This window comes from Arachis ipaensis, chromosome B5, assembly GCF_059453495.1.
Source record: "Arachis ipaensis isolate K30076 ecotype BB chromosome B5, ASM5945349v1, whole genome shotgun sequence".
Classification (NCBI taxonomy): Eukaryota; Viridiplantae; Streptophyta; class Magnoliopsida; order Fabales; family Fabaceae; genus Arachis; species Arachis ipaensis.
Window position 1 is genome coordinate 127,227,797 of NC_142440.1, and position 72,089 is coordinate 127,299,885.

Here is a 72,089-nt window from a genome sequence, read left to right on the forward strand (position 1 = left end):
ATGTCTTCCTCTTCTTCTTCAACCTTACCAACCCTTCCAAACAAGGGAAAGCGAGGAAAGGGTTCCTCTCTTTCCGGTCTGCCCGGGGTAGGAGAATATTTGGTCTGTTCGAGGACTCCTACCATGGGTTTAAAGATAAATTCTTCAAAGTCCGCCCCATTAAAGGTCGCCACCCCTTTTGGTTGTCTTTAGAGGAGGAACGCCTCATCCCCACTTATTGGAGTTTTGGGGCGGGGTCGAATTCTTTTATTAAGGTGACGTATAAGAGGATGTCCTCGGTGGATAAGAAAATAGCCGATGTGCTATTCGCTCTTTTTGAAAAGAACCCCGTGAATCTCCATCTCCTCATGGGTGAGCGGGAGGCCGCCAGGAGCCATATCCGTGAGTCATCTTGTTTTGTATTTGTGTTGTTTATTACTGTTTGCTTTACGTGATCTAACGACTGATGTGTTTATCTGTTTGCTGTAATGGAAATGTCTGCTACAGTAACGGGTCTTGAGAACCTGATGAAGACCTTCTTCGAGGAAAGCGATGAAGAGAAGGCCGATGAGAAAGACACCGGGAACTCGGGTGGCCCCTCTGGGGAGAAAGAGGACCAGACTGTGCCCCCTCCCCAGGATACCATTATGTCGGAGAAGGGCTCCGCTGGGGTGCAGGGTTCGCCCCCTCCCGACGAGATGGCCACTGGTGGGCGTTTGCCTTCTACTCCCCAGGAAGACGATGATGTGGAACTTATCCACACTCCTAAGAAGAGGAGGGCGTCTGCGAGCCCGGAAGGGACTCTCACCATTATGGAGAGAAATTTTGACGCTACTCAATTCATTGACTCCCAGCTAATCCCTGGGACGGAGGAGCACTTTCTTGGGACCGACCTGGCCGGGCAGGCGAGGTGGATGTACCGGACACTGCTCAAGGGGGCCGTGATAGCTTGAAAGGCTGAATTCGAGTTGTCGGGAATGCAGGCCCTCCGGAGGAAACTCGAGTCCTCGGGAAAGGCAAACAACGATATGAAGGTGCAAGTTGATTTGCTCCAGAGCCAACTGTCCGAGATGGGGGAGAAGCTCAAGGCTTCCGAGGAGAAGGCGACGTCTGCTGCAGAGAAATTGAAGACTTCCGACGAGAATGTTGCCCGTTTAGTCGAGCGGGAAATGACCTTGGAGAGTCACCTGAATGCTGCACAAGGTCGGGTAGCGGCGGTGGAGAAGGAGCGTGACCAGGCCGTCTCATTGGCTAAAGCCGCCAAAGCCGAGGTCGAGGAGCTCAGGAAGAAGTTGAAGGCGACCAAAGAGCAGGGGAAGAGCGCGATTTCTATGACTGAAGATGCTCTGAAAGCCCAAGTGAAGATCGTGGCTCCCGAATTCGACACATCGGCTATCGGGGTCTTCAAAATGATCCAAGACGGCAAGGTTGTCGACATGCCTAGGAAGTGACTTCTTATAACTTGAACATTTTGATGTAGATTTGTTGAACATTTGTTGCATGTTTTGTAATTTGATACTTCGTAACATTTATGTTAAGTTAGTCGTTTGGCCGAGTGGCCGTTACTATCTTTCGCCTTGCTCGTCATATTATTTTTGTTATCGCCTTTTTGGGGTGGGCTCATTGCTTGTGCCCGTTTTGTCGTTTTTACGTTGGTAACGATTCGGACCGATTTGGTCGTGTTGTTGCCGTGTTAATTATGGCTATGGTCCATCTGGCTCCCGGGGTGATCAGTCCCGGGCTGCCGTTTTAGGACGCAATCGTGTGAAACGCGTATTGGGGAGCAACAGATAAGTAGGAGAATATTTTGACAAGTGGGAATTAATCGTCAGCTAGGCAAGCTTGTTAATATGGCAAGTATTCGATAAGAGTAAATAGCTAAAAAGTGACTAAAAATTAACATGTGAACAGAGCAAGCATACATGAGTCCGTTAGGCCTCCTGGTCGGTTTGCCTGAGTCAGGAGTAGAACCTTCTCAGGTTACCTGCATTCCATGTTCTAGAACCTTCCCAATTTGCCTCCAGCTTTCCTTCTCCAAGGGTCGGCAGACCGACGTCGTTGCGTTGCAGAACGAGGTCTCTTTCCCCAAAATCCCTCCTGAGGACTTTAGCGTTGTAGCGCAGGGCTATTCTTTGTTTCAACGCTGTTTCTGACAAATGGGCCATCTCCCTCGTCTCCTCCACCAGGTCCTTTTCTACTGCTTCGTCCACACCTGCGAGCAGTAGCCGCAGGCTCGGTTCGCCAATTTCGACGGGTATCACGGCGTCGACCCCGTATGTTAGGCGAAAAGGGGTTTCTCCCGTAGTGCTTTGCTCGGTTGTTCGGTAGGACCACAGGACCGAAGCGAGCTCGTTGGCCCATGCACCTTTCTTGTTGTCTAGGCAGTTCTTAAGGCCAAGTAAGATGACCTTGTTTGCGGACTCTACTTGTCCATTTGTCTGGGGGTGTTCAACTGAGGAAAATTTTTGTTTTACCCCTAGGCCGGTGAGGAGCTCCGTGAACTTCTTGTCAGTGAATTGTGTTCCATTATCCGAGATGACGACCTCTGGGATGCCGAACCGGGTTATCACCTGTCTCCACATGAACTTCCTGCAATTAGAGGAAGATATGCTGGCCAGTGGCTCAGCCTCTATACATTTGGTGTAGTAGTCGATGGCCACTATGAGATATTTGACTTGTCCTGGGCCAACTGGGAAAGGTCCTAGAAGGTCGACTCCCCATTGAGCGAAAGGTCGTGTAGTCGTCAGAAGGCTCAGCTCGGAGGCCGGCGCCTTGTGGAAATTGGCGTTTTGTTGACACTTTACGCACTTTCTAACGAATTCCCTGGAGTCCTTCATCATTGATGGCCAATAGTGTCCAGCTCGGATGAGCTTCCTCGCTAGGGCTTTGCCCCCGATGTGGTGGCCGCAACATCCCTCGTGGACTTCTCTAAGTACATAGTCCGTCTGGTCGGGGGGCAAGCACTTCAATAGGGGCTGGCTGAGCCCCTTTCTGAACAGTTGCCCTTGTATGATTGCATATCTGGCCGCCTCCCTTCTCAATGTTTTGGCCGCTTTCTCATCGTCAGGCAACTTGCCGAGTTCCAGGAAGTTTGTGATGGGGTCCAACCACGAGGGGCTTGACTTCGTTAAATAGAGGGCGACCGTTGGCTCCTTCACCATGCCTTGGATGAGAGACCGGTTACCCACTCCTGGCTTCGTGCTCGCTAGTTTGGACAGGAGGTCCGCCCGTGTGTTCCTTTCTCTTGGGACGTGTTGGATCGTGACCTCTTGGAACTGACTTGTCATTTCTTTAACCTTTTCCAAGTATTTTTGCATGAGGGGGTCCCGGGCTTGGTAGCTTCTGTTTACTTGCGAGGCGACGACCTGTGAGTCACTGCATACTTCGACCTTCATTGCCCCGACTTCCCGAGTTAGTATTAGTCCGCTTAGGAGAGCTTCATATTCCGCTTGATTGTTCGACACAGGGAACTCGAACTTGGTCGATTGCTCGTAGATGACTCCTGCCGGGCTTTCTAAGATGACCCTGGCTCCCCCGGACGTTTGGTTGGAGGCCCCGTCCACGTGGAGCCTCCACCGTGTGCCTGTTTCCTCAGGAGGATCACCCGTTACCTCAACCAAAAAATCTGCCATTGCCTGGGCCTTGATTGCGTGCCGGGGCTCATACTGCAAGTCATATTGGGAGAGCTCGATGGCCCAGGTCATCATCCTACCAGCCAAATCAGGTTTTTGGAGTACTTGGCGAATTGCCTGATTCGTCCTCACGACTATACGGTGGCACTGGAAGTATTGCCTTAACCTTCAGGAGGAAGTTAGGAGTGTCAACGCCAGTTTTTCCAGTTTGCTGTACCTCAGCTTGGCTCCTTGTAGAGCCCTGCTGACGAAGTAGACCGGCTGCTGAGCTTTCCCTTCTTCTCTTACAAGCACTGCTGCAAGCGCTTCCTCTGTTACTGCCAGGTAGAGGTAGAGTGATTCTCCGGCCTTGGGCTTCCCGAGCATCGGAGGTGCTGCTAGGATCTGCTTGAAGTGGTTGAATGCCTCCTTGCACGCTGGGGTCCTTCATATGCTATTCCCTTTTTCATCAGATTGAAGAAGGGTAGGGCTTTTGCTGCCGATGCACCGAGAAAACGGGATAAAGTCATCAGTCTTCCCGCCAATTGTTGGACATCTTTGATACAACCCGGGCTCTTCATCTGGAGAATCGCTTGGCACTTCTCGGGGTTAGCTTCTACTCCTTTTGGGTGATCATGAATCCCAGGAACTTCCCGGCCTCCATGGCAAAGGCGCACTTGAGCGGCTTAAGCCTCATGCCGTGTTGCCGGAGGGACGCAAATACGCCCCCCAGGTCGCTCAGGAGATCGTCGGGTCGTATGGTTTTTGCGAGGATGTCGTCCACGTAGACTTCCACTGTCTTGCCTATAAGCTCACTGAATATCTTGTTCATCAATCTCTGGTACGTGGCGCCAGCATTTTTCAGACCAAATGGCATTACTTTGTAGCAATAGATCCCTCCTGGCGTTATGAACGCTGTTTTTTCCTCGTCGGGTCGGTGCATCAGTATCTGGTTGTACCCAGAGTAGGCGTCCATGAAACTCAGATACCGGTACCCCGCCGCTGCGTCGACGAGTGCGTCAATGTTGGGCAGGGGATAGCAGTCCTTAGGACATGCCTTATTGAGGTCAGAGTAGTCTACACACATTCTCCACCTCCCATTGTGTTTTTTCACCAAAACTACGTTCGACAACCAGGTCAAGTAGTCCAGTTCCCGTATGAACCCTGCTTCAAGGAGGCTGGCCGCCTGTCTGGCCACCTCCTCTGCCCTTTCCTGTGACATCTTTCTCTTCCTCTGGGCCACTGGCTTGGCTTCTGGTTTGACGGCCAGATGGTGTGACATGAGCTGGGGATCTATCCCTGGCATGTCGGCTGGTATCCAAGCGAAAAGGTCGGCATTGGTTCTGATCATCTCCATCAAAGGCTCCTTTAATTCATAGGGAAGGTTTCTGTTTATGAACGTGAACTTCTCGTCCCCATCACCGACCCTAAATTTTTCCAAATCCCCTTCCGGCTCAGGTCTGGGCTTGTCATCTATCCTGGCGTCCAGGTCGGCGAGGAAGACCTCCGATGCTTCTTTGGAATTTTTCCTGAGAGAGAGACTGGCGTGGTCGCAGGCGACCGCCGTTTCCAAGTCTCCTCTGATGGATCCTACGGATCCGTCATCAGCAACAAATTTCATCACGAGCAGTTTCGTACTAATAGCTGCCCCCAGGTCGTTGATGGTTTTTCTCCCCAAGATGATGTTGTAAGCTGTGGAATCTCGTAAGATTACGAAATCGGCCATCATCGTCCTTTGCCTCTGCCCTTGCCCTGCGGAGGTCGGGAGTGAGATGATTCCATTTGGCTTGATGAAGTGGTCTCCCAACCCTACCACACCGTGCTGGTGGGTCGCTAGATCGGCATCTCGTAGTCCCAAGGCATAAAAAACGTTTCGAAACATGATGTTCGAGTCTGCCCCCGTATCCACCAGGATCCGCTTGACCAGGCCGGTTCCGACCCTAGCCGTGATGACCATGGGGGGACTTTCTGGCACCTCGTCGAACCATTGGTCTTCGGGGCCGAAGGAGATGGATGGGAGTCCCCGGGGACTTCTGGCAGACGAGTAGGAGATCGCGAGGACCTTGGCATCATTTTTCTGTGCCGATTTCGATCTTGGGGCGGAGTTCCTCGCTGTTACTACGTTCACCACCGTGAGACCGTGGTCGTCCCCCTCTGGTTCTTGGCGTTGTCTTGTCGCCCGGGACCTGTTTTCGCTTTCCTGATCCCGATTGCGTCTCCTCGGCTCCCTTATAAGATGGGAGAAGTCGGCAAGTTTTCCATCCCTGATTGCCTGCTCCAGGGCGTCTTTCAGGTCGAAGCAGTCTTGGGTTTTGTGCCCGTATCCCTTGTGATATTCGCAGTAGAGGTTCTTGTTTCCCCCCGTCCTGTCCTTCAGAGGTCGGGGTTTTGACAGTATCCCCTTCTCTGCTATCTGTTGATAGACTTCCGTGATCGGTGCCGTGAGGGGGGTGTAATTGGTGAATTTCCCGACTCGAGGGAATGGCTTTGGCCCTTTACTTGGGCCGCCGTCCCTGGCGTGTTCCTTTGATCTTTCTCTGCTTTTGTAGTGCCGGATTTGGTTGTAGGCGGGCTGCCGTTTATTGGCAGCCACGATCCGGCTTACTTCCTCGTCGTTGATATACTCCTTAGCCACGCACTGGATCTCCTACATTGTCCAGACGGGCCTTGTGGTAAGGTGCTTCCTAAAGTTCTCATTCAGGAGCCCGTTCGTCAAACACAAACTCGCCACCGAGTCCGTCAGACCATCAATTTCCAAGCATTCATCGTTGAAACGATCCAAGTATTTCCTGGTCGGCTCCCCGGCTCTCTGGGTCACCCCTAGCAAATTGATCGGGTGCTTGGCTTTGGCAATCCTGGTCGTGAATTGAGCCAGAAAGGCATAGCTGATGTCGGAGAATTGGGTCACCGAGCCCTGCAGAAGGTTATTGAACCACCATATTGCAGGTCCCGCCAGGGTGACCGGGAAGGCGCGACACCTTACCTCGTCTTCCACTCCTTCTAAGTTTATCCTGGCCTCGAAGGCCATTAGATGCTCTAGAGGGTCTTGCGTTCCATCGTACCTCATGTCCGTTGGTTTGTCAAAGTGTTTTGGCAGCCGGACCTCGAGTATGGAGCGGTGGAATGGGGTGGCCCCTATTATTATGGGTCCGCGGGTACCCGTTCTCCCTTCTTCGTCACCCTGATCCGTGGTACGTCGCCTCTCGCGTCTGGCGTAAATGACAGGGTCATGACGTCTTCTTGCACGCCCTCTCTCCCGGGTGCTTTCGGACTCAGCCTGGGGCCTAGGCGTGCGCCTGGAGCGGCTCCTGGAGCGGGAGCGGGAGTGACTATGCTCTGGGGTGCGTTGGTCGTGTTCTCTTTCCGCTAACCTGCGTTCCAAGTCTTGCATTCTATGGCGTAGCTCTTGCATTATTCTGGCGTGGTTGTCACCAATCCCCCTGAAGGGGCGTCTCTCGTGCGCCTGGGTTGCGTTTTGACTAGCACGAAGTCCATGGACGAATCCCACAGACGGCGCCAATGTTCGGTAGGTCGGTTACCGGACGGTTCGGGTTGTGATCCGGGATGATGGTAGGGGGTCGTCAAGTCGTGGACTGCCGGTCAGCAATACGCGAGGTCCCGAGTACTTCATGTGGAAAAAAGGGGGGGTGCCACCTGCAAAGACACTCCGACGCTCTTGTCAGTAAATGTGCAGGCGGAAAGGGTAGTGTGATATGTGACGTACCTTGGGGGAAGAACAAGTCTTCCCCTTATATACCTGTCAGAGGTGGGCCCGATGAGGACAGGCCCATGTTTCCAGGGACGTTGTCCCATAGCTGTACATGAGCTGTCTTGGACGCGTGTCCGGGTCGGTTGTGGGGCGTGTATCCGGATCGGGTGGCGTCCGGGTCGGGCCGACCCGCAGGGATTCTGGGCCAGGCCGTAACAATTTATATGTTTGCACATGATTGAGGCCATTATTTGTTTAGCTTATTTATCCAAATTAAGCCTACCCTTTCAATTACCTTTGTTAGCCACTTTGAGCCTTTAAATCCTATTTGTTCTATATTTTACCACATTACTAGCCTTAAGCGGAAAAACAAGTATGTATCCCAAATTGAATCTTTGGTTAGCTTAAGATAGAATTATGTGTGTTATCCAAGTATGGAAAATTGTGGGAACAAGGGATAATAAGGGAATGAGTCATGATAGTATAATGAGAATTTGGATACCTACTCATGTGAAACTATAAGAATTAAAACTCTATGTGCATTAATAAGCTATGTTATTTTTATGTTTCTATGTTTATGAAAAAAAAATATTCAACAAATAAATAAGGGGACAAAATTACCCCAATGCTAAGTCAAGCATTCAAAGATCAATGCATGTATGATAAAATCAAAATAAAAGGTTGATACATGAGTATGGATGTGAAAGAGATCTCTGGGTAGCTAGGTATGAATTCTAAAGTTGTATAGAATATATATAGGTTATGTTAAAGCTTGGGTTAATTAAAGATTCAATTTATAAGCTTACTTAGCCATATATGCATCCTTACCCTTACCTTGGCCCCATTACAATCTTGAAAAGACCTCATGATGTTTGCATTGGTATATTAAATGTTGTTGGTTGGTTAGGAGAAGAACAAAAATTAGAGAGCATTGTTAGAGAAGGATAGAGTGATGACCCTATACACTAGAGAGACTAGAGTGTACATATACCATCAGTGAGGGTTCCATGCTTGAATTTCTATGTTTCCTGCTTTCATGAGCTATCTTCTTGCATTTTTATCTGTTCTTACTGTATAAGAATTGAGTTAGTGGAATTTGATTTGTAATTGTTTTGAAGAGCTTACTTACTTTTGATCAAGTGGACAAAAATCATATAGTTGCATTCATATATATAGGTTGCATTGCATTGCACAGGTTTTACATGTTCTTACTCATTCATTTTATCTCCTTCAACTAAGCATGAGGACATGCTAATGTTTAAGTGTGAGGAGGTTGATAAACCACTATTTTATGGTTTATATTGTGTTTAATTGTGTGGTTTTATCACGATCTTTACCCACTTATTCATTAAATAAGCATGCATTTATAATTCCTTCCTAAAGTTATTGCATGATTGAAAACTTGCTTCCTAGAGACTTTTAATTATGTATTTTATTTCTCCTTTATTCCATTCGATGCCGTGATATGTGTGTTAAGTGTTTCAGGCTTTATAAGGCATGAATGAGTTAGAGATTGGAAAGGAAGCTTACAAAAATGGAAGGAACACAAGAAATTGAGGAGATGACCAGCGAGAAGCGACGCGGCCGCATGGATGATGCGACCGCGCGAAAGAGAGGAAATCGCAGTGACGCGGCTGCATGGACGATGCGACCGCGCGGCATGGAATAGCACGAGTGACGCGGCCGCATGGACGACGCGCCCGCGTGGCAAAGCGAAACGCCGAATGACGCGTCCACCTGAATGACGCGTCCGCGTGACATGCGCGATCTGCATAATCTGCAAAATCGCTGGGGGTAATTTCGGGCCTTATTTTGACCCAGTTTTCGGCCCAGAAAAGCAGACTAGAGCCAGAGAACATGCAGAAATCAAAAACAACATTCATTCCGCATAGTTTTTAGTTTTAGATCTAGTTTTTCTCTCCTCTAGGTTTTCTCTCTACACATTGATAATTTTTAGGATTGGTTATTTTTCATTGTTTTTGCATTGGGATATTGAGAAGAGTTATTGCCTCATCAAGACTTCGACATTCTAGTTCGTTCTCTTTACTTGTCTCTTACTCTTCCATGTTCCTTAATTTGCTTAATTTTACTATTGGATTATTTTAGCATTTATTAATACAAGAATTACTTTTATTTTTAATTAATCTTTTGATCATTATTTATCATGTCTTTCTTTAATTCCCTTTCTTATGTTATGAATTTTACATTTACAATGAGCGAGTAGTTTCCTAACTTGATGGGGAGTTGATTGAAAGGAACCCTTGAGTTGGGATGCTCAAGAGAAAGATTGTAGTTAGGTTTATTGTTGGACTGCTCTCTAGTCACTAACACCAATCCTTCCAAAAGCGGATTGGAACTTGTGGATAGAAACATCATTCCAACTGGTTTGACTTTCCCTTACTTAGTGAGGGACAACTAAACATAACAACCCTCAATTGTCAATTGATCTTGAGAGTACTACAACAAGAATAGGACTTCCAGCTAATCAACTCCCAGTCAAGGATTTTATTTAAATTTATATAAATTCTCTAATTTAATTTTCTGCCATTCAACTTAAACTTTTTTGAAAACATCTGATTAATAAAATAGCACACTTTTCTGCAACTCGTTGGGAGACGACCTGGGATTCATACTCCCGGTATTTTAATTTTAATTTCTGTGACACCCTTCTAAATTGATAAGCGGATTTTTGGTTGGTTGAGAACTATACTTGCAACGCATATCTTATAATAATTCTTAACTCGCCAATTTCTGCCCACATTAGAAGGCCGCTAAGGCTATGGAATAAGGAATGCTTTGGAAGTATTGATAGTAATATAAAGAGGTTTGAGGAGGGAATGCAAAAAGTTGATAATAAGATTGAAGAAGGTAATGATAATGAATGCTTGTTGGCGAGATCTAAGGCAGTTAGAAGCCGGGTAGAAGTATAGTATCAAAAGAGAGAATTTTACTGGAAGCAACTATTCCAGTCATGTTTTGCTTCACAAATGGATAAGAATACTAAGTTCTTTCACTCGATAGCCAAATCGAAGAAGCAGAACAAGATAATAGAGGAGATCTACATTAATGGAAAATGCTTCAGGGGCGTGGATAGAGTGAAGAAGGAAGTTCAGAGATTTTACAAGAAGCTTTACGACGAGGAGCAAAGGTTCAATATCTAGTTTGATGAATCGCTGAAAAATACTATCAGTGAGATCGAAGTGAAACAGTTTGAAACCATCACAACCAATGAGGAAATTAGAGCTGAGCTGAGCTGCCGGTTCGGATGGATATAACTTTAAGTTCATTAGAAGACTTTGGGATGTAATTAGCCACGACGTCTGCAAATCAGTGACAAAGTTCTTTGCTGATTTTTGACTCTTAAAAGAAGTGAATCTGACGTGGATAACGTTGGCTCACAAGGAGGGTGGCTCAAATGAGCTTAAGGACTACTGGACTATAAGTATGGTTGGATGCTTATATAAAGTAATTTCAAAGATTATGGCTAGTAGATTGCAACCATTGATGCTAGGGCTAGTGGGTGAAGTGCAATCTACCTTTGTAAGTGGGAGATGGATTCATGATGGAGCCTTGATAGCATGCAAAATGGTACATTAATTGAAGAGGTCTAAGAAGCTGGTATGGCTGATTAAACTGGACTTTTAGAAGGCGTATGACAAGGTTAGATGGGACTTCGTGGACAACGTGCTACACGGCATAGATTTTGGCGGTACATGGCAACAGTGGATTCAGTTGAGCCGAACATCAGCTTCAATGTCTTACACGAAATTGATTCGTTATCTCCTTTCCTATTTGTTCTTGTTGGGAAAGTATTGAATAAAATGCTTGCAAGATTGGGTGGAAAAATTTTACTTAGTTTTGAGATGATGTCGGGCCGAAAATAAACTATGACAAATCTATTATGATTGGATTGAATATGGAGATGGAGGAGATCCAGAAAGCATAGAGTATTTGAGGTTGTAGGAGAGTAAATTTGCCCATCAAATAGTTAGGTATCCCCTTAAGAGTTAATTCCAAGCAGATTCATACTTGGGACTTGGTGATTAGGAAGATAGAGGAGAGATTGAAAGGATGGAGGGGCAAATATATTTCGAAAGCGGGAAAACTCGTGTTGATTAAGTCAATTTTGAATAATTTACCACTGTATTACCTAAGTATTTTTAAGATGTAGAAGTCGATGGCTAAGAAAATTGCTTCACTTCAATCAATGTTTTTCTGGGGAAATAGGGGTCTAGCATTAGTAAGTTGGGAGGTGGTGCAGCGGCCTAAAAACATAGGAGGGTTTAGTGTGGGGATGTGACACTAAAGAATATGGCATTTTTATTCAAATGATGGTAGTGATTTGACAAAGAAGGGTGTCCATTATAGAAGCAAGTAATTTGCTCGTATAATAAACTTAAACTAGACAAGAGACTAGGGATCTGATAAGGAGGAATTTTGGGAGCATGTGGGGAGAAATTGGAAGTCTACAACAAAGGAAAGCTAGGTTGGTGGAGGTTTTTGAAGATGGTATGCAACTTGTTGATGAGGACGGTACAAGAATTCAGTTTTGGCATGATTTATAGCTCAACGAAGGTAGATTAAGGGAGGTGTTCCTATGGTTGTACCAAGTCTCAAATAATGTGGACATTAGGGTTTGCGAGTGTGAGGTTGATGGCTACAGATGGATATAGAGCCTGACTTGGCGGAGAGAGCTACGGGACTGGGAGATATAGGATTTAAATTCTATGATGCAAATGCTCTCTAAAGTAGTTCTAAAGGCAAACAAAGTAGAATAACTGGTGTGAAAACATGATAAATTGAATGAGTATTTAGTAAAGTCTTTCCTAAGTGTTATATATAAGGACCGGTGTAGGGACCTTGAGTCTAACATGTACAATTTTTTGTCAAAACTGTGAATTGGCCTTGTTCCTTCGAGAGTTGAGCTCTTCACGTGGTTTATAATTTTGGAGAGGTTGAACATCATGGACAGACTCTGTAAATTGAAGATGTTGTCCAATAATGAGGTGAGCTGTGTTCTTTGCAGTACCAGTAAGAAGTCGGTGCATCATATATTTTTTGGGTGTGAGTGGTCTTGGGGAATATGGAGCACAATTCTCAAAAGATGGAATCTGACGTGAGTTTGGTATCAAATACCTAAGGATTGCTTTCAATGTTGAATGAATTTGCCTATTAGCAAACTGCGCAAAAGGGAATAGATGGTGTGTTTTTTTGTTGTTCTTTGGGCGATTTGGAAGGATCATAACCCCCAAATTTTCAAGAAGGCAAGAACTCTTGATGTTTGCATTAACGAAGTCTAATTTTTGCTAACCGGTGGTTGGAGGATAAGGAAAAATAATTATGTGTGATTTGCCTTGACAAAAGAACTTGTATCATAAAGGAGACACAGCGGTTTGAAGGAGTATATGTGTCTAATGGTGATCTCTTTATGGAGGATGAGGACTTTAGGAGTCTTACTTTGTTAGATATGTGTTTATAGACTTACAGTTTCTTTATTTATTGAAGTAGTTTATTGTTGTCTGTATGTTGTTTGAGTATTCTATTTTTTGTTATGCTTTAGACAACTCTCACTTCCCTTCCAGGGAGCCAATGCGCATGGTTCTGAAAATCGGACCGGACCGGTCGGTCGAACCGGTTCAACTGGGAACCGACAATGCAAACAGTCCGGTCCTTCCCTTATAACTGCTCGAAGGAAAATTGTCGAACCGGCCGAGAACTGGCCGGTTGGGCCGAACCAGTAACCGGCCGGTTCAGATAAAACGACGCTGTTTTTTAATTTGTAAAAAAAAGGAAACGGATCCAGTGATCCACTCGTGACCCAACCCCCCCCCTCTTCTCCCAATCATTCATTCATCCATGTTCTGGAGAACTCCGAGTCTCTGAATCAAAGAAACCCTAGCCATGTAGCCCTCCGCCTAGCCCTCCATCGTCGCCGCCTAACCCAGGTCCTCAGCGCTACCGCCGTCCCAGGTCCTCAGCACCGCCGCTTTTTCCTCTTTCCCGTGTCCGAAACCCAGTAACTCGGCAGGTCCTCTTCGGCTCTTCATCTTCGCTGGCTTCTCAGCACGGACCTAGGTTAATGGCTTCTCTTTTTTATCTTCACTGAATGTTTGGTCTTCTTCTTCAATTTTTGTTCCATTTTTCTTCAAGTCTGCTTCGGTCTTGGTTTCAACTGTTTCAAGTTTGGTTCTGATTGTATGGTTCTGTATGCATGGTTTTGATTGCAAATTTAGTCTTGTTCTTGGTTTGAACTTTGAAGCTCTGAAGTTGTTGTTCTTCGATCTTCTTCTTCGACCTTCTTCTTCAATTTTTGTTCCGTTTTTCTTCAATTCTTCTTCTTCGGTCTTGGTTTGAAGTTTGGTTCTGAATGTATTTGTTGATGGATCTGTAATTAACTAATTACCCAGGTTAGTGTTTTAGTGTTTTCTCTGTTTTAGTGTTTTCTCGATTTTCAAATTTATTGTTACTCTGTTTAGTGTTTTCTAATTGCTCGTTGGCTAGTGTTTTACACTTTTACTGGTTTACTGGTTGCTGATGGCTCCTAATTTTTTTTGTTCACATTTGCTAATGGCTTTGATTTGTAGTTGCTGGCTCCTAATTATTGCTGGTTTTGCTGGCTTTGTTTGTTGCTGAATGTTGGTGGCAGAATTTAGATATGGTCATGTTGATAATTTTTTTATTTTTCAATGTGCTGTGGCTGGTCTTTAATTTCGTATCTGGTTATGGATACTTCTTTGTTTTGTAGTTGCTGATTTTGCTTTGATTTGTAATTGGTTTTGCTTTGATTTGTAGTTGCTAGCTCCTAATTATTGCTGGTTTTGTTGGCTTTGTTTGTTGCTGAATGTTGGTGGCAGGATTTAGATATGGTCATGTTGATAATTTTTTGATTTTTCATTGTGCTGTGGCTGGTCTTTAATTTTGTTTTAATTAATAAAACTTTTATTAATTTCAGTTATGGATAATAGTATTAATCAAGAAGCAACTGCTGATAATAATGCATCTGTGAATAATAATTTGTCTGTCAATCCTCCTATTTCGAATGATGCTGCTAATCCTAATCCTAATCCACCGAAGCAAATTTGCAACAAGTTCTTGCATATTTTGATGATTGATAAATTATGATGTTGGAATTTAATATTTAGATATATTTTTTACTATTTAATTTTTGAGTTTGTATTTTGATAAGATCATATAGATTTGGTTGATGATATTTTATGTAGTGTTTTAAATTTTGAAGATATTTTAAGATTTATATTTGACTATAATTATATTTTAGGATATTTATTTATAATTTATTTATTATTTTATTCTAAAACAGTTTTTTCAGTTAAATCAACGGTTGAATCGATTAGACCAATAAACTAATAAACCAATAACTAAGCGATTCGATGACCGGTCTAATTCTCATAACCTTGTCAATGAGTTCGAAAGTTATTGAAGAAAAAAAAAAAACATTTGCAAAGCATAAATTTTGACCACGTTGAAGGACTATCCACACATCATCCTCATCTTTTAAATGGTATAAATTATGGCTATTGGAAAAATATGATGAAAAATATAGATTAAATCACAAGGCGCAAGAATTTGGATTGGAGTGTAATTGAAAATGGTAACAACGTTTCGAAGAAAACAGTGGCCGACAAAATTGGGAACAAATATATTTTGATAACAAAATTAAGCCAGAAGATTATTACGAGAAAGTTTCGTCCAACAACAAAGTCAACAACTTTTTTCATTGTACCATCACCCAAAATGATTATATGAAAATTTTAACATGCGAAACGACTAAAAAAACATGGAAAAGTTAAGTTTTACGTATAAAAGAACAAGTTACCTCAAACAATCTAAAATTAATAGACTTAGTTATGAATATGAAGGCTTCCAAATGAAAGGCAACAAAAAAAATTTGAAGAAATATTTAGAAGACTTGCAAACATAATGACAAATCTAAACAATAGGAGTTAACTATTGTTTTGATAATTTTGATATATTAAAAAAAAAAAAAAACAATACATATAGAGTAACAATAGACTATAATCTAATGTTTTTGTCTTGATTAATTGTCCTATTAAAATAAGAGTTTAACTAATATGTGTCTAAGGGCACATGATAAATTTACCATTAGTAAAAATTTTTAAATATTTTTATTTAATAAATGTAAAACAAATGCATTAAAAATTTAAAGGTACATTTAGTTTGTATTTTGATTTTCAGTTTTTTAGATTTTGTGAAAGAAAAAGTGAAAACAAAAAATAAATTTTTTATTATTTTTACTTTTTTATTCATAAAATCCAAAAATATAAAAAATAAAAAAATTGAAAATAAAAACAAAAAATAAAAATACAAACCAAACGTATCCTAAATTTTTAATAATTTTCAATGAAAACAATTGAATTTTGTTAAAAAAGTTTGCTCATTTAGCGAATCCATGTTGATTAATAAAAGTCATATTGCTCATTTGTCAATTACTACAAAGTCTAGGAGAATAATATACACAGCATTGTTAGCATCCTGTATCTGATTGAGCCATTCAATAATGATTTATTTGTGACTCATATAAACCACTTGAACAAGGAGACATAACCTCTTGCTCCAGCAACTGTACCACTTCGTTCATCAAAGGACGGTCGTCTGCATTTGCATCCGTGCATCTTGCTGCCAGTTCAATGATCACTTCGACAGACTCCCAATCTGCATCGGTGCATCTTTTGTCTAACACTTCTTTGAATCTGTTTTCTTTTTGGACTGTGTTCATCTGAAAATTATTTTCCAAAACTTGGTACACATGGTTTAAAACATGAGTGGTAAAGAAGAAAATGAAATACGGTTCTACTAACTAGTATCCTAAATGCACTAGTTAAGAATACAAGTAATAGAAACTTTTCATGTTATTTATTGTAGGATTTGTCTCTTGTGAGAAACTTTGAAGTTTTCATTCAATAAATGCATTTCAAGCTCAAAACTACGGATGCAAAATTCATAATTTTGAAAACCGAAGAAGTTCTCTTAGCAAAACCCTTTATTGTATTTCGTAACTTCAAACTTTATTTCATCAATGCAAATTATCCTTTTTGGGATCCTTAACCAATGCCTAGATAAGCTCAAGTAAAAGATGTGCAGCATGTGTGGCTTAATTAAATGAGCTAAAGCTTACCCAACCAACAACATTTTGCCCTCTCTTCAGGAAGGAAGGATCTGTTGGTCTCTTTCCAGTTACCAGTTCTAGCAATAGAACTCCAAAGCTATATACATCTGACTTCTCAGTTGCTCTCCCACTTTGTAGATATTCTATTATTGACCCAGGAAAAACATCAAAATAAATAAATAAATATAAACAAATATATATCACTTATTCAGTTGTTTTCTCTTATAGTAATCAGTTAGTCACTTGCTTTTGTAACTGATTTAGTTGTTGCTGGTCAAGAATACATTCATCTTGAGTATACTTTGTATCTCTAATGTTTACCCCATTCATATTCAAGAAGGTTAATGTTCACTTTGGTCTTGGTACATACATGAATCATTTTGGTCTCTATAGGTTAGTTTTAATGAGTCAAAATATTTTCCGTATGTAAAAAACATGAATTGAATTAGTTACTAGGACTAACTTGACTCACATTTGTTACCTATGAAGACTATTTTGACTTGTTAAAACTTTGCAAACTCACTCATATACTTGCAAGGATAAAGGTAAGCATTAATCCTCTTCAAGAAAATATAAGACACTATTAAAACAGGTGTAGCATCTACACATGTCTACCACAAGCAGATGCAGCGTGGTAAGGAAGGCTACATATACTTGAGTTGCTCGATGAAATATAAACAATGAAACAAGTAAAAATTTTCTGAACTAGGAGGAAGTTTGATATGATTATAATAGGATGGATAGAATTTTAACGAGTGAAATTTGGGCTCATTTAGGGATAAAGTTTACCCCAATTATCTCTATGATCAATTGATCATTTTATTCCCTCTCACTATCAAACATTTTTCTTCCCCCCACCCTTCCCCAGGCCGGCAGCCAATGTTTAGTCACTGTGTTGTGCTTCTTTTGTGTGTGTGTGTGTGTGTCTGTTACAGTCTTCGCAGTTTGTGTTCTATGTATTATATGTTACTCACTTTCTTTGTCACACACACTCTACTCTCTCTTTTATTCATTGATATGATTTGAGCAATTTTTGTTTGCAGGTGTTTTGATCAAATGTTTGAACAAGAATTATAACACTCAAAACTTCAAAAGATTATACCAAACAAGAAGAAAAATAAAATTTCTTCTAGTAATACCTTTTTCCAAAACATAAAACTTGACCACCTAAAGCTATAATGTTAGTTACTAATTGAGTAACTCATGGACATTTTTTACAAAATTATCTCTCAACAGATTATATAAATAGATCTTGAAAATTGATTCTCTGGAAATCATCAAATACTGAAGCCCTACCTGAAAAATACCTAAATAAATGTCATTCTTTTGGCAGATTTCTATGTTGTGACTCTAATAAGCAGATGATTTTCACCCTAATAAAGCTGCTAGTATTCAGAACTAAGTGCATACCTGGCGCCAAATAGCCGAATGTGCCAGCAACAACTGTAGTAACATGGGAGTCATCATCAACCAAAAGCTTTGCAAGTCCAAAATCAGAGACATGAGGCTCCATGTTTTCATCAAGAAGGATGTTGCTAGATTTAACATCTCGATGCACGATTTTGGGGGAGCAGTCATGATGCAAGTAAGCCAAACCCCGGGCAGAACCAAGGGCTATCTTTAGGCGAGTGTGCCAATTCATAAAATGCTCACTGTTTCCTGAGCAGGATGGATTCATAAAAGAAATTAGCTAATCATAGAACTAAAGAGCATGTCATCATGAATCATAGCAGACGAAAAACATAATTAAACTGGATTTTTAGAAAATATACAAAGGTGATGATAGACCAAAGTCATAGAACCACTCATGCATTTAAGTTCTCCAATAATTCCAACTCATTCCGACAACAATTGTAAATTTGTAATTGAATATCATAGTTAGTGAACCCTGTATCATTTTTTCCTTTGCCAGGGATGCTGACAAATGCTATGCATCAACAACTTTATGCCGTAGAGAGATTGTCACTATACAAACGTGAAATTCATTTATGCTGCCAATTTCTTTTTCATTATACTGGCATCAGGATTTAAGAAGACTTACTTTACAATGAGTGATAAAGTTTATCAATAAGGTTCCTCTAAAATGAGATTGAAAAAGATAGTGAGGAGATATCCACCCTCAAAATGAAAAAATGACAAAAAAAAATACCATTCACAACTAGGAGGGACGCAGACCCTATAATTTCTGCCAGTGTCATTATTTTCATCATTAGAATTCAGTATATTACAAACATGAAAGGGGTGACATCACACTTGATTCATTCTTGTTTCCTTGTCTTTCTATTACTTCTGTATTGTTCCTTATTAACTCTGGGTACCAATTGTTACAACTGGTATCAGAAACTGGTTGTTGACGGCATGAAAAGAGCTACTTGAAGGTTGGATTAAGGTGAATACTGAAATAGTTATAGACGATAGCCAAGTGGCTACCACTAGGTCAGTGTTGATAGAATGAGCCACCATGGATGTTAGCTCTCCTAAGCCAGTTTATCATTGTTAGAGACTTGGGTATTATGGGGTGCTCAAAGTCTCACTTTAGGCAATACAGTATGCTTGATCTTGTATCAAAGGAGAGTGATTCTTTCCCTTAATAGCTAGCTTTTAAGGTGTGATTTCCACTTTCCTTAACTACTTAACAGATTCCATTGCAAAGTTCACCACCGAAAGGATGTTCTCACTTTCGAAGAAACATTTACACAAATTTAGCTTAATGAAAGAGGGAGATGGCCAGCGCATAAAAAAATAGTTATACCATGCAAGAGACAATCCAAGCTTCCCAGTGCCAAATAATCATAGATAAGGAGCTTTGTAGAAGGAAGCCTGCAATAACCACGAAGGTTTACCAAATTGATGTGCTTGATACTACCTAAGATTTCTAGTTCCCTTTCAAATCCTTGATCTGACCCTTCCCGACCTCTATCAAGCCGCTTAACAGCAAATGTACCACAATCATTCATCACCATGCGGTAAACAGTACCAAATCCTCCAGACCCTACCACATCCTCTTCATCAAGTGACTCCAGTTTCTCTATGATCTCAGATGATGGATATGGCAGATCACCATGGAAAGTAATTAGTATTGTACCTGTTACAGGAGCAGGTAAATAACTATATGTTCATCAAGAATAAAAGGCCAAATTATTTTTTTTCTGTCAAATGTGAAACACACCACCCTTTGTACTTGATTCTGGATTGACTTGTTTGTTCACTTCTGTGTATTGCCTAGCAGTTCTTTCCTTCTTCGACGGCAAACAAATCCAGAGTAACAGAAGTACTAAGGCAAGTGCAATGCCCATTGTTGATATTGCACCGATTAACACCCACTTCACATAATGTGATATTCTTTTGGTAGTTACTGAAAATTTTAAAAGTTTATATATTTATCTTACAAGCTCAAACCTTGATTAATCAATAAGTAAACACTTGTAAAATCTAGTATGTAAAACCACATCTAAGAATATAAATCGTAGGACTTGCCTTCCGATTCATCATTCTCAGCATGTGGTAGCACCACAGGGAAACCAAGTGTTGTGTGACATGGTTTTTTAACTTGTCGTCCACAAAGATCTAAATTGCCAATAAACCTGTTCCCATACATCAAAAAGCAAAAGGATTGAACCCCCATATAAAGCACGTCTCAAATAAGATTAACATAATTCATTTGAAACAAATAGTTCACACTTCAGACTTGGAGATAACATCATTAAGAATCATATGTCATAAATATGTGAAACCTGTAGGGGCATTCCAATCTTTTAATTTTGCTTTCCATCATTTTTTCCTAACTTGAATTATCTTCTCATTTTGCAATAGAATGTTTTTCTTACAATCAAACTTTTGCAGCTTCTCTCATATAAATATACTGTGTACAACTGAATTCATATAGGATAAAAAATACTACAGTGACCTAGCAGAGATTGTTAAAATCAATTAGGACAGATTATCTCCTTTATTTGATACAGTAATCATATGTAAATATGTGATGCTTAAGATTCAGACGCGAAGAAATATTTGCATTAAGCAATATTCCAACAAAACAATATTCGTACTTCGTAGATACAATATAGCATAGCTGCACCTTAAAATAGCAGATAATATGACAAGAATTTGTTTTTGCTGTGTGAAGTACTTACACGTTTTTCCCAAAGGCTCCTAGTACTCCCTCGTCAGGGATTTCACCAGAAAAGAAATTCGTCGACAAGTTCCTAAGAAAATCAGGATCAAGCTTATTATTTTGAATGTTATGGTTATCAATATCATTATACAGTGCAAAATGAACTTACAAAAGTTGCAAATGTGTGAGCTGTCCAATAGAAGAAGGTATTGCACCCTTTAATGAGTTGCTTGATAAATCCCTGTATTTAAAATTCCCATTAGTTATAACCAAAAAATGAATCAAAATGCCATTATCTAATATATATTTTAACAACTTAACTGAAACCTGATATTAATAGTTCAATAAGAAAGTCAGATATGATTCAAAGCAAAAAGGATTTCGACAAAAAATGCGAAGAATTGAAAGAGAGGAAAGTATTACAATATTTTTAAATGCAATAGGTTTCCAATATCTGGCGGGATTCTTCCTTGAAAATAATTGGCTCTCAAGTACCTTTCATTATAACCAAATAAACTGTATCAGCCCTTACGCAAGAAAATTAAAGGGATGATCATGAAAAGCCAAAGCACTATTATTGTCTATTTCACTTACAATGCTCTTAGCTCAGTACAATTGGTAATCTCATTAGGAATAATATCATGTAAACCGTTCTGATGAAGTGCCCTGTTTCGATACAAACCAAGAATTGAATAAAATGAGGGTATAATCATAGATGTTAAATCTCCATTTTTGAGAATTGAAGTAGTGAACAAGTGGAAGAGGAAAACTACTTACAATCTCCGCAGTCGACTGAGTTTGCCTATGCTGGGAGATATGATTCCACCAAGTTGCATGTAAGGCAGATTTCTGAGGAACACAGGATAAACATACACGTTACTGTACCAGATTATTGCCTACCTAGTAACTATGAACTATACTCTAGTAACGGAAAAGACAAGAGAATGAAGAATATGAGCTTCTTACATACATGGAGCGAACTCGCTGTTCTTTCTCGGGATAACAGGTGATACCAGTCCATCTACAATAGGACTTGATATTAGAATGTTGCCAGTTACTGAGAAAATTCCTTGTGTCATTCAAACTGCTTTTGATTTCCAACAATGTGACACCTAGAAGATCAATGAAAAATCAAAAGTTTGAAAACTCAATCAATTAAAGTTACTTAGAACAAGAATGAAATGTGAAAAATCTAGCCAAAAGACCAAAAAGTAAAATAAAGGGGTCCATAGATTTTACCATCTTGTGAGAGAGCAAGAGAGGAATGGAAGTAAACAATGGTGGAAATCACCAAAATCACCCAAGCTACCAGAGCCCTTTCCATTTCCGGCTTATTCTAAATGGATTCTAGTTCAGATTTTGCAAAGTGAAGTGGGTGGAGAATGGAGTTTAGTCACTGGCTGCAGTCACTGAGAAAGAGTGAAGTGAACAGAGAGGATGATGATGAATCCATAGGTTGGTAGTGTGATGAGAATGGGGTAGACCTCAGGGGCTTGCCAACGTGCCATGATTGAACGTTCTTTAGCGGAAATAATGATTTGAACTTTTGAAGCATGCATGAAGAGAGAGAAAGGTAATGCTTGCTTTTTACTCCACTATTCGAAACAAGGCAAACTAAATTATAGTGATCTTTTTTTCGTTTTCTGTTATTCATTTATTTATTTAAGAAAAATACAGGTAAACAATGAGAATACTAAATAATGGATATGTTGATTGTTCAACTGAATAGGTACGCAGATGATTATGTTCATTATTTTTAATTGGATTATTATTTCTTTTAATTCGATTTACTCATGCACAGTTAACAATAGTTGAATGTTCAATTCATGTGCAAATAGTTATTCTAATATTAAGGTTTCGAAAGTAATTTAGTGTAGAGTGTTTTTAAATTTTATTAGGACAATTTTAGAGTCAATTATTCACATTATCTACAAAAGTGATTGTATAACTAACAAAGATCATTTATTTATTCTACCAGCGAATGCATTGTTCATGTCTTCATGAAACCTTAAAGCCAGTACCGAGTAGCCTAGCACAGCGTTTCAGTCCCACTATGGGTAGAAGAAGTGAAATTCGGACAGGAGGTCTAACAATTTTCAATTGTGATAAACTGATGATTTAAAACTGACAAATATTTTTAGAACATATAAAAGTTTTAAAATTAAAGTTAAATAGATGCACGGTATATTTTGCACTGCCACATAATAAAATTCAATAGAGTCACCAAAAAAATAATAAACTTCAATAGAACAACTAAAGTTGCGAACAACGTACATAACAGGCTGCGTTTTTAAGTTCAATATTCAGATAATAATTAATTAATTAAGAATTTTAATTTTAATTTTAAGAATCTGAATTTTAATTTTACTTTTTTTTTAATCTGTTGTTGGTGTTGTTACTATATACATTGTTCCCTTATACTTATGCAATTAAATGACTATATAAACAATAATGTATTTGAAAAGTAATTATTTTACTAAGATGACAATATATAATTGAATTTAATTTTGATATAGTCAGTGTAAAATAATTTCATGCCATATCAATAAAAATAACTACTTTTCACATTAACCATATAAATAATCATCTAAAATAATAGATGTGATTACACAACTATGTAAATTACACCGTCAATATATCAAAATTAAAATCTATATAATTATATGTTTATGTAAAACTCTTACACCTCAAATTTTTAAGTTATTCAATGTAAAAAAAGAAATTATTAGTTGTGCACATTATTTCCCTCGGTAAAGAAGTACCTTCAAGTTTCAAGCATTAAATATTAGGAAATGAAGACACAAAATGTTATCTATAAAGAAACAGAAAAATGAATAAATAGACAAGATTATTTATTCTCCAAATTAGTGTCCCAAAATTTTTTTAATCAAATTCGTCTTTTAAAAATTTTAAATTAATCATATTAAACCTTTTAAAAATTTTAAATTAATCATATTAAACCTTTTATCATCACTTCCGTTGCAAACGGCATTAGAATTTATTAATGTAATATATTAGGTAACACTACAGCACACACTTCGTAGTCCTAATTGACGGTTAATATGGTAAATTTATGAAAATGAAGACAGAAAATATCTATCTCTTCTTTATCTCTGTTTTTTGTTTCAACATTAATATCTAGATGCAGACTTAATACCACAATTAGAAAATGTTAATACAAATATAGATAACATAAAGAGCCATAATGATAAAACTGAAAACGTAGCAATAAACAGAAATAAATAAATTCAACTGATAATGAGTCACCCCCTGCCCCAAAAAATAAATAAAACATAAAAACGAGGGGAGGGGAGGGGAGGGGGTGGCTCAAGAATCAACAATATATACAGCTTTCGATACATGACTAAAAAGTAAAAAGTGATCCTATGATTCTATAATCTTGACATGAGTTTAATCAAAAAGCAAAACAAGTTGATTTTGTTAAAGTCAAAACCCAATAGAATTTATCCTACCTAGCAAGCCACTCATTTCCACGAGACATTATGTTTCCTACCCAGCAAAAAATCCAAAAGTTAAAGTATGAACCCACCCTATACCCAGCCCCTTAATACTCCTATTTTACCCCTGTAGAGTATTCCATTTCTTGTTATTCACATCCACCATATAGCACCCAAACATGCCTAGTCAATTTCTTTCCATTTTCAATATTTTATATTTTCAAGATTTTAGAAACAGTGACAACAAGATTTAGTTGTTTTCACTATTTCTAGTTTTTCTTTCACAAAATTTTGAAAATAGAGCACACTGAAAAGGAAAACATTCAATGCAAGCAGAAACCAATCAGGCCTAACATAAATATATTTACATGTCGCTAAACACCACACTCCACATCACTAAGATATACTAAGACTATGAGACTCCACCCAATACTCTCCTGAGATCAGATTTCTGCTCTGGAGTTAGCCTTGAAGGATACTTGACATCAAGCTTAATTCTCAAATTCCCCTTCTTCCCAGGTTCTTTCGATATGGGCATTCCTTCATTAGGGACAACAACCTCAGCACCAGGTTTAATAATATCTGTGAGTGGGATCATTAGACTCCTTCCATCCAAAGTTGTCAAGTCCAAAGTTTTACCTGTAAGAGCCTCCAAAAGTGATATCTCCTGGTGTATCACCAAGTCATTACCATCCCTTCTATATAGAATGTGTGGTTTCTCATCTATCACGAAAACAAGATCGGCTGGGATGACACTTGGCTCCTGGTTACCCTTCTCCGGGAAAGTAACCTTTGTTCCTTTTTTCCATCCAGGTTTTATCTCAATTGTCAAAATCTCCTCCACATTCCGGAACTTTCTGAAATAGAATTGCTTGTGTCAAAATAGCAAATATAGAAATCAACTCGACTAGGTGTAAAAGAACCACAGCAGAATTTTTTTTTCTTTTCTGAAGACATGATCATGCAATTAGTATAACAAGGCAAAGTGTAAGATACTAGTACCAATGCAGCTAAACTAAACAGATAATACAAAGAATAAAGCAGAATATAGAGTATGATAGTAGATAATGCAGAAGGATAGATTAGAGAATACAGGAAGATGGAAAAGAGGCAGAGGGGCTGAATGATACATTGATGTCTCAATATCATTCTTGCCTCTGAAAATGACTAGTGGGATGTAGAAATATACGAAAAGGAAGATACAAGTTGCATTTGAGAGACTATTATCTCGTCTGGGTTTTGTTCGGCCTAATTTCTAAGCTAAATGACTCTAATTCTCTTCTCTCTCATACAATCTCATTTCTCTCTCTCCCCCCTCCCCCCCTCTCTCTCTAACAACATGGCCATACACCACTCGCAGTATAAAGTTAATTTTGATACATAATCAGAATATAGTAATTAACACTGTTCAACAAAAAGATACTAGTATTATGACTTTTGAAGAAGCTACTAAGTCAAATATTTTTAATAACACGGCAGTACATAATTGGATAAAGGTATAAGACACTTTTCCACTAACAGCATCTCAGAATTAAATTCCAAAATTTATACTCATGCACATTTTTTTATTTAACTGAAATTATCTTGACAACTACAAATTATATATGGTTCAATATTTCCCAAGACCAGTATAGAGCATGATACAGAACTCTAGAAGAGGTATCACAACTTGCGCCACAAACAGCATGAACATACTGCATGAGGGTCCACAATTATCAGTTTTTGAGAACAGATAAATAGGCTGTCTGTTACTTATGATATTGAATCCATAACCAACAGGGTGCACAAACAATCTTATCATTGCAGAAAAGACTATTAAAGACCTTAACCCATGTCATTTTATTTATTTATAATCTAAATCCTCAACTGAACTAATCTAGTTGTCATTCTCGTCATCCATTCAATGACAACCTCATAATGGGTTTCTATACTTAGCTGCATAACACCCATACCATCATGTTTATCTATTTCGACCCCTACTTTTCAGGTTTCTCAATCAAAATCTACAATAGTTATGTCAAAACAAATTTAATTTGAAGTAGACTTGTTACAAAAGGCAAATCATCTGTCAAGCAAACCAAATTTTATAGCAGGATGACTATTTTCTTTCTTTCTTTTGGTTAAAAATTGCAGGATGACAAGTATACACACAGCATCATCACACCTATCACAAGAAGGAGATAACAATACATATAATTACAGGCAGTTTGGTTGGATTTCCATTTTCATTTCCAATTAACATGTTTCCATTAATGATTTCAGAAATAACACTTTCTCTTCTCTTTTCCTTTCCTGCTTTCAAAATTACTTTGATTTTCAACAATTCTTTGAGAGAAAAGGACAAATAGGTCCTTGACCTTTTGATACGAGGACATTTAAGTCCTCAAGGATTTAAAAATATATTTAAGTCCCTGACCTTTTCAAAACCTAGACATCAATCCCTCATGTTCACCTGGGTCTGTCAGACCCAACAGAAAAATCAAACGTAACTCCCATTGTACTGACTTGGTTGATACGGATGCACATATGAGAGAGTTTTTAAAATGGTCTAAATTAGACCCAGGGATCAATATGTCTAGATTTTGAAGAGGTCCGAGACTTAAATGTATTTTTAGATCCTTAGGGACATAAATGTTCGTGGACCAAAAAGTCAGGGATCGATTTGTCTTTTTCTCATTCTTTGACATAATTTTGAAAACAGAAAACAAAATGAAAGCAAAGTGGGATTTCTATAATCATTAATCAAAACATATCAACCAAAAGTAAAAAACGGTCAACAAGTTATCCCTGAGTAAGCATATGCAATGTGATTTTAAATATTATAAAAATTCCATATATATAAATTCCAAAAAAGAAGCAGGGTAAACATTTACCTTCCTAGAAAGCCAAGGCCACCAAAATCTTCAGATCAAGAAAATGAACATAAATTATCTAACGGAAGAATAACATGATTTAGATTTTTCCTAATGGCAAATATAAGAGAGATCAATTTAATTTAATTTAAAATTAATACCACTTTTAATAATGAAAGGAAATTTCCAGACAGAACAAGCAGAAAAGAATTTCTTAGCCAATTGCTGGTCTTAGAATGTCCAAATAGCCAGGGGAAATGCGAGTAATATCCTCAATATTATAAAAGACCAAAACTCATAATTGCTAGCAAATTTACTATTTAACATGCTCAACTCAGCTATGTTCAGATATATTCTTCAAATCAAGAGTTTGATATATTAATCATTTGATTCCACATCCTCAGAGGTGTGTCATTTTAAATTGTATCTTTCACAAGACTAGGTAACAGTGTAACAGTGGGGGATGCTGCAAATGTAGAGGCTAATAAAATTATTCTTGATATCCAAGTGGGGAAACAAAAGGTTCATCCTCTAAAGTGACCCCTAAAATGGAAGATTCAAAATCAAGATGCGTATGCAATGGATTCACAACAATATATGTTTGCCTTCAATGCATTATACAATTAAGTTCAGCCACACAAGTGCAAAGTGTACATTCCCTCTTAACTAAGTACAACTCATAAATGTCAAAGCTATATCCCACTAGCTACTGCCTTTTCCCCAAGTACACTGTCATTTTGGCACTATGAAGATCATAAGTATGAAGCACAACAAACTAACACTTCCAAGATCCGAAGATGTCAGCAAACACAACTAGGTTAAGTTACACTTGTGAATTATGAATGCCATCCATTTGTTTGAACACCAATTCAGTCTTTTAAGGAAGATTGTTATGTAAATTAGAAACAAAATAAGACAAAGCCATGAGATTAGTTTATCTAATAAAAAAAATTACTTATACAATTGTTCTTCTTGGTTGAGAAAATTGATAACCTAATAACATTCACTGCAAAGATTAATTTTTCACATATTTAACTTTCATATGCATATCCCAACAATCCTGGGTGATTGATGCTTAACAATACCCTAAAGGTTCATTTCTTAAACCACATTATCCTGCATCAAATCTGAAATTGTTAACAAAAGCCACAAATCCATTTTATGCCTTAGAAATAGGGTAGATCAACCACTCTACTAGTAAAACATTCCACTACAACAGATTAAAAAAAATGAAAGGAAATGGAAATCATTTATTGTCAGAGACTAAAAAGACATCATTTCCTGTCTCCCTATGAATCAAGGATTCGACTTCAAGATCACTATTATGCAACTAGAAGTTTAAGTAGGGAAACTAGAACTCTCTCATAGGACCTTATAGATAGAGTAGGTGGAAATTTGAAATATAGAATAAATTATGTATTTCAATTTCACTCTACCTTGAAAGTTAGTATAATTTGGTCTGCATTTTCCCCCTCACCCACACAACCAACCACACCTTTGCCGCCTATTTAGTTCAAAACAGCATATAGCATTGTTTGACTAAAAAAAGAAGAGGCTCTATTAGAATAACTAATTAAATTGTCAGACATATATGATTGCATTTGCATACACATCTTCAAAAACGAAGAGACAATTTAAAATAAAAGAGAGCAGAAAGCAAATGTAACTATCTATCTGCTTCTGATGATTATTTTCTTATTCCGTCGTTTGTTTTTTCTTCAAATTTCATAAACTAAAAAAGCACTCCATAAAATAAATGTACTTCTCTTATTTAAAAATAGCACAATCAGACGCACCTAAGTATCAAACAGTTAAGATTAAGAGAAGAAGCCCAAACATTTTAAAGACGCTACTATGTTACGTTACGGTTAGGGTTAGGGTTCGAAACTGGTTCATATTTACCCAAAAGTATCACAGACTGTTCTGGAGATCTTCATCTTCTTCTTGATTCCCTTGTATAGTTCCTCCAAGCTACACGGCAGCACGTTCTCGACAGCAGCAGCCTTCCTCGGCGCCCCGGCGAACCCATTCGACGTCTTAAAGAACGCATCCCTCCGCGCGCCACCACCTCCCCTCGCCCCACTGCTGCCCACGTCACCCCCTTCGCTGCCGAAGATCTCGGCGTAAATGTCGTCAGCATCGCGGGGATTAAACCGAAAGGATGACGACGACGTGCCAGGGTTCTGGCGCTGGTGGTGTTGGTGTGCGCTGCCGTTCTGATAAGGGCGCGAAGAAGAGGAAGAAGAATAGTAGGAAGATGATGACGACGACGACGACGGCGGAGGCGGGGGGAACTGACCGGACTTGAGAGCCTCCTCGCCGTAGAGATCGTAGATCTGACGCTTCTGAGGGTCGCTGAGAACATCGTATGCTTCGGAGATACGTTTGAATTTGGCCTCAGCTTCGGACTTGTTGAGGGGGTTCTTGTCGGGGTGCCAGATCATTGCGAGTCTCTTGTACGCTTTCTTCAGGTCCTCGTCACTCGCGTTTCGGTTCACTTTCAAAATGTTGTAGTAATCCATGCCCATTCGCTCTTCTTCTTCGTCGTCCTCCTCCTCCTCTTCTTGTTCTCTTTGTCTCTCTCACACTCACTCCCTCCCTCACATGCAATCAAAATTTTCAGGCTCTTTATTTTTTTTTCCCCCCTTTTTCTTTGGAATGGGTAGTTACGGTGACGGTGGTGGTCTGGATCTGATGGTTACGAGTGAGGGTAACGGAAAAAGGCGTTCTTTTTGGTGGGTTTAAATCCGACGGTTAGGAGTTGGGGAGCACGATGAAGATTGTGATGGATGATTACTGGGACGGGAAGTCGGAAATCGAAATTTTATGTGGGTCCCCTCACCCATAATGACCTTACACGGATTTATCTCTCTCTCTTTTACCCTAAGATCTGTTCTATATTCCATAACACAAAATTTAGGGAACTAACTAGAGGTTAGCTAACTTAGAGGTTAGCTAACTCTGTCAATGTCAATTTTTTTTTTTTAATTTTGATTTTAAAATTTAAAAGAGTAAATTTTTATAATGGTCTTGGATATTTAGGTCGTTATCTAATGTGGTCTTTAAGAATCTAATTGCACTATTGTAATTCTCTAAATACAACTTCGGATATCATAATAATTCCTAGATATCTTTCCAGTAATGAGTCATCATCGAAATGCTGACGTGGTCTCATTTTACTAGGTTGAATGGTGCCAATGGCTAGTTGAGCTGGCACAATTTCAATTTATACTCAATGTGGTCCTCCCTTTATATTTAACCCTAAATTTCCAAATCTTCAGTAAATTAATTTCTTCTTCTTCTTCATCTTTCTCTTCTCATTCTTCTTCTTGTTGTTTTTGGAGCCGAAAGTTAATATCCATGATGGGTGGTGGGAGCACTGATGCTGGAAGCTCTATTCATTCACCGTCAAATGACCATTGAATGAGAACGCAAAGTAGGAGCAGAAGATCGGGAGTACCGGAATATAAGCAGGATATTCAAAAGGTTGAACTAACCATGTAGCGTTTCAAGCCTATTCGGGTATAATGCCTTGTGGAAAAAAAAAAAGAAAGGAGGCACATAAGATTGAAGACCCTGTCCCATAAATGATGATATTTACATGATGATCCATACTTGTATGTTCTTTTTTTATTTTTTTTGAAATCACCTCCATAATGAAACATAATATTCAACATCTCTTTTATCTGAAAAAAAAAATCAAAAATCATTACTTAACAATCACCATAAACACAAATAGATTTTTCTATCTTATTTACATTATTAACTATTCAATAAAAAAATAATAAAAAGAATAATATATGTACACAAATAGATTTTTTTTTATCTTATTTACACTAACTATTTGCAGGATATAGTCACTTTATTTAGTATAGGGCCAATAGAATCAAATGTTAGAGTTCTGTAAAAATTCGGGCATTGAAATCAAGCAATATCTTCCACAGAACAAAACACGCGAAGAATGGATCGAGCATTTTGGTTTCAAGTAGCAAAATTTTAAAGACACAGAATAAATTTTATCCCAAAAGAATATTGACTCCTCGACAGGGAATTTTTAATTGAACAATAAGAAATGTAGGTAAACCCTCCACTAGTTATAACTGCCTAAACCCAAATCAACCAAATGTAAATTTGATAAACCTTTGTTAACGATGAATGTTGTCCACTCAAAGAAGAGACAATAATACAATACCATAATCAAACAGAGCATCCTCATGAAACCCCAACCTAATCAAACCCTAGAACTATAATAACAAAAAAAGACAGATAACACTAACCACACTCACAACACAAGCATAAAGAAAAATCTTACAAAAAAGGAATAAATAAAAATTTACCTTTACTAACAGCAAAACCTCTTGTTTATAATTTTAATGTCTTTTAGATGCAAGAATTTTAACCTCACTAACAGGACCCTACGGTAGCGACATTGATGAAGATAGGAGGAAGAAAAAGAAGAAAAAGAAGAAGACAGACTGTGGAAGTGAAAAAGATGAGTGAAGGGAGAGTGATCAAACTCGTTTAACATTTTTATTTTGACTAGAACGACGACATTTTTAACAAAATGGGGTGCCAAACCAAAATGTCAACGTTTTGGCTCTCTCCAACGTAGCAACTTCGTGACACATCAGAGTGTCGATGATGACTCATCACCGAAAAGATGTTCAGGGACTACTATGGTGCCTGGAGCCGTATCTGAAGGATTACAATGGTGCAATTGGAATCTCAAGGATCACATTGGGTAACGACCTGGATCTCAGGGACCATTATAAGAATTTACTCAATTTAAAAATTTAGTTTTTGTATCCTTTCTATTTCCGTGTCATATAACTCTAAGTCACAAACCATTAATTATACGGACTTTTGCCTTCTCTTTCCCGCACATCCTCTTATTTGTCACATTGTTGACTTCGGCCCCTCCCACTCATTGTGTCGCCATCGTGTCTTCGGTGCACCACTCTCGTTGTGCGAGTTGGCTCTCTCTCCAGACCTCCATCGCATGCAGCCACCTCTCTTGGAGCGTCTGTTCCTCATGTCGCGATGTGCAACTCAACGTGCAACTTATCCTCAACGCGATTGGTCCTAGGAGCTCCTCCTGGGTCGTCATCTCTTCTTCTTAATTTTGGATGATTATTTTTACTAGTTTTGGATGTTTCTTTCTCTTAATTTTCGGATATTTTTTTCTGTTTTTAGATGTTTCTTTTTCTTAAGTTTCGATTTTTTCTTGTGTTTCAGATGTTTCTTTTTACCAATTTTTTATGTTTCTTTTTTCTAAGTTCAAATTTTTTTCCTTATATTTTGGATGTTTCTTCTTTTTAGATTTTGGATGATTTTTGTAATAGTTTTAGATGTTTTTTCTTAAGTTTTGAATGTTCCTTTTATTATAATTTTTTTTAAAAAAAATTGAATATCTTGTTTTTGTTAAGTTTTGGATTTTTTTATTACGTTTCGGATGTTTTTTTATTAAAAATTTTTAAAATAATTTTGGAAGTTTTAAAATGAATTTTGGAAGTTTAAAAATGTGTGCAGTTTTTTTTTTAATTTGCAGTGAGTAATATTGAAAAATGAAAATAGGGTTAGATTTAGATAAGGTTATCAGATATTTCTTTTTTTTCTTATTGGACCTTTTGTTGTGGCTTATGTTGTAGTTGGTTAGAGTTAGTTAGTACCTGTTTTGAGGGATGCCTGAAACTGGGTGGTATTTGGGCCTGGACGCGAGGTCCAGATTCCTTTTGTGACAGCGTCTGACTTGTATTGGAGTCGAGGTGTCGTCGTCCGAGTTTCTCGTGAGAAGGTGGGGATGGTACCTGTAGGGGACTCCTATGCTTAAGTTAGCAAATACTCAAAGCAGATTTTTTAGTAGATTAGACCCTGAATATATCTGAGGATGGTAGTATATTTATAGCAAAGTAGATAACTACCTTTAAGAGTAGTTCCACCTTTAATGATGGATAACCATTTTTCTTTTTGTAAGAAAATTGTTGAGATCTTCTTTTTGGATAAATGGGATATATCTTAAGAGTTAGTTACTTATTTAGATAAGTAGAGTGGGACTGCTATCATTGCGTCCGACCTCTATGAGGTCGGATGAGTGTAGATGAGGTCAAGTCTCTTAAATGGACCTTTATTTATTTTGTCCCTGGCCATTTTTAGGCCAGGGTATGAACAGTGCCCCTACTTGAGTTCGAGCTTTCCCTAGCTCGGATTCAAGCATTTGTAGATCAAACTAATTTTTTGAAGGTTAGAATACCAGATCGGGCAAGCCGCCTTCCTTGGAGCCAGGTCGGGTGCTCGATGTGATTTAAAATGTGAGGCATTGCGTCTTTTCGTAATTCTACACATTACTCTACGGTTACATTGGTAACCGTGCCCTATTAATGAGGGGTGTAAAATGACTCCTTTGCCCCTAGTATTTTATAAATATCCAAACTTTTTCTCTTTCTTCTTTTTCACTTCTTCTGAAACATTCTTGCCCATCCCTCTTCTTTCTCCAGATTCTTCATTTTATTTGTCTCAACATTTCAAGATTTCTCTACTCTAAATTTTTGCTTCATGTTTTTGCTACTTTCGCATACTCTTTCTGCCTCGTGCTCCTTCAAGGTTGGTCCCTTTAACTTTTGAACTTTCTTTATTGTGTGTCTTGTGTTCTGGGTGTATCCCTTTAGTTTGAAATAATTTTTATTACTAGAGGGTTGGAGATGATTCTTTGTATGTTTGAGGGTTCCTCTTTATATGTTGAAAATCATTCTTGAGGATATGCTTTCTTTGCTTGAATTTTCGGTTGTTATTGTTGCTATGAATTTGAATGGAGCGTTTTTCCTGTGTTGCCCCCAAATAGTGATGTCCGTGTTAGTACAGCGCCATTTTTATCTTTACAATGTAGTTTGTGTGGCTGATTTAGAAAAGAGGTTGAAACCATGGCTGTCTTCTTTCTTGCTGAGGATGGTTGCCTAAATGCTTTAGTTATTCCACCCAACTTTTCGACTTTGTTGTGATGATCATCTTCTTTGTATTGTAGGTATAGCCTTATGTATCATTCAGTAATTCACAACATATCCTCTAAAGTCCCGTCCGACTTGACTTGAGTAGATATATCTGTTCTTACTCATGTCTCCGTTATCGATAATAAGTATGCTGAGACTTTTCGTAGGCAACATAAATTATGTCTAAGTTGGAAGGATGAGAGAAATTATGAGATTGTGGTTGCCGACCCTAAGGAGAGGGTGTGATTTTTCCGACTTGATAGGCCGGAGCGTCACTTTATTTACATGTATGATTTTTTTTTACGAAGCTAGATGTTAGTCTTTTCTTTTCCGACTTTGAAGTCGAAGTTCTTAGTGTAACACCCTATCACCCTAACCCTTACCTCTAGCTGTAAAGCAAAGGACGATAATGCATTATGGCAGTTCTAAAACTCCATACCATAGTATATAACCAAGAAATATTAAGACTAGAAGCCTGATGAAGGAAAAGATAACCAAAGATGTATAATACAGAGATACAAAGCGCAAAGCATTCACACACGATAACTAAAGCGCGTTGGCACAAAAATAAGAAAACATAATATATAAAACCTTGTAAACAACTCCAAAATACACAAGGTAGTAGATAAAATAAGCAAGTCATATATATACAATATTCAAAAGGGGACTAGCCGCAGCCCGTGGAGTTTAGGCTGGCTAATTAAACAAAATATACAACAGAGTTTTGATAAAAAAAAAAAAACTATGTCCTATCTCTCAAAGTTTTCAAGTACAAAAGCCTCTAAGACAACCATATATAAAAGGGGAGAGATACTACAACAAAATAAAACAAAAGTAAAGCTGAGCCATTGATAGACTAGGATTATATCGATTCGGAATTTCTCAAAATAGGAATCACTTCGTCGATAGCATAGTCCAAATCGACAATCTATCCTCTCAAATCAAAGATTAATTTTTCCAATACAAAATATAAACCGAGAGTAATGAAACCTCGGGTCGTTCTCCCTAGGGATGCAATTGAAATGTCATGCTTTCGGTTGTGAGGATACGGGATTTTGAAATCAAAGAATGAAAGATTAAAAGAACTAAGAGATAAAAGAACTAAGAAATGATCAAAATGAAAATCAATGCAATTTAAAAAGGAAACAAGGTTAAAACTAGTGAAAATGCTAAGATATGCATAAAAGAGCCTTGACTTAGGAATGAGGGGATCCAAGGAATCCTATCAACGTCATAACCACAACTATGGCAACTATGATGAGTCAATCTCGCTTAGTTAACCCCTAACATTGAGGAGTAGGTCAAACAAGCATAATTGACCTTAATCCATAAGTCCTAGCTAACTTACCAAATTAATTGGTAAAAAGCTAACATCAATGGAAACAAGAGTTAACTAACTACCCAAGAATTGTCACTAAATGTCGGACATTATGACTCTAGTATCCTAGGAACTCAAATCCCAAGCCAAGGTGTGAAAATCTACTCAAAATTATCAAGTGACATTTTCAATAACACTTGGTGGGAATAAAAGCAAAACATATGAAATTGCAAAGGAAATGAAAACTATAACCAAACTATTCACAATATCAACAATTGACAATCAAACAAGCATATATAAAGCATAAAACATTAAATTCATCTATCAAAACTTCAAGAAACCCAAAATTGGAAATATTAACAAAGTAACTTGAACCATAAGAAAATAAAAGCAAAAGTGATGTCATTAAAGAGAAGATTAAGAGTACTTATAAAAGATGAGTAAAATCCAAAAAATCAAAGCTTGCTATAAAATGCTACAATGGAGATGGAGACTGTCTTATGAGTTATAGTGCCCGAGTTCACTCTTATGGCAGGAAAGGTTATGTGAGAAGGAGACTGTCTCAGTCCTCACATCTCAACATAGGCGGGAGACTGCCACAACCCCAACGCCGGTGCCGTAACCTTGACAAGCGGGATCCAACCACCAATCATAGTATAACGTGTTGCTCAATCTCAATGATCACTATTTATCTTTATCAGATTCGCCAATCTCAACCTTTCATAGTTCATCATTCATATTCATTTCTCAATTACCATCAATATAATACTTTGCCAATCCGCTCTAGTTAACCCATCCACAGAACTTCCCAAACATAGGCCACCATCTCTAGATTTAAACCAAAAATAATCTTTTTAATTCACCCAATACTCTTTCTGTTGTCCCAAAGCCTAAACACTAGCTAGGAAATCTTAAACAAGTGTTACAGAGGTTTAGAAAGATAGGGAAATATTTAAAAACATAAAAATATATTTTTTCAAAATAGGATAGTCATGTGTACGCATCCACCCGCGTACACATAAATGTTGAATTTGCATTGTCGCGTACGTGAACATTCAGGCAGCAAGATTTTCTCGCGTACAGGTGCCATCTACCGCGTACGCGCTTCTTCAAAAACTTCAATTCCACGTAGCATGCCCTCCATGCGTACGCATGAGTACTGGACAGAGCCATTTTCTTGCGTACGCATGGCCTCCGCATATGCATGAATGTGGATATTTCCAAAAAAACTGCTAAGTGCAGGAAATTCAGTTTTCACACAAAACTTCAAACACGCATAACTTTTTCATTAAAAATTGTTTTTCATCTGTTCTTAGAACGGCATAAACTACATAGACCAAATTTTTATTCAAGACAATTTTCATAAAACTACACGGTCCAAAAACTAAATCATGTCCCGTTGAATTTTGTCAAAAACATGTTTTTTTACCAAATTAGCAAAGTCCTCTAGTTTTCAAAATACTCAAACCAAAACACAAATTTACCATATCAAATCAATACCAAAACACTCCTTAATCATTTCTCAAGCATTCAAAAACCTAAATAATTCAACTCTCACTTTATCTACTCATTCAACAATTTTCACTCCAACCTAAATCACATCAATACTCATCAATTTTCCATCCATCCTCATCAACACTAACATTTATCATTCACAATTCCAACAAACATCAATTTTTCACATTCAATTGTACCACAATCACTCGGGCTTATTCGATCATAGCCTTTGGCCCAAATTTTACCAATTCTCATTCAATTAATTACATATCACATTATTATCAATCATGATCAAACTCCATATCATCATTCATAAATCACCAATTCCAAAAATTCTCAATTTCAAACATAATCCATACCAACACTCATCAAGCATCAACAAGCTTCATCTTATCATACCAAACTTAATCATATACATCAATTTCCATTAACGCATCATACATATTCAATTTACCAATGGAAACCATTCAAACCTATCTTAGGGTCAACTAGCCTAAATTTCACACAACATTATATATTAACTAAAGAAAACTGAAACCATACCTTGGCCGATTTTTTTCCAAGCACGAAACTCCAAAAAGCCTCTTCTACAAGCTTTTCAATCTTCCAAGCCAAAATCAACAAGTCTCAGCCACAATATAAATCCTAATCACTCTAATTCTTCAATTCAACTCTAAAATCAACATACATTCTCAATCTAATACCATACAAGTTCCAAAATTAACACTAGGACTCTTAATATTCAACTAAACACAAGGGTTTAGTGATACTTTACCTTGTCCAATGAATCTTGCGATAAAACTCACTAATCATCCAAGCTAGATTACACATAAATAACAAAATCACAAAGAATCTCAATACCCAAAAATTATTTTTGAGTTTAACATAGGGCAGAGGAACAAATCTTGAAATTTGAGTTTTTTACCAACTTTGTTCAGTTAGAATCTAAGAGCTTGACGAGATGAATATGTGGCTATAAACGGCATGCCAATCGGAGTTCCAAATCACAAGATATGATCAAAAGAAGATGAAAGTGAATAGTGCTTTCTCTAGGGTTCTTCCTCTTCAGTCTCAGCTGCTCCCTCCCTCTCTAGTGCCAAAATGAGGCTAAATAGCCTCATTAATGAACTTATATATGTTGAGCTTGGGCCCAACTTGGACCCGGTCCAACCGATTTGTATTTTTTGCTCGTTTGGCCTAACCACGGATCAAAATCTTTAAAATAAGTGTTCAGTTTTTTATTATAAATATTTTTCTAAGTATTTTTGCAGTTTTTATTTTTTCATATGCAGTATTGGATAGACTTAAGCCGGTACTAACGGCTAAATTACCGATATGCGTTTTTACGCTTTTTTCGTAGAAAATTACATTTTTTCACTCAGAAAAATCCGCTGAATCCAATTCTCACCTTTAAATGTTCGAATTAATATTTCTAAATTTTTCAACCTATTTTGGATAATTAAATTATTATTTTATTTCCAATTAAACGGCTAAATAAATTTTTGGTTCTTACATCCTCCCCACCTAATTAGAAATTTTGTCCCCAAAATTTAGGATTTACCAGGGAATAACTCGGAATAGTCCTTTCACATCTCTGATTCTAACTCCCAAGTGTGCTGCTCTTTTATTCCTGCTCTGCTTCATGCTACTTTTACCAATAGAACCTCTTTTCTGTGCAACTTCTTCACACTAGTGTTATTAATCCTCACCGTTGTGACCCGAAACGTTAAGTTCTCCTTCAATTGAACCGATTCGGGCTCTAATATATGAGACACATCCGGTGTATACTTATGGAGTTGTGACACGTGAAATATGTCATGTAGGTTAGATAGATGTGGTGGCAAAGCCACTTGATAAGCCACCGACCTGATTTGCCTTAATACCTTAAACGGTCCAATGTATCTCGAGTTCAACTTCTTCATTTTGATTGCTCTTCCGATCCCAGTTATTGGAGTAACTTTCAAAAATATGTGTTCACCCTCCCCAAACTCTAAAGGTTTTCTCCGTTGATTCGCATAACTCTTCTGTCTACTTTGCATAGTTAGAATCCTAACTCGAATTTGCTTGATCTGTTCAGTGGTTTTTGCTACTAATTCCAGTCCCAACACACTTGTTTCACCCGTATCATACTAACACAGTGGAAAGTGGCATTTCGTTCATGCAAAGCCTCATACGAAGCTATTTCATTGCTCGCATGAAAGCTGTTGTTATAAGCAAACTCCACCAACGGCATGTAACGGTCCCAACTTTCGGGCTGAGCTAACACACACGCCCTTAGCATATCTTCCAACGTCTGAATAGTACTCTCTGACTGACCATCAATTTGTGGATGATACGTCGTGCTGAGATATAGTCTCGTACCGAAAATCTTTTGAAAAACTCCCCAAAACCTTGACATGAATCGAGGATCTCGATCCTATACTATAGTCGTTGGTACACCGTGCAACCTTACTACCTCCTTGATGTACAGTCTCGCCAATTCTTCCAGTGAATAGCTCATTCAGATAGGTAGAAAGTGAGCGGACTTGGTCAATCGATCCACGATTACCTAAACCGCATCAAATCCCACCCTAGTCCTTGGCAAACCCGTTACAAAATTTCAGACGGTCTCTGATGCTCTTTCTTTACCTTCTGACACGTCAGACATTTGAACACTAATGTAGCTACATCTCTCTTCATCCCAGGCACCAGAACATCTTCTTTAAATCATGGTATATCTTCGTGGTTCCAAGATGAATACAAAATTCAATGTTATGAGCTTCTGCTAATAACTCTTTTCTCAAACTCCCAATGTTCAACATACAAATTCTCCCTTTATATCTCCATATACCATCTCCATCCTTGGTAACCTCTCCTTGCCTTTCTTTTCTAATTGGCTACAACATTTTTTGAAGCTCTTGATCATCCTGTTGGGCCTTGAATTTTTGCTTTGAATGTACTCGAGATGTGCAATTGATTGAAACAAGTCTGCCCGTCTACTTCTCTAATACCTAACTTAAGTTCTGTAAACTCATTTACCAACTCTTCGTCTTTGATCCTCATCCACGCCACCGTCAATGACTTCCTACTCATGGCATCTGCTACAACATTAGCCTTTTGGGATGATAACTCAGTTCAACATCGTAATCTTTCAGTAACTCCATCCATCTTCTTTGGCGAATGTTGAGCTCTTTCTAATCAAAGATGTACTTTAGACTCTTGTGATCATAAAAGACTCTAAACTTCACTCCATATAAATAGTGCCTTCAAATCTTCAATGCAAACATAACCGCCGCCAATTCCAAGTCATGAGTTGGATAATTCACCTCAAGTGGTCTTAGTTGACGCGATGCATAAGCTACTACATTTTTGTGTTGCATTAATACACAACCTAAGCCTTTCAACTTGGCGTCAAAGAAAACTTCAAACAGTTCATGTGGTTCGGGTAAGATTAAAACTAGCGTTGACATCAATTTCTCCTTCAAAGTTTGAAAACTTTCTTCGTACTCTGACATCCACACAAATGGTGCATCTTTTCGAGTTAGCTTTGTCATTGGCAATGCGATTTGTGAAAATCCATGAATGAATATTCGGTATTTTTTGGTAATCCTAAGAAACTCCTAATCTCAGTCATTGTTGTCGATCTCCCCATTCCATCATTGCCTCAACCTTTGAAGGATCCACTACTATTCCTCCTTTACTCACGACATGACCTAAGAACTTTACCTCTTCCTTCCAAAACTTACACTTCGATAACTTTGCATAAAGCTTCCTCTCCTTTAGAATTTGCAACACTATCCTTAGATGCTCCTCATGCTCCTTCAGCGTTTTTGAATAAATCAAGATGTCATCTATGAACACCACCATAAACTTATCCACAAAGGGATAAAATACTCTGTTCATGTAATCTATGAACACTGCAGGTGCATTCATCAATCTAAAGGACATCACCGCGTATTCATAATGACCATAACATGTTCTGAATGCAGTTGACGATCGGAATTTCTATCGGTAAAGAATTTTCACAAATATATAATCGCGTTGTAGATATAGTTTCTAAACCAACAGAAAATCCTTTCGTACAAAATTTTTGTTTGTCACTTAAGTAAACCCAATAAAAATAAATAACCGAAGTAGTCAAACCTCGGGTCGTCTTCTCAAGAAACTGCAGGGAGGTGTTCTTATTATTAGTTATGAAAAATAGTGTTTTTGGGTTTTAAAAGGTTTGAACAAGGGAAATAAATTGCAGGAATTAATAAATTAATAACTAATAAAACTCTTGGCAAGGTATGAAAATTTGGAAGTCCTATCCTAGTTATCCTTATCGATGGTGATGAGAATTGAGTTTTAATCCCACTTAGTTAACCTTTACTAAAGCAAAGGAAAGTCAAGTGGACTAATTAGTTTGATCCTCAAGTCCTAGCCAACTCCTAAAAAAGGACTAGAGTTATCGGAATTCAATTCAATTAGCAAAAATAACAATTATCAATCACGATGAGTTTGATAACTCAAGAGTCTCCAATTAATCAATTAAAGCCAAGAATATAAAAAGCTAAATAAGAATCATAAATCTGAAATACCTCAGTTTATATTAAATAAAGAATCAATCTAAATATAAAGAGTTCATAAACTAAATTGAGAAAATAAGTAAAAGGAACATTGAACCTGGAACTCAAAAGAAATTGTAAGTTGAAATAATAAGAAATCCTAAATCCTTTAAGAGGAATCCTAATCCTAAATCCTAAGAGAGAGGGGAGAGCCTCTCTCTCTCTAAGACTACATCTAAATTATGAAAAGTGAATTATTATGAATGTATGTTGTGTGATGAATGGATGCATTCCCCCACTTTATAGCCTCTAATCTGTGTATTCCGGGCCAAAAACTGGGTCAAAAACAGCCCAAAAATCGCTCCCAACAATTTCTGGTACGTACAGGTTGCGGCAAAGTGACGCGGAAGCATCGTCCACGCGTTTGCGTGGGTTGAATTTCGCAGATGTAACGCGTGCGTGTCATCCACGCATCCGCGTCACCTAACTTTGAGGCATCTATGGCAAATTATATATTTTTGCGAAGCCCCGGATGTTAGCTTTCCAACGCAACTAGAACCGCATCATTTGGACCTCTGTAGCTCAAGTTATGGTCGATTTAGTGCGAGAGGGTCAGGCTGGACAGCTTAGCAATTTCTTCAACTTCTTGTATTCCTTCCACTTTTGCATGCTTCCTTTCCATCTTCCGAGTCATTCCTGCCCTGTAATCTCTGAAATCACTTAACGCACATATCAAGGCATCGAATGGTAATAAGAGAAGATTAATATTAGCAAATATAAGGCCAAAGAAGCATGTTTTCAATCATAGCATAAAATCAGGAAGGAGAATGTAAAACATGCATTTTGTATGAACAAGTGTATGAAAGATTGATAAAATCCACTCAATTGAGCAAAATATAAACCATAAAATAGTGGTTTATCAACCTCCCCACACTTAAACAATAGCATGTCCTCATACTAAGCTCAAGAGAAGCTATAAGGGAGTGAAGAGGAATGGTAAAATGCATGAAATGCAACCTATCTATATGAATGCAACTACATGCAAAATGTTTCTACCTACTTGGTTAAAAGTAAATAAGCTCTTCAAGACAAACATAAATCAGATTTCACTAATTCAAATTATACAATAAAAGATAAGTAAACTTGTAAGAAGATAGCTCATGAAAGTAGGGAACATAGAATCAAGCATTGAACCCTCACTGGTAGTGTATATGCACTCTAATCACTCAAGTGTCTAGGGTTAATCACTCTACTCTTCTCTAATCATGCTTTCTAAATTTGTTCTTCATCTAACTAATCAACAAAAATTTAATGTACCAATGCAAACATCATGAGGTCTTTTTAGGGTTGTAATGGGGCTGAGGTAAATGTAAGGATATATATATATATATATATATATATATATATATATATATATATATATATATATATATATATATATATATATATATATATATATATATATATATATATATATATAAGGCTAAGTGAGCTAACAAAGTGAATCCTTGATTAGTTTAAGATCTCACCTAACATGTACATACTTTATATAATTTAAAATGCTTTACCTAACTACCCAAATTTTTTCCACTTTTGTATTACATGTTCATGTATCAAACTTATTTTTTTGAATTTTGTCCCATGTGCGTTGATCCTTTTTATTTTGTATTTGGGGTAATTCATATATATTTTTTTTGTATTCCCTTATTTAATTACTTAAAATTTTTTTTTCAATGCACATGGTGATTTAATTATTTTGATTTCACATGAGCATGCTTCCCAAATTTTCAAATAACTTATTCAATTTAATTTCTCCTTTTTTTTCTATCATCCCATGATCCCATAAAATTTTTCATACTTAAATTATACACAATATCTATCTTAAGCTAACCAAGGATTCAATTTGGGATTTTTAATTTGTTTTTCTGCTTAAGGCTAGTAATGTGGTTATAAAACAGAAGGGGATTAAAAAGCTCAAAGTGGCTAACAAAGGTGACATAAAAGGGTAGGCTTATTTGGGATAAGTGAGTGAAAACAAGTAATGGCCTCAATCATATGCAAGCATGTAAATACACTAAATAATGGACATATAGAGTGGAACAAAGTAAATATTGCAATTATAGAGAAGAAAACACACAAGAATAAATTATTTATGGTTAACTATTATAACCATGTAATTAATCTCAAAATCTCACAGGTTGTGTGTTCTTTGGCTCAAAAACCATGTTCCAAATATAACTTCAAACAAATTTAGCACATAGAAAATTTTAATTTTTTTATTTAAATTAGTGAATTTTTTTTTTCAAAAATAGGGTTCTAGAAAGAAACTTATTATTTTTCAACCAAGTAGTATTTAAATGCAAACAATCAACTAGACATGCAATCTATTATGCAATGCAACAATGAACTAATGAAGAAAATAAGACATTGGTATTGAGAAGAGAATAACTAACCCATGGAGATCAGTATCGACCTCCCCACACTTAAAGATTGCACCGTCCTCGATGCATGCTGAGATGTACAAGTGGATGGGTTGTTCCAACTGGCGCTTTCCTCCGAAGATTTTACAGATGGACTTGTCTGTTTCCCCATGTAAACGTCTTCCGGTTCCCTTTTGGGTGGCCATCCTGAAAGAAAAAGGGAAGAAAAGTAACCCAGAAATAAAGATAAGAAAATAAATGAAGTATGGGTAGGTTAATGCCAAATGATAAGGGTCTCATTTACATGGAAGCTTCAACATATACGTGAGAAAATAATAGAAGCACATGGCAAATCAAAAGTACAAAAATTGCAATAATGAGGAGGAGTGTGGGTAATGAAAGACAGTATATGTTTATATCAATGCAAAAGGAGCACCGGTATTATAAAAGAATAGCATTGACTTATGAATAATAATACTCAATCAGAATAAAACAAGTCATGATGCACCAGAATAATTTAAGAAAAGATGTAACAGTTGAATAAGAAAATTTAACACCAATGGAAAAACAATAAATTTAGAAAAGAAAAATAAAAATATGCACAAAATTAAAATGCAATGAATGAAAGTATGCAAATAAATTAAGTAAAATAGAATGAAGGTGAAAAAGAATGAGAAGTGAAAGAGATAAAGTAAGAAAGAAAGAAGAAAGAAGGAAATATAGAAGAAATTAGGATTAGAAAAGAAAAGATAAGATAATTGGCGCTGATTTGGATAAGTTGTGCGGTGCAGGCGACGCAGACGCGTGAGTGACGCGGTCGCGTGGTGTGCGATAAGGTCAGGTGACGCGGACGCGTGGGTCACGCGATTGCGTGGCCTGATTTGTGCGATTGGTGCGAGTGCAGCCTCGCGTTCGCGCAACTCTCTATTCGAAACTCTTTTTGCCAAATTTTTGGGTGACGCGGTTGCATGGTTGACGCGATCGCGTGGATGGCCATTTTTGGAAAACGACGCAGCCGCGTGGGGAATGCGTTCGCGTGGGAGGGCTTGGGCTTCCAGCACGAGTCCAGCCCCATTCCAGCCCAACATACTGCCATACACCCCTTTACGTCGATTTTACAGAGCCACGCGTTCGCGTGGGTGACGCGGACGCGTGATCATATTTGTGCCTAAGGCACGCCTCCAGCCACGCTTTCGCGTGACTCTCTGTTCACTTTTCTTTTCTTCCTAATGCACCTGTGACGTGGACGCGTCAGCAACGCTTACGCGTCGCGTGCGTTTTTTTTAATGTAAAAAAATGCAGAATGCAGAATGCAGATGCTTATGCAAAATTTATGAATGACCACTAATAAAAATGAAAATAAAATAAAATAAAACTAAGAATAAAAATGAAAGATCATACCATGGTGGGTTGTCTCCCACCTAGCACTTTTAGTTATTGTCCTTAAGTTGGACATTTGGAGAGTCCTTTGTTATGGTGGCTTGTGCTTGAACTCATCCAGAAATCTCCACCAATGTTTGTGATTCCAATGGCCTCTGGGGTCCCAAACTAGGCACAGAAAGCCTTCAAGCAGGTTAAAGCAAGTGACAAGGTCCCAAGAGTGTTGATTTCTAGACTGAATTCTGGGGTCCCAAACCTTGCTTTTGCACCCGTCTTCTTGTTGATCATTAGTGTTCCAACCGGGTGGCAGGCAATCTAAATTCTCACTAAAGCGGCCAAACAACTTCCTAGACCCATTCAGTTGAGCTTTACACCAACCTTTGCATTTAAGCTTTGAGCTTTCCACCATATTGAATCTTGCATGACGACTCCTACCACTAACCATCTCCCTCTTACTCTTAAAGCCACAAAGAGCTCTAAGCTGACCATCTGTTTCAAGCAAAGCATATTCAAGTGAGCTAATTAAGCTTAGAGATGAGAGATTTACCCACTTGAATGAAGGGATGGATGGTGATGGCTTTGGAGAAGAGGTCTCCAGCAACCTTGGCAAGATGATTTCCAGCTCCATTCCCTTGGGCTATTCTTTGACAACTTCCACCTCTTTGCAAGCTTCTTCAATTTCAACCTCTTCCTCTTGGTAGATTTCTTCCAATTCAGTCTCTTCTTCATTACTTACCAAGGCATAGGAGGTTGTGCTTCTTCTTCTTGAATCTCCATCTCAAGTCCAATGGGAGAGGATTCAATTGTAGATAAGAATTCATTAATGATTGAATCCATCTCTTGATCATCCTCTTCAAAGTCTTCAACCATGATATGCTTTGGAGGTTGTACACCCTCCTCAACATCAATTTCAAACACCTTAGAAGGGGGCTCTATGACTTGAGTTTTCCACGGAGGTTCTGCATCTCCCAAGTCTTCAACTACTTCTTCCTCTTCAACGATCACGGCTTCCTCTAATTGTCCCAATACAAAGTCGTGCTACTCATTGTCCACCGGAGTTTCTAGTGTCTCTTTCATGCTACGTTCTTCAGTAGATTCTCCATATGAAACCGTGGGGGTTCCTTGAGTGTTCAGATGTTGGGAAGCTAATTGATTTACTACCTCGATTAAGGCAGTCACTAATTCCAATACATTCCTTTTCATCTTCGCTTGCCCTTGAAGAAGACGACAAAGGATGTCATCAATTGGAAATTGGGGTGGATATGAGGGTTCATTATTTTGGAGAAAGGGTTCATAATAGGAAGGTGGTTCTTCTTGATAAGGATATGGAGATGGTGAATATTGAGGTGGTGGTTCTGGGTGTGGTTCATATGGTGGTTGGTATGGTGGATACAAGTTAGGGTCATATGGTGGTGTTTGGTGGTAAGGGGCTTGTGAGTATGGTGGTTCAAAGTTATGTTGAGGAGATGGTTCATAAGTATATGGCGGGGCTTGTTGGTAACTACAAGGGGGTCCACCATAGTCATCATTTTGGTATGCATCACAGAATGGTTGTTGGTTATAGCAGTTTGGTGGGTGTCGGTTGTCACGAAAGGGTCCACCATAACAATTGTCTTGGCATGCATTGTAGGATAGTCTTTGTCTGTGGTATTGTGGAAGGTGTTGCTGCCAGAAGGGTTGATCAGATCCTCGTGGCTCTTTCCATCTCTGATTATTTTGACCTTGATGCATGTTCCTGTTATAATTCCCATTCCTTGCAACAACATTGGAACCAAACTTGAAACTAGAGGGGTGAAAATTCATAGTAGCTAATAAAAATTAAAAATAAAAACAAATAAACAAGCAAAGAAAAATAAAATAAAATAAAATAAAATAAAATAAATAAGAGAAAATGTTTGAAAAAGATTTGATTTTAAGATTATAAAAGATAAGATAAGTTAGGTAAGAGAAGATAAGTTTTTAAATTAAAAGGTTTTGAAATTTAAATTTTTGAATTTGAAAATTAAATTTTGAATTTTAAATTTTGAAATTTTAATTTTAAAGTTTGAAATTTGAAATTTGAATTTTAAATTTTGAAATTTGAATTTTGAAATTTGAAAGTTGAAATTTGAAATTTGAAATAAGATAAGATAAGATTTTGAAAAAGATATGATTTTTGAAAAAGATTTGAATTTTGAAATTTAAAACTAAGATAAGATAAGATAAAAAATTTTAAAATAAAAATCTGAAATTTTTTGTTTTTCGAAAAAATCAATTTAAAAGTAAATATTTACAATAACCAATAATAAGGCACATGTTTGCAATTCCCCGGCAACGGCGCCATTTTGACGATCAGAATTTCTATCGGTAAAAAATTTTCACAAATATATAATCGCGTTGTAGATATAGCTTCTAAACCAACAGAAAACCCTTTCGTACAAAAGTTTTGTTTGTCACTTAAGCAAACCCAATAAAAATAAATAACCGAAGTATTCAAACCTCGGGTCGTCTTCTCAAGGAACTGCAGGGAGGTGTTCTTATTATTAGTTATGGAAAATAGTATTTTTGGGTTTTAAAAGGTTTGAACAAGGGAAATAAATTGCAGGAATTAATAAATTAATAACTAATAAAACTCTTGGCAAGGTATGAAAATTTGGAAGTCCTATCCTAGTTATCCTTATCGATGGTGATGAGAATTGAGTTTTAATCCCACTTAGTTAACCTTTACTAAAGTAAAGGAAAGTCAAGTGGACTAATTAGTTTGATCCTCAAGTCCTAGCCAACTCCTAAGAAAGGAATAGAGTTATCGGAATTCAATTCAATTAGCAAAAATAACAATTATCAATCACAATGATTTTGATAACTCAAGAGTCTCTAATTAATCAATTAAAGCCAAGAATATAAAAAGCTAAATAAGAATCATAAATCTGAAATACCTCAGTTTATATTAAATAAAGAATCAATCTAAACATAAAGAGTTCATAAACTAAATTGAGAAAATAAGTAAAAGAAACATTGAACCTGGAACTCAAAAGAAATTGTAAGTTTAAATAATAAGAAATCCTAATCCTAAATCCTAAGAGAGAAAGGAGAGCCTCTTTCTCTCTAAAACTACATCTAAATTATGAAAAGTGAATTATTATGAATGTATGTTGTATGATGAATGGATGCATTCTCCCACTTTATAGCCTCTAATTTGTGTGTTCCAGGACAAAAACTGGGTCAAAAACATCCCAGAAATTGCTCCCAGCGATTTCTAGTACGTACAGGTTGCGGCAAAGTGACGCGGAAGCGTCGTCCACGCGTTTGCGTGGGTTGAATTTCGCAGATGCGACGCGTGCGCGTCATCCACGCGTCTGCATCGCCTAAATTCGGGGCAGCTATGACAAATTATATATTGTTGCGAAGCCCCGGATGTTAGCTTTCCAACGCAACTGGAACCGCATCATTTGGACCTCTGTAGCTCAAGTTATGGTTGATTTAGTACGAGAGGGTTAGGCTGGACCGCTTAGCAATTTCTTCAACTTCTTGTATTCCTTCCACTTTTGCATGCTTCCTTTCCATCCTCCGAGTCATTCCTGCCCTGTAATCTCTGAAATCACTTAACGCACTTATCAAGGCATCGAATGGTAATAAGAGAAGATTAATATTAGCAAATATAAGGCCAAAGAAGCATGTTTTCAATCATAGCACAAAATCAGGAAGGAGAATGTAAAACATGCATTTTGTATGAACAAGTGTATGAAAGATTGATAAAATCCACTCAATTGAACATAAGATAAACCATAAAATAGTGGTTTATCAGCAGTCTTTGGAATATCCTCCTCCTTCACCCTTATTTGGTGATAACCTAACCTCAAATCGATCTTCGAGAACACTCTAGCTCCTTGCAACTAATCCATTAAGTCATCGATCCTCGACAATGGGTACTTGCTCTTCACCATCATCTTGTTCAACTATCGTGGGTCCATACAAAGTCGCATTCCTCCGTCTTTCTTTTTTACCAATAAAACTGGTGCTCCCACGGAAACACACTCAGTCGAATGAACCTCTTATTCAGAAATTTTTTCAACTGAGTTTTAAGTTCAGCCAGCTCTATCGAAGCCATCCTATACAGCGCAATTGAAACTGGACCTAGTTCCGGTACCAAGTCTATCACAAATTCAATTTTCCTTTGATGTGAGAATTAAGAAATATCTTCAAGAAACACTTTGGAAAACTCCTTAACTACGAAAATTTGGTCTAACCTCTGCTCATTGCCTAACGCATTCACGGCTAAAAGAATATAACTTTGACATTCTTCCTTACTATAGTTCACTATCACAGAGTTCAAATAGTAGCCCTTAGCTACAATTGATCCTCTTTCTCCTTCCGACATAAACCGAATCAATTGCTCAAAGCAATCCAACAACACACGATTCTTTGACAACCAATCAAATCCCAAAATATCTACAACCCAAACAATGGCCAGGAAATGAAGTCATGAATAAAGAGTCTATCCTCTATCTGGAAAAGTATCTGCCTACAACGTAACCTCGTTACAACTGTTTGGGACAGGATATGTAAAATCCACAAAATTAGTAAATAATTAGCCAGTAAATTAATTATTAATCTAAGAAATTAGAAAATAGAATTTTATAATTTAATAAGGTAGAGCTAATTAAAATAAAAAATTTTGACACTAATTGTAAAAATTTCGGCCCAATTGGGCCGAACGGACTGAATTGGACCCGTATTGGGTCAAAGGCCCAACCTAACTTAATGAAGCAAAATAGCTTCAGCTCTCTCTTCCTCTCTCATTATGAAACACGCTTGAAATACTTTGGGGGAGGAGAAGGAAAATCTCAAACCCTTGATTTCGGTGTTTAGGTTCGAATTAACTTGCGGGTATTATCAGGTTTAGCTCACTTGAGCTGTGGAATAGGTAAGCACCCTCAAACCCTTGGTATATATATTGAATTAGTGAACTCCATTTTGACTATAGTGGTAATTATGATAATAGATTGAAATTGATTGTTGGATGGAGTCGATTTGAAAATTTGGAAGCTTGATATCAATATTTAGAGGTTGGGTTTCATTGGTGAGGGGCCACAAATATAATTTCTGCAAAATAGGATAGTCATGCGTGCGCATGACACCCGCGTATGCATAAATGCTGAATTTGCATTGTCGCGTACGCAAACATTCAGGCAGCAAGATTTTCTCGCGTACAGGTGCCATCTGCCGCGTACGCGCTTCTTCAAAATGCGTGTGCATGAGTACTAGACAGAGCTATTTTCTCGCATATGCATGGCCTCTGTATAGGCATAAATGTGGATTTTTCCAAAAAAAAGCTACTAAGTGCAGAAAATTCAGTTTTTACACACAACTTCAAATGCGTATAACTTTTTCGTTAAATATTATTTTTCATCCGTTCTTCGAACAACATAAACTACACAGACTAAATTTTCATTCAAGATAAGTTTCAATAATATTTGGGTTCCAAAAACTAAGTTATGCCCCGTTGAATTTTGTCAAAAACAAGTTTTTTGCCAAATTAGCAAAGTCCTCTAGTTTTTAAAATACTCAAACCAAATCACAATTTTACCATACCAAATCAATACCAATACACTCTTCAATCATTTCTCAAGTATTCAAACACCTAAATCATTCAACTCTCACCTTATCTACTCATTCAACAATTTCTATTCCAACTGAAATCACATCAATACTCATCAATTTTCTATACATCGTCATCAACACCAACATTTATCATTCACAATTCCAACAATTATCAATTTTTCACATTCAATTGTATCACAATCACCCGAGTTTACCCAGTCATGGTCTCTGGCCCAAATTTTACCAATTCTCATTCAATTAATCATATATCACATTATCATCAATCATCATTAAACTCCATATCATCATTCATAAATAACCATTTCCAAAAATTCTCAATTTCAAATATAATCCCACCAACACTCATCAAGCATCAACAAGCTTCATCTCATCATACCAAACTCAATCATATACATCAATCTCCATTCACGCATCATACATATTCAATTAACCAATGCAAATAATTCAAACCTATTTTAGGGTCAACTAGTCTAAGTTTCACACAACATTATATATTAACTAAAGGAAACCGAAACCATACCTTGGCCAATTTCTTACCAAGAACAAAACACCAAAAGCCTTTTCTACAAGATTTTCAATCTTCCAAGCCAAAATCAACAAGTCCCAGCCGCAATATATCAATCCCAAGCACTCAAATTCTTCAATTCAACTCCAATCAACATACATTCTCAATCTAATACCATACAAGTTCAAAAATTAACACTAGGGCTCTTATTATTCAACTAAACACAAGGGTTTAGTGATACTTTACCTTGTCCAATAAATCTTGAGGTGAAACCCACTAATATCCAAGCTAGATTATACCTAAACAACAAAATCACAAAGAATCTCAATACCCAAAAACTATTTTCGAGTATGACATAGGGCAGAGGAATGGATCTAGAAACTCGAGTTTCTTATCAACTTTGTTCAGTTAAAATCAAAGAGCTCAACGAGACGAACGCATGGCAGCAAATGGCACACCAATCAGAGCTCTAGACACAATATATAATCAAAAGAAGATGAAAGTGAATAGTGCTCTCTCTAAGGTTCTTCCTTTTCAATCTCAGCTGCTCCCTCCCTCTCTAGTGCTGAAATGAGGCTAAACTTATATATGTTGGGTTTGGGCCCAACTTGGGCTCGATCCAATCGGTTTGCATTTTTAGCTCGTTTGGCCAATCCCGGGCCAAAACATTTAAAATAAGTGTTCAATTTTCTATTCTAAATATTTCTCTAAGTATTTCTGCCAGTTTTTATTTTCTCATGCGCAGTTTTTATTCACTCGAAAAAATCCGCTGAATCCAAGTCTCACCTTTAAATTTTCAAATTAATATTTTTAAATTTTCTAACCTATTCTGGACAATTAAATTATTATTTTATATTCAATTAAATGGCTAAATAAATTTTTGGTTCTTACACTTAGGGTGTATAACATTTTCTCTTCCCAACTTCATCCTAATTCCTGGGATTTCTTAGAGATTTTCCAGCTTTTTTGTCAAGAACTCGACGTTCCTCCTTCACTGAAGGTCTTCTATTACCTCTTCTTTCTCACCAAATCTTTTAGCTCCAAAAAATAAGGCTGGATCTCTTTTCGAGCTATTCAGGGGAGGAAAATCTTTTCTATTTTTGATGATTTCTTTCATGATTTTAAAAATTACATCTTCAGGATTTGTGCTATTGAGGGTGTCTGACCTTTCTTTCTGAGTGAGAGAGATGAACCCATTTTCCTTTGTATTGGAAGAAGAGCCCTGTAATATTGAAATATAACTTGGATGATCTAGAAGAGGTCGAAGAGAGTGCAATAGCTTTATTCCAGGAGTGTTGGGGCTGAGCTCCTTATCTAGATACCAAGAGATTTTTAGGAAACCCAAGCCAATTTCAATCAGAGCTAGGTAGCCTTCCCTTAATTTTTGTAGATACTTTTTTGTTTGATTATTTCATAGATGACTAATGTAACCTATCTTTCACGTCATCCAGAAAAGATGACTCCTAAAGTTGTTATGAAAACTCTTCGAATAGCTAGAAACAATGTTGTTACCCGAAATATACAACTAAAAGAGGCCGGTGAATCTGCTGATATTTTCTCTCCTTCTAAGTTAGACTCGGGTGCCTCAGTTTCTATAAAAATTATTTCTAATCTGACTCCCCAACCAACCCCTCCTCCCTCTAGCTCGATAAAACAAATAGCTCTTACTCCACCTTCTAAAATGTCGAGCTAAACTTTAAAAAGCGTAAGACTTTAAAACTGGGGGGTATTTATGAGTAGAGCTTTAATGCCATTGCTTAGAGTGAGGAACACATCCTTTCCCATAGTTTATTTAATATGGATGATGTTTCTATAAAGATTGAAGAACTGGAGATTGATGGTTTAGAAGTTATAGTAAACTCTCGTTGCAAGTATAGTTACTAAACTAAGCAATCAACCTTTCTTACAAATATTTTGGTTGTCACAAGTAACAAATCCCTTTAAAATTGATAACCGAAGTATTTAAACCTCGGATAGTCTTCTCAAGGAACTGCAGAAAAGTATGTTCTTATTATTGGTTATGAAGATTGTAAATTGGGGTCTTTGAAAATAAGGAATGAGTAATTTTAAATGGCAAATAAAATAAATAAATAACTGTAAAATAAACTCTTGGCAAGGTATAAGAAATTGAAAGTCCTATCCTAGTTATCCTTATCAATGGTGATGAGAATTGAGTCTTAATCCCACTTAGTTAACCTTTACTAAAGCAAAGGAAGGTCAAGTGACTAATTAGTTTGATCTTCAGATACTAGTTAATTCCTAATAAAGGATTGGGATTATTGAAGTTCAATTCAATTAGCAAAGATAACAATTATCAATCATGTTGAGTTTGATAACTCATGAGTTATTGATTTCTTAACCAAGACCAAAAAGGGGAAAAAGTAAATCTGTTGGAATAAAAATGTCTTCAGATTGGAAATAACAATAATGTGAATAAAAGAAAGTAATCATAAACTGAAATACCTCAAATATCATTAATTAAGAGAATTATCTGTAACATAGAAGAATTCATAAATTAAATTAAGAGAATAATTAAAAAGAAATATTGAACCTGATGAAAAGAGATAATCTTGAAAGCAAAAGAAATCCTAATTCTAAATCCTAAAAGAGAGAGGAGAGGACCTCTCTCTTAAAACTACATCTAAATCATCAAAAGTAACTAATTGGAAACTCTCCTTTTAATGGATGCATTTCCCCACTTCATAACTTCTTATCTGTGCCTTCTGGACTTGGATTTGGGCCAAAAAGGGCTTCAGAAATCGCTGGGAGTATTTTTTGTAATTTTTGGTGCGTGGCCTCTGTCACGTGTCCGCGTGGGTCACGCGGTCGTGTCAATTGGAGTTTTCCTTGTCATGCGTTCGCTTCGGTCAAGCGCCCGCGTCATCTGCGTTTTGCTCGTGGCGCGTGATCGTATTATTCACGCATTCACGTCGCTGCCTTTTTGTGCTAGGCCTGCGGCCACGTCGTCCATGCGTTCGCGTCGCTGCCAGCTTCTTCAAAAACTCCGTTTTGTGCTTTCCTTCCATTTTTGTATATTTTCTTTCTATTCTTTAAGTCATTCCTGCCTTAGAAGATCTGAAACTACTCAACACACAAATCACGGCATCGAATGGTAATAAAAGGATAATTAAAATAATTGTTTTTAAAGCATAGGAAATATGTTTTTCACATATATCACATAATAAGGAAGGAAAAGTAAAACCATGCAATTAACATGAATAAGTGAGTGAAGGATTGAATAAATTACTTAAATTAGGCACAAAATATATCATAAAATATGGGTTTATCAACCTCCCCACACTTAAACAATAGCATGTCCTCATGCTAAATCCAAGATAAAAAGTAAGGTAAGGTTGAAGTGGTGGAATCTCATGCAATGCAATCTATTCTAAATGAAACTACCTAAATGAATCACGCAATTCTAATTGTTATTCACTTGTATATAAAACTTACATGTAGTTAAATTAATTCACATTCTCAAGGAATCATATATGCATAGCCAAACCTTAGATAATGAATAAGCACGTTTACAATTGAGATGGGAAAGAAAAATATTTTACAAACTTGCAAGACAATTAACAATTTAAGCAGAGATATATGTTGATGAGCTATTGAACCCTCACTGGATTTTGTGTTTACTCTCTAGTCACTCAGTGTTTATTGGGTTAATCACTCTATTCTTCTTTTTATCCTTACTTTCTATGACTTTGTTCTTCATCTAACCAATCAACAATTATAGAATACAGACATACAAAAATCATGAGGTCTTTTCCAAGGTTGTAATGGGGCCAAGGTAAAGGTAAGGGTATATGTATAAGGCTAAGTGAGCTAATAAGTGAATCCTTGATTAGTCTAAGATCTCACCTAACATACATATTTTGTAATTCAAAGGTTTCTTTACCTATTTAACCAAATTTTTTTTTCACTTTTTATGTTACATGCTCATGCCTTAATTTTAATTTTGTCCCATGTGCATTGCTTTATTTTGCATTTGGGGAATTCTTTTGTATCCCCTTTATTCAAATACTGAAAAATAATTTTTTTTAATGCACATGGTAATTTAATTGCTTTGATTTCACATGAGCATGCTTTCCAAAATTTTATTTTGAAATATTTTTATTCTTTTTAACTTTCTACCTTTGTTTCTATCATCCATGTTCCCATAAGGTTCCCCACACTTAAACAATTACACAATTTCTATCTTAAGCTAACCAAGGATTCAACTTGGAATTTTTATTTTGTTTTTCTGCTTAAGGCTAGTAATGTGGTTTATAGAACAGGAGGGGTTTTAAAGGCTCAAGGGGGCTAACAAGGGTGATGTAAAAGTTAGGCTAATTTGGGATAAGTGAGCTAGAATCAAACAATGGCTTCAATCACTTTCTTGGTATGTATCTATATTCTACAATCAGACATATAGATTAAAACAAAGTAAAGAACACCAGAATAAAAAGAAGGACGAAACACATAGGAATAAAATATTATGGTTTAAATGTAACCATACAATTAAGCTCAAAACTCACAGGCTGTGTGTTCTCTAGCTCAAAAATCATATATCAGTTATGTATGTCATGCAAGTAAAAATTAAGAGTTCCCATTATTCTCAATGTAAATCTTAGGGTGGCTTTAAAATTTTAGTGTTTCTCCTTGATGAAATGTTGTTAACTAACTAACATGTAATGCTATATACACAAGGTGTGGATTGCTTTTATTATGTTAAAGTCTCTAGTTTACTTCCTTTTTATTTTCAAATTAAACCAAACTTATCATATGCTAAAAGGGGTAAACTATACTAATTAATCCACATATTCTATAACTAATAAGTTAGAATTGTAAACTAAACTAACTAGCTAAAATATGAACTAAAGTGCAACATGCAGAAAATAGAGTAGAAATACATGAAAAGAGCAATGTATAAGTACTAAAAATAAAAATAAAGAAAAAAATACAGAAAAATAGCAAAATAGAATAAAAAGAGTCTGTAGTGGTTCACCAAGAAAAATATGCCAGAGATGGCGACCTCCCCAAACTTAAAATAAAGCATCGTCCTCGATGCTCACTCAAGCAGGGTGTGAAGGAGTGTCATCACTGGAAGGATGTGTAGATGGAGTCTCTGCGGTGGTGGTCTGAGGATCTGCCTGCTGCAGAGGAGGTGCTGACTGGATAGGAACCTCTGGGTCTGCAGCCTGAATCTGATACGGGGCCTCCTGCTGGGGTGCAGCCTGCTCCGGGCCTGCCTGCTCAGCCTCTCTCTATGGATGGGTCTCTGCCTCGTGATCATCCGTCTCCTCTTCAGATGGCTCTGATGATGTGTCAGGCTCGGAGGGGATGTTGCCGTCAGATCAGATCAGCAGCTTTAGGTGCTCATAGCGTCGCTTGCTGCGACGCTCAGATCTCTCATATCGGCGCCGGTTGTGGCGCTCCATCTGGTCTAGCTACTGAAACAGGCGGTGTACGAGGTGATAAACGGGCTCTGAGGCAGGTGGAGGTGCAGTGGTGGTAGCTGGGGTAGCTGTAGATGAAGAAGGTTCGGCGGAAGGTGCGGCTGTCTCATCAGTAGCAGTGAGGAATGGAGGTCTGTAGTTCAAAGCCAGAAAGTTCCTGCTGTGAGGGATAATCTTCTTGCATTCTGCAGCAGGTGGCTTCTCATCAGCATCCTCCCAAGGCACGTCAGCTCGACGGCCGAGCTGGGTAATCAGATATGGGAAGGGGAGAGTGCCTCAGACGTGGACCCTGGCCATGTAGTACCGGATGAAACGTGGCAGGTACAGGTCCTTACCCTTCATCTCACACCAGAGGAGGGTGATCATAGCGGCAGGTAGCTCAGTCTCGTGAGTACTCGGCATAACAAAGTTGCTCAGGATCTGGTGCTAGAGCCGAGCCTCATCATTTAAGTATATCCGCTTGATTTCCTTAGGCATGGTGGTGTTCTGACCCATGACCCAGGGAACAGTCGGGTCAAGAGCTATCCTTGCCTTGACCGCATCCCAGTCAAACTTCATGAAGCGCATGTCCTCCTCAGCCTTTTGGTAACCATCAAGCTGATCGGATTTAGGCTGAAGCTACAGAATGTTCTCAATGGCCTCTTCAGTGACCAGTATCTGCTTCCCTCTTAGGTTCACCGCATCTAGGGAAGTTTTGAAGTAATTGCAGTAAAACTCTCTTACCCAAGAAGCATTGACCTCTGTCAGGTTTCTCTCCAGGAAGAACCAGCCTCTTTGTTTGATTTGATCGGAGGTGTATTGCTGGAGTTCTTCCGGAATTTTCAGAGTCCGTTCCAGGTATAGGTTCCTGGAGGTTGCAAACACCGGATACTCAACTTGCAATATCTATTTGCAAACTTGATGGGATCATTAGCAGGGAGTAGCTGGTCAGCCTTCTCCTGCAGGGTAAAGTGTTTCTCCCGCCAGGAGTCATCATGCATGATGTCCAGGATGGACATGGAGGATTCTCCTCTTTTCCGTTTGCCAGTTGTTGCCTTTCCTTTTCCTTTTCTTTGGGTGTCAAACATCCTGAAAAATAGAAGTCAATGATATAATAAAATAGAAAAACAAGTAGGCAAATAACAAAATAAGCACATAGTGGCAAAGGAGCAGTAGAATAATGAAATGAGTTGAGTAAATGTGCATTATGGATTGTATAGGAGTTAGAAATCTGAGAAAAAATTCACAATCCAAAATGTGATATAAATAGAATTCATGTCAATTAGGAAAAATTATCATCATGCCTTGGTTAGAAGGTTAAAGAGAATAGTGAAAAACCAAGAAGAGATGTTGTGAAAGTTAGGTTGGTTAGGAATGAAAAAGAGGTTAGGAAGTTGAAATCAGTGAGTTAGTAAAAAGAAGGTTAGAGTAAGTGGTCTGATGATCATTTTCTAAGTAACAAGAATTTACAATTAGAAGCTACAGTCAACTCACATTCAAACAAGGAAGTTGATGATGATTCATATGGATATGTAAATAGCAAAAAGTGGAATTGAATCATCCAAAATGCAATTTATTAACCAGGAAATTGAAAAGGATAAGAAAGCTTGCCCGTGCATACATGAATTGGTTTGGTAAAAGCTGAGTAAAGCAGAATTCAAATTGCCAAAACCAAAACATGAATGAAAATCAGAATAGTTTACAGATATTTGGGCAGCATTCCAGCGAAAAGTGGATGTTCCCGGAAAATAAACAGCAAGTAGAATAGTTCATATGGATTAAAAGAAACTGCAAAAAGATATAAATAATATGAACATGAAAGAGCAGTCGCAATAGTAGCATGAACAGTAAGAACAGCATATGAACAATACTTAGATCACAGCAATAGCAGAATTGCGAAAATTATAAAACAAGTAGCACGAACAGCGCAATTAATCAGGCCTAAATCCACTAACCACATCCTATGCTACCTAACCACCTAGAATCCACTACAACATGCATATCTAACTAGCCTAATTTTGAACATAAACGGAAAAAAAAAATTCAAATAACTGCGAAAGGAAAGAAGAGTGGCGTTCGGCGAAACCTGGTAGGCGTATGAATGAAAGTGAGGCAGAGAGATGGCTGGGGGGGTGGTTGCGGTGGTGGCTGACGCGGAGGTTGAGGGGATGGCGTGGCGGTGGTGGCTGTTCGGAGGCAGGGGGTTCAGGTAGGGTAATGGGGGTAGGGGTTAAGGAGGAAGGATGGGAGGGGGTGAGGGTGGTGGTGGCTGACGCGGAGGCGCGGCGATGACGGTGCGGTGGTCAGTGGGTGGCTGCGGCGGTGGAAGAAAGGGAAGGGGGGTGGAAGAAGAAGAAGGAAGACTGAGGGGGGAGATGGCATTGCGGTGGGGTCTGGGGGGGTGGTTGCGGTACGGCGGTCAAAGGTGGTGGCTGGGAGTGATGTTGGTGGTTGGGTGGTGGAGGGTTGCAGAGAAGAGAGGAAGGAGAAGGGGGTTGGGGGGGCGACAGGGTAGGGTTTCGCGTGAGTGGGGGGGTTAATGAATTTGAATCCACGCGATCGTGTGGGGCACGCGGTCGCGTGGCTGGGGTGGAATGGGGGTTGACGCGATCACGTGGGTGGTGCGATCGCATGGAATGGAGAAAATGGTGAATGACGCGATCGCGTGAGGCATGCGACCGCGTCGCTGGAAATTGTGCAAAACGCACAATTCCAGCATCGTTTCAGCGCAACTCTCTGTCTCCTTTGGGGTGTTGTGCAATCCACGCAACGCGATCGCGTCGCTCACGCTTTCGCGTGGGATGGGTGTTGTGCAAGTGATGCGATCGCATCAAGGACGCAAACGCGTGGGTCGTTTTGTGCTAAACGCACAACAGCCGCACGATTCCAGCCCAACTTTCTGGGCGTTGGATCTTTACGTCGATCTCTAGGTCACGCGACCGCGTGAATGACGCGGATGTGTGGGGAGTATTTTTCGCAACTGACGCGATCGCATGAGCGATGCGGTCGCGTCACACACCTTCTCTTTTTTTTCTTTTTTTTTTAAATGCAATTATGCAATTATGCAGTATGCAATGCTAATGAATAAGATTCAGGTTCAATTTGAAAAAGAATAAAAATAAATAACACGAAGTAAAACAAAAAACAAAACGACCATACCATGGTGGGTTGTCTCTCACCTAGCACTTTTAGTTAAAGTCCTTAAGTTGAACATATGGTGAGCTTCATGTTATGGCGGCTTATGCTTAAACTCGTCCAGAAATCTCCACCAATGTTTGGAATGCCAACGGCCTCCGGGGTCTCAAACTAGGCATGTAAAGCTTCTGAGCAGCTTCAAACAGATTCTCAGGCTCCCGGGGTGACGAATGTCAGAATAGATTCCAGGATCCCAAACCTTGCTTTTAAATCCGCCTTCGTCTTGATCTATATTTTTCCATACGGGTGGTTTAGAAATTATATTCTCACCAAGATAACCAAACATTTTCCGAGATCCATTCGATTGAACATGATGCCAATCCATGCACTTCGAGTTGAAGCGTGAAACCTTATTGAACCTTGTACACCAGCTTTGAGTGCGAACCATTTCTCTTTTACTCTTAAAGCCGCAGAGAGCTCTAAGCTGGCCATCTGTTTCAAGCAAACCATATTCAGGTGGAAAAGTAAAGATAAAGGTTAAGGATTGTATCCACTTGAAGCTTGTATTAGGTGGTAATGGCCTTAGGGTAGGTGTTTCCAGTGGTTTTGTAAGCTCTACTCCTTGTGATCTTCTGTGAATTCCTCCACTTCTTTGCAAACTTCTTCGCATGCATCTGTGTCCTGATCAAAGTCTTCAATGTCTTCCTCATCACTTAAGTCATAAGCTGGAGGTTAAGAGAAATCTACCTCCGCATCTTCTTCGTATTCACTTGGATAATGTTCTTCAATCTCAGAGAATTCACTTGCGGTTGCAAGTTCATTACTAGGAGAACTTGACTTGTGACTATCATCATCAAGGAAACTTGCTTCTTGGATTATTCCATCTAGTTCTTCATAAAAGACTTACCTTGGGGATTGTGTACTATCCTCCTTAGCATCAATTGTAACGTCCTTGACAGAATTCTCCACAATTCTGGATTCCCATGAAAGTTCAGCATCTCTTAAGTCTTCAACTAACTCTTCTTCTTCTATAATGACAGCTTCCTCTACTTGTTCCAGTACGAAGTTATGCTCTGTCTTGTTCACTGGAGTTTCTAGTATCTCCTTCATGCTACGCTCTTCATTAGATTGTCCACATGGGGCTGTAGGAGGTTCTTGAATGTTCGAACGTCTAGAAAATAATTGACTTATTGCTTGCTCCAGTTGATGAAGGGTTGTTTGAAGTTGATCTACTGTTTCCTTGAGGCGAACCTGTGATTCTGGAGGCGATAGATTTGGACGTGGTACATAAGGAAGTGGTGGTGTTTGGGAGTAATTGGATTGGAATCGGGGTAAATAAGGATCATATGGTGGTGAATGGTGAAAAGAAGCTTGTGAGTGGTGGTTCAAGGCTACGTTGAGAGGGTGGTCTATAAGCACAGGGTGGGGCTTGTTGGTAGTTACAAGGTGGTCCACCATGTCTATCAGCTTGGTATGCATTGTAGAATGGTCTTTGTCCATGATATCTTAGAGGGTGTTGTTGCCTAAAGGGTTGATCAGATCCTCTTGGCTCCATCCATTTTTGATTTCTCTGACCTTGATGTACGTTCCTGTTATAGCCTTCACTCTTTTCAACAATATTAGAACCAAACTCAAAGCGAGAGGGGTGAGAACTCAAAGTAGCTAATAAAAGTAAAAGAAGAAAATAAAAACAAATAAACAAGTAAAAGAGAAATATTTACAATAACCAATAATAAGGCACAGAATTGCAATTCCCCGGCAATGGCGCTATTTTGAAGAACTGGAGATTGATGGTTTAGAAGTTATAGTAAACTCTCGTTGCAAGTATAGTTACTAAACCAAGCAATCAACCTTTCTTACAAACGTTTTGGTTGTCACAAGTAACAAACCCCTTTAAAATTGATAACCGAAGTATTTAAACCTCGGGTCGTCTTCTCAAGAAACTGCAGGGAAGTATGTTCTTATTATTGGTTATGAAGATTGTAAATTGGGGTCTTTGAAAATAAGGAATGAGTAATTTTAAATGGCAAATAAAATAAATAAATAACTGTAAAATAAACTCTTAGCAAGGTATAAGAAATTAGAAGTCCTATCCTAGTTATCCTTATCAATGGTGATGAGAATTGAGTCTTAATCCCACTTAGTTAACCTTTACTAAAGTAAAGGAAGGTCAAGTGACTAATTAGTTTGATCTTCAGATACTAGTTAATTCCTAATAAAGGATTGAGATTATTGAAGTTCAATTCAATTAGCAAAGATAACAATTATCAATCATGTTGAGTTTGATAACTCCTGAGTTACTAATTTCTTAACCAAGACCAAAAAGGGGAAAAAGTAAATCTGTTGGAATAAAAATGTCTTCAGATTGGAAATAACAATAATGTGAATAAAAGAAAGCAATCATAAACTGAAATACCTCAAATATCATTAATTAAGAGAATTATCTGTAACATAGAAGAATTCATAAATTAAATTGAGAGAATAATTAAAAAGGAATATTGAACCTGATGAAAAGAGATAATCCTGAAAGCAAAAGAAATCCTAATTCTAAATCCTAAAAGAGAGAGGAGAGAACCTCTCTCTCAAAACTACATCTAAATCATCAAAAGTAACTAATTGGAGACTCTCCTTTGAATGGATGCATTCCCCCACTTCATAACCTCTGATTTGTGCCTTCTGGACTTGGATTTGGGCCAAAAAGGGCTTCAGAAATCGCTGGGAGCGTTTTCTGTAATTTCTGGTGCGTGGCCTCTGTCACGCGGTCGCGTCAATTGGATTTTTCCTTGTCACGCGTTCGCTTTGGTCAAGCGCTCGCATGATCTGCGTTTTGCTCGTGGCGCGCGATCGCGTCATTCACGCGTTCGCGTCGCTGCCTTTTTGCGCTAGGCATGCGGCCGCGTCGTCCATGCGTTTGCGTCACTGCCAGCTTTTTCAAAAACTCTATTTTGTGCTTTCCTTCCATGTTTGTATATTTCCTTTCCATCCTTTAAGTCATTCCTGCCTTAGAAGATCTAAAACTACTCAACATACAAATCACGGCATCGAATGGTAATAAAAGGGTAATTAAAATAATTGTTTTTAAAGCATAGGAAACATGTTTTTCACATATATCACATAATAAGGAAGGGAAAGTAAAACCATGCAATTAACATGAATAAGTGAGTGAAGGATTGAATAAATCACTTAAATTAGGCACAAAATATATCATAAAATATGGGTTTATCAAAGATCTATCTTCAGGTTCTTTCCCGAGATAGAATTCGGGCAGTTAGGGTTTGCGCAATTTTGTTGAGAGAATTAGAGAAGACTCTCCTTGGTGTCACTCAGCGCACTTTGACTGATCTACAGACTAAAGTGGAATCCTTAAGGGAGTCAAAAAAAGAGTAGAAGGGTAAAAATGAGTCTCTTATTTTTTACCTTGGCAAAGCTCGAGCGAGAGCAAAACAGGCGGAGGCAGCCTTAGCCATGGTAGAGGACATAGAAAAGAAAACTGAGGAGAGTTATATCAGAGTCTTCAGGGAGAAGCTTGACCTGGTGGATGATATCACTAAATCCAGGGAAAAATATGTGGAGCTTGAGGAAACCATAGCCGAAGGCATGGATGAGATGGTGGTGAATCTAAAGGCTAAATTTTGGATTGTTGCTCTCGAGGTAAACCTTTCCCTTGTCAGTCCCAACAATGTTGTAATTGACAAGAAGATTGTTTCTGCCCCTGATGATGAGGAGGACACTCCTATACTCGATCCGAAGACCTCAGAGGCACAAATCGAACAGGCTTCTCAAGTTTCCCCCATTCAATTGGATGGTAAACCCCTTCTTTCTCCACCTAAAACTCTCCCTACTTCTGCCGTGTCGATGTCTGAAACTATCCTGACCTCATCTGCTCAGCCAGAAGACACTCCAAATTCGACTTCAAATGAACAGACTCCCGCTTTGTAGTTTTACTTCTAAGTGTTTGGTTGGCCCGACCTGTGGGTCTTTTGTGGACAATTTTAATTTTGTAATAGTCGTAGCTTAAACACTTTATTTTTTTCAAAAAAAAAAAACCTTTTTAGACTACCTGGATGTGTAGTGGCTTTTTGCATGATTGAGTATTTATCTTCCTTATTTGTAGCGTTTTACCTTTTATGACTTAGTTTTAAATTATTTTGGTAGCTCTAGATGCTTCGTTGAAAATTTTGGTAAAGATTTTCATTAAGTGGAAAAAGACGTCAGTAAGGTAAGTCGGCCATTTTTTGACCTTTTGCTTGTAAACTTTGTTTTCCTTTATTGATTGCACTCTGATTTTAAGTGGTCGGGCTTATCAAGTTACTTTTGCATTTTGTTTTAGGTTCAACTCTTTCAAGGTTGGACCACGAACTGCTTACATAATTTCTTACATTAATTTATACCTCATTGCTTCATCTTGCCGACCATTTAGGCCAGGTAATGATTTTTGCAATTTTTTGAGCTTAAATTAAAGTGTTTGAATGGGAAAATTGATAGAAAATGAGTTGTTATTTACATAAGTTTTCATGCTACTCAGGATTTCTTTTACCCTTATCCCTTGCTATGGTGCCTCGTTAAAACATCCTCTAGAAAAACCCTTTACGAGAAAAAAACCATGAAGTCGGAAAAACGAGTACACCAGGGAGCAAGGTGTGCTTTTTAACTGTAGTACCTCTTTAAGTTACATGCGTGCCACGACCTTAGGAGCTTGTTCCTCTTTAGGTTCGACACTTTATAGTAATGTTTTTCTAAGACTTCGACAACCTTATAAGGTCCTTTCCAGTTTGCAGCCAGCTTTTTCTCACCCGACTTCTAAAATCTAATATCATTTTAGATTAGTATGATGTCGTTTGTGGCGAAGCTTCTTCTGATGACTTTTTTGTTGTACCTCAAGGCCATCCTTTGCTTCAATGCTTCCTCTTTTATCCGAGCTTGTTCTCGGACTTTTGGGAGAAGGTCGAGTTCTTCCTTTTGTGATTGGACATTTATTACTTCGTCATAGAATCTAACCCTTGGATATTATTCAGTGATTTCTACAGGAATCATGGTTTTAATGCCGTAAACAAGTCAAAAAGGTGATTCCCCGATTGTTGAGTGAGGAGTTGTCCGATATGTCCACAAGGCTTGAGGGAACTCGTCTACCCTTGCTCCCTTTTACGTCTTGTAATCGGCGCTTCAGCTGAGCTAGTACAACCTTATTCGCAGCTTCTGCTTGTTCATTGGCTTGGGGGTGTTCTACCAACGTGAACTAGTGCTTAATTTTGAGGCTTGCCACCAAACTTCTAAAGGTTGAGTCAGCAAATTGAGTTCCATTGTCTGTAGTAATGGAGTGTGGGACTCTAAACTGGGTAACAATATTCTTATAGAGAAACTTTTGACTTCTTTGATCTGTGATGGTTGCCAAGGGTTCTGCCTCAATTCACTTGGTGAAATAATCTATCCCAGCTGTGAAGTACTTTACCTTCCCGGATGCTTGTGAAAATGGACCAAGGAGGTCTAGACCCCCATTTTGCAAATGGCAAGTGTGAAGTGACGCTAATGAGTTCTTCGGGAGGTGCTACATGGAAGTTAGCATGCATTTGACAAGAAGAACACTTTTTAATAAAGTCGGCCACCTCCCTTTGCAAGGTCGGCCAAAAGAAGCCGACTCGGATCACTTTCTTGGCTAGTGATCGTGCTCCTAAGTAATTTCCGTATATGCCATTATGAACTTCTTCTAAGACCTCCTCCTTAGTCTTGGAGGCCAGGACACACTTCAATAGAGGTGTGGATACTTCACTTTTATAGAGAATATTGTGGTCTAGAGTATAGTTTTGTACTTTCCTTATGAGCCTCCTTGCTTCCCTTTCTTCTCCAGAAATGTTATCGAACTTAAGATATTCGATAATGAGAGTCATCCAACCTAAACTTAGATTGGATATTGCCATTGTGCCCGACTTGTCAACTTCCTTGGTTACTGATGGTGAGTGAAAAGTTTCCTAGATCAAGATTCTATTGTTATCCCTTGGCTTGGTGCTGGCTAACTTGGAAATAGCATCAGCCTCAGGTATTTGATTCTTGAGCTATACGTCGAATTTTTGCCTCCGAAAATTGAGCTAATTGCTCCCGTGCTTCTTCTAAGTACTTTTCATGTTGGGATCTTTAACCTAATAGTTTCCATTAACTTGAGAGGTTATTACTTAAGAATCACCAAACACAATCAACATTACTGCCTCGATTTCTTTGGCTAGCCTTAGCCAGCGAGTAAGGCTTCATACTCGGCTTGATTGTTGGAGGCTGGAAACTTGAACTTCAATGAAAGTTCTATCTGAGTTCCTTCTTTGCACTCCAGAATAACCCCTGCTCCACTTTCAACTTTGTTGGATGATCCATCTACATATAAGTTCCAGGGCTGCAAGGCTTCCATGAAGTGTATTTGGCCACGAAGTTGGCTAAATATTGATATTTGATGGCCGTCCGACTTTCATACCTTAAGTTGAATTCGGATAGCTCTATTACCCATTGTAGCATCTGACCTGTGGTATTCATTTTTTGTAAGATGTGCTTCACAGGCTGGTTGATTCAGGCTCTTATAGTATGGTTTGAAAATAAGGTCAGAGCCTTCTAAAAGTAATAACAAGGGTGAGGCAATGGCTCTATTTGCAACTGCTAAGTACAACACGAGCTTTTCCCTTGGAACAGGTCGAGTGAGAATTGGTAGTTGATTCATGAATCTTTTGAAGTACTGAAAAGCTTGTTCACATTCATGAGTCCTTTCAAATTGGCTTCTTTCCTTGAGTATTGAGAATAGAGATAGAGACTTCAAAGCTGATCCTGCCAAGAATCTGGATAAGGCTGCCAGCCTTCTATTTAATTGTTAGACTTTTTTAGGACAAGTCAGACTTTTCATCTCTAATATTGCCTTGCATTTGTCTAGGTTGGCCTCAATACCTTTTGGGTGAACATAAAGCCTAATAACTTTCTAGCTTCCACTGCGAAGGTGCATTTTGAGAGATTTAGCCCCACCCCATGTTTTCTTATTGTGATAAATACTTCGGTTAAGTCGTATAAGAGATTGGCATCTTCTTTAGACTTAACAAGCATGTCGTCCACATATACTTCCATTAATTTTCCAAAGTGAGGTGAAAACACCTTGTTTATTAATCGTTGATACGTGGCTTCAGTAGTCTTCAATCCAAAAGTACAATAGTTAGCCTTTTGAGTGATGAAAGAGGTCTTCTCTTGATCTAACTTATACATTGGAATTTGATTGTATCCCAAATATGCTTTGATGAAGGACAGATATCCATATCCTAAAACCAAGTCAACCAAGGCATCGATGCTAGGAAGAGGATATGGATCCTTGGGACAAGCTTTGTTGAGGTCGGTGTAATCAACACACATTCTCTATTTCCCGTTTTGCTTTTTGATAAGGACCACATTGGCCAACCATAAAGGGTATTTTACCTCCCTTATAAACCCGGCTTCTAGTAATGCTTGCACTTGTTCTTCTACGACTTGTGTTCTTTCAGAACTGAGCTTCCACAGCTTCTGTTGAACAGGTCAGAAGCCTGGGTAAACGGTGAGTTTATGACACATGAGGTCGGGGTCTATGTCGGTTATATCGGAGGCTTTCTAGGCGAAGAGATCGGAGTTTCTTTGTAAGAGCTCAATGAGATTTGCCTTTAATTTTTCATCTAGATTGGCCCTTATACTCGTTGTCTTTTCTGCCTGATATTAGATTTGAACCTTTTCGACTCTCTGAAGAATGAATGATTGACGGTTTAGAATTCAGAATAAATTCTCGTTGCAAGTATAGTTTCTAAACCAAGCAATCATCCTTTCTTACAAACGTTTTGGTTGTCACAAGTAACAAACCCAATGAAATTTATAAACCAAAGTATTCAAACCTCGGGTCGTCTTCTCAAGGAACTGCAGGGAGGTGTTCTTATTATTAGTTATGGAAAACAATATTTTTGGGTTTTAAAAGGTTTGACCAAGGAAAATAAATTACAGGAATTAATAACTTAATATCTAATAAAACTCTTGGCAAGGTATGAAAATTCGGAAGTCCTATCCTAGTTATCCTTATCGACGGTGATGAGAATTGAGTTTAATCCCACTTAGTTAACCTTTACGAAAGCAAGGGAAAGTCAAGTGGACTAATTAGTTAGATTCCCAAGTCCTAGCCAACTCCTAAGGAAAGACTAGAGTTATCGGAATTCAATTCAATTAGCAAAAATAACAATTAACAACCACGATAAGTTTGATAACTCAAGAGTCTCCAGTTAATCAATTAAGGCCAAGAATATAAAAAGCTAAATAAGAATCATAAATCTGAAATACCTCAATTTATATTAAATAAAGGAAATCCTAACATGAATGGTTCATAAGCCAATTTGGCAACATAAGTGATTAAATAAAAGCATTAAAGTATCTGAAAGTAAAAGAGAAATATAAAGTAAAAGGAATATTGAACTTGAGAGGAAGTTGAAATCCTAAATCCTTTAAGAGGAATCCTAATCCTAAAACCTAAGAGAGAGGAGAGAACCTCTCCCTCTAAAAACTACATCTAAATTATGAAAAGTGAATAATCGAATCCTCTTTTTGAATGGATGTATTCTCCCACTTTATAACCTCTAATCTGTGTTTTCTGGACTTGGATCTGGGCCAAAAGGGCTTCAGAAATCACTGGGGGCATTTTCTACAGTTTCTGGTGCGTGGCGTTGACGTGGCGGAAATTGGCGAGTTAAGAATTATTATAAGAGATACGTTGCAAGTACAGTTCTTAACCAACCGAAAATCCGTTTATCAATTTTGAAGGGTTGTCAAAAAATTAAAATTAAAATTAAAATACTGGGAGTATGAATCCCAGGTCGTCTCCCAACGAGTTGCAAAAAGATGTGCTATTTTATTAATCAAACGTTTTCAAAAATTGTTTGAGTTGATAAACAGGAAATTAAATTAGAGAATTTATGTAATTTTAAATAAAAACCTTGACTGGGAGTAGATTAGTTGGAAGTCCTATTCTTGTTGGAGTACTCTCAAGATTAATTGATAATTGAAGGTTGTTCTGCTTAGTTACCCTTTACTGGGTAGAGGGAAGTCAAGCAAGTTGGAAAGCTATTTCTAGTCACAAGTCCTAATCCTCTCCCTTGGGAAGGACTAGTGTCAATGACTAGAGGGTGATCCAACAATAAACCTAATTACAATTTTTCTTTTAAGTAATCCAACTCAAGGTTCCTTTCAATCATCTCCCAATCAAGTTAGGAAACTACTCGCTCATTATGAATGTAAATTTCACAAAATAAGGAAAAGAAATACTGAAAGACATAATAAATAATAATCAAAAGGATCAATTAAAAATAAAAATAATTCTTGTATAAATAAATTCTAGAAATAATCCAAGAGTAACTCTGAGTAAATAAAGAACATGTAAGAGTAAGTGACAAGTAAGGAAACAAACTAGAATGACGAAGTCTTGACGGAGGTAATAACTCTTCTCAATGTTCCAATCCAAAAAGCAATAAAATCAAATCCTAAGAACTATGAATATGTAGAGAGAAAACCTAGAGGAGAGGTAAAATCAGATCTAAAACTAAAAATTATGCGGAATGAATGTTGTTCTTTTGTCTCTGCATGTTCCCTGGCTCTAATCTGCTTTTCTGGGCCGAAAATTGGGTCAAAACAGGGCCCAAAGTTGCCCCCAGTAAATTATGCAGATTCTGCAGATCGCGCATGTCACGCGATCGCATCACCCAGGCGTTCGCGTCATCCAGCGTTTTGCCTTTCCATGCGTGCGCATCGTCCACGCCTTCGCGTCACTGGTGCAGTTTTCAATCTGCGCGATCGCGTGAGTCATGCGTCCGCGTCACTGCAATTTCCTCTATGTCACGCGGTCGCGTGAGCCATGCACCCGCGTCACTTCTCGCTGGTCATCTCCTTAATTTCTTGTGTTCCTTCTATTTTTGCAAGCTTCCTTTCCAATCTCCAAGTTATTCATGCCCTATAAAGCCTGAAATACTTAACACATAGATCACGGCATCAAATAGAATAAAGGAGAATTAAAATACAAAATTAAAAGTCTCTAGGAAGCAAGTTTTCAACCATAAAGTATTTTTAGGAAGGAATTATGAATGCATGCTTATTTAATGAATAAGTGGGTAAATATTTGATAAAACCACACAATTAAACACAATATAAACCATAAAATAGTGGTTTATCAGGCGTCTGTCACGCGTCCGCGTGGGTGACGCGGTCGCGTCATCTGGGAGTTTTTCTTGTCATGCATTCGCTTCGGTCACGCGTACGCGTCATTTGCGTTCTGCTCAAGGCACGCGTCCGCATCAGTCACGCGTTCGCGTCGCTGCCTTTTCGCGCTGGGCACACGGCCGCTTCGTCCAAGCGTTCGCGACGCTGCCCTTTTCTTCAAAACTCCATTTTTGTGCTTTCCTTCCATTTTTGTATGTTTCCTTTCCATCCTTTGAGTCATTCCTGCCCTATAAAGCCTGAAAGCACTCAGCACACAAATCACGACATCGAATGGTAATAAAGGATGATTAATTTTAATATTTCTAAAGCATAGGAAACATGTTTTTCACATATATCACATAATAAGGAAGGGAAAGTAAAACCATGCAAATTACATGAATAAGTGGGTGAAGGATTGAATAAATCACTTAAATTGAGCACAAAATACATCATAAAATATGAGTTTATCAACCTCTCCACACTTAAACTATAGCATATCCTCATGCTAAATCCAAGATAAAGAATAAGGTAAGGTGGTGGAATTTCATGCAATGCATTCTATTCTAAATGCAACTACCTAAATGAGCAATGCAATTCTGGTTATTATTCACTTGTATATAAAGCTTACATGTAGTTAAATTAATTCATATCCTCAAGGAATCATATATGCATAGCCAAACCCTAGATAATGTTAAAGCACTTTTACAATTGAGATGGGTAAAAGTATTTCACAAACTTGCAAGACAATTAACAATTAAGTAGAGATATATGGTGATGAGCTATTGAACCCTCACTGGATTTTGTGTTTACTCTCTAGTCACTCAGTGTTTATTGGGTTAATCACTCTATTCTTCTTCTATCATTGCTTTCTAAAACTTTGTTCTTCATCTAACCAATCAACAAATATGGAATACAGACATACAAAAATCATGAGGTCTTTTTCACGGTTGTAATAGGGCCAAGGTAAAGGTAAGGGTATATGTATAAGGCTAAGTGAGCTAATAAGTGAATCCTTGATTAGTCTAAGATCTCACCTAACATACATACTTTATATAAATTAAAGTTCATTAACCTATTTACCCAAATTTTTTCACTTTGTATTACAAGCTCGTGCATTAATTTTGTCCCATGTGCATAAATTTTTATTTTGCATTTGGGGAATTTTTTGTATCCCCTTATCTAAATACTGAAAATAATTTTTTTTAATTTTTTTGTTATGCACATGGTAATTCAATTGTTTTGATTTCACATGAGCATGCTTCCCAAATTTTATTTTTGAAACAACTTATTCTTTTTAAATTCCTACTTTGTTTCTATCATCCCATGTTCTCATAATATTCCCCACTCTTAAATTGTACACAATATCTATCTTAAGCTAACCAAGGATTCAACTTGGGATTTTTATTTTGTTTTTCTGCTTAAGGCTAGTAATGTGGTTATAGAACAAGATGGGATAAAAAAGCTCAAGGGGGCTAACAAGAGTGATGTAAAAGGTAGGCTAATTGGGATAATTGAGGAAAAATTCAAATGATGGCCTCAATCATCTCTTGGTATGTATCTATATTCTATATTAGACATATAGATTAAAACAAAGTAAAGAACATCAGAATGAAAAAGAAGGACAAAACACACAAGAATGAAATTTATGGTTTGAATGTAACCATACAATTAAGCTCAAAACTCACAGGCCATGTGTTCTCCAGCTCAAAAATCATATATCAGTTATACATGTCATGCAAGTAGAATTCAAGAGTTCCCATTATTCTCAATGTAAATATTAGGATGGCTTTTAAAATCTTAGTGTTCCTCCTTGATGAAATGTTTTCAACTAACTAACATGTAATGCTATATATACAAGGTGTGTGGATTGTTTTAAATTACTAAAGTTTCTAGTTTACTCCTCTTTATTTTCAACTAAACCAAACTATTATATGCTAAAAGGGTAAACTATACTAATTAATCCACATATTCTATAACTAATAAGTTTGGAATTATAAACTAAACTAAATGTCTACGATATAGACTAAAGTGCAAAATGCGGAAATAAAGTAAATATATAGCAAAAGAACAATGTGCAAGTACTAAAAAATAAAAATAAAAATAAAAATACAGAAAAATAAACAAAAGAAGATAAAAAGAGTTTGTAGTGGTTCACCAAAAAGATAAGCCAGGGATGGCGACCTCCCCACACTTAAAATATAGCATCGTCCTCGATGCT

At 37.9% G+C, this 72,089-nt stretch overlaps 3 protein-coding genes across 6 annotated transcripts; all 3 read right to left on the reverse strand.

Annotated features, from left to right (window-relative positions):
- Positions 1 to 6,237: 6,237 nt before the first annotated feature.
- On the reverse strand, positions 6,238 to 6,657 carry LOC148565719 (uncharacterized). The gene has a single exon (XM_088487220.1). It carries the CDS (start codon positions 6,655 to 6,657, stop codon positions 6,238 to 6,240), a length of 420 nt encoding a protein of 139 aa, XP_088343346.1.
- A 9,058-nt stretch (positions 6,658 to 15,715) lies between these two features.
- LOC107643889 (LRR receptor-like serine/threonine-protein kinase FEI 1) lies at positions 15,716 to 22,106 on the reverse strand. 4 transcript variants are annotated; one of them, XM_016347637.3, is made up of 13 exons: positions 21,798 to 22,106; positions 21,529 to 21,670; positions 21,336 to 21,407; positions 21,153 to 21,224; positions 20,982 to 21,053; positions 20,728 to 20,799; positions 20,578 to 20,649; positions 19,922 to 20,028; positions 19,614 to 19,799; positions 19,197 to 19,529; positions 17,855 to 18,103; positions 16,454 to 16,587; positions 15,716 to 16,054 (listed from the first exon to the last, which is right to left on the reverse strand). In XM_016347637.3, the coding sequence occupies exons 1-13, from the start codon at positions 21,880 to 21,882 to the stop codon at positions 15,830 to 15,832; spliced, it is 1,821 nt and encodes a 606-aa protein (XP_016203123.1). In that variant the 5' UTR covers positions 21,883 to 22,106; the 3' UTR covers positions 15,716 to 15,829. The 4 variants fall into 4 exon arrangements, with proteins under 4 accessions (XP_016203123.1, XP_016203124.1, XP_016203125.1 ...); XM_016347638.3 differs by having other exon boundaries at positions 19,617 to 19,799; positions 21,798 to 22,078; XM_016347639.3 differs by having other exon boundaries at positions 19,626 to 19,799; positions 21,798 to 22,059.
- A 1,658-nt stretch (positions 22,107 to 23,764) lies between these two features.
- LOC107643891 (DNAJ heat shock family protein) lies at positions 23,765 to 29,767 on the reverse strand. The gene is made up of 2 exons (XM_016347640.3): positions 28,771 to 29,767; positions 23,765 to 24,873 (listed from the first exon to the last, which is right to left on the reverse strand). The coding sequence occupies exons 1-2, from the start codon at positions 29,394 to 29,396 to the stop codon at positions 24,429 to 24,431; spliced, it is 1,071 nt and encodes a 356-aa protein (XP_016203126.1). The 5' UTR covers positions 29,397 to 29,767; the 3' UTR covers positions 23,765 to 24,428.
- Between the last annotated feature and the right edge of the window lie 42,322 nt (positions 29,768 to 72,089).

Coding starts and splice junctions, on each gene's coding strand:
- LOC107643889 (XM_016347637.3), bottom strand. CDS start 21,882: ATGGAAAGGGCTCTGGTAGCTTGGGTGATTTTGGTGATTTCCACCATT. Junction 20,800..20,981: donor CTATTGCATTTAAAAATATT/GTAATACTTTCC, acceptor TTTTAAATACAG/GGATTTATCAAGCAACTCAT. Junction 16,588..17,854: donor ATTCGGCTATTTGGCGCCAG/GTATGCACTTAG, acceptor GGTCAATAATAG/AATATCTACAAAGTGGGAGA.
- LOC107643891 (XM_016347640.3), bottom strand. CDS start 29,396: ATGGGCATGGATTACTACAACATTTTGAAAGTGAACCGAAACGCGAGT. Junction 24,874..28,770: donor ACAGTCTGTGATACTTTTGG/GTAAATATGAAC, acceptor ATTCTATTTCAG/AAAGTTCCGGAATGTGGAGG.
- LOC148565719 (XM_088487220.1), bottom strand. CDS start 6,657: ATGAGGTACGATGGAACGCAAGACCCTCTAGAGCATCTAATGGCCTTC.